Consider the following 69928-nt stretch of genomic DNA (forward strand, 5'->3'; position numbering starts at 1 on the left):
CCACGTTTGCAAAAGAGAAAAATGAGTTGATATTGAAAGGTTCCTCATCTAGATGTGAATATTTTTCTCATGCAACACATTTTTAGAAAAGTGGAGAGAGAGGATGATATGACATATTTGAGTATGAGATGTCTAAAGTTTGAATAGAGTAAAACATAGATTGACAGATGGGTTGAATCAGCTAATACTATAGCCAGCCAATTTAACCTTCACAACTACCTAATATTGAATATTGATTCATCACCTAGTCCAATGAAAACATCAAACGGAACAAAATTGCTCATGTGTTTGGTAACAGTTAGTAAGAGATATAACCAAATTATAAAGACGCTAGTTATAACGACTAAATCATAACTTTATGCCAACATAAACATAATTCAACGATAATAGACATACTTTTTCCTTTGAGATCGAAAGTTCGATCTCTCATATCTCCAAATTGTTGTACTAAAAAAAATACATAACTACATCCATGGCATGAATTTAGTAGAAGTTCTCTTTTTAAGCTGGTCATTTTTCAAAAGTGAAAATTGTTTGATCATTTTTTAAAACTATCTATTTTAAATCGCCGTACATAATAATATTACCCTTTTTTTCGGACACGCCACATAGACACCCGATCAAATTTATGGTGAAATTAAAAAAATATATATAATTCCACTTAAAAGAAATCAAATGAAAAACAAAAATTCTAGCTCGCCAACTCATTAAGTGATTAAGCACTTTAAAACCCCCTTAGAAAAAAGTGAAATAAAAAAAATTAGAATTTTAAATAAATAAAAAAAAACTAACACGTGAGAACTATTCTCATAAAATTGCTCCCCACCCCAGTTGCTCCTCCCTCCCTCTAATATTACTACATCAATACGTACACACATCATCAAAAAAATTTCTTTTAGAAAATAATATGTCCTCAATGTGTCTCGTCCTATACTTTAAAAATTGACGCGTTTCCATGTCCATGTCTATACTTCTTCAGTCGAAAGTACCAACAAACCAACCATGGACCAATACACACCTGACTGCAACTTTTCCAGTCTTATCTTTGACCGCTTGGAAATTAAGACCAGCCGCCCACAGCTCATTGTCCTCCCCTCCATCTCAATTCATATAAACACAGAGCACGCCTTCTAATTCATTTAATCTCACTGCTATTTAATTAATTAGTGAGAGAGAGAGAAAAATGAAACCCAGAAACTATGCAACTTCCAGGCCCTTCTCAGGCTTTGTTTATGCAACTTTTATCAGTGCATTTGTGATTGTGTGTGAGAGCTCATATTCCACTTCTTATGAAGATCACTTCATGCCACGCCTCAACCCATCGCGTCTCAACAACTATCTACACAATGCCCTCTCTTCTGCCTCTCCTTCTCAGTCTGATCTCCCGGTATATCTCTCTCTCTCTACCTCTACCTCTTTCTAACATGATATTTGAGAATTTGAGAATTGGATTTGTCTAACCATATTAACTGTGAAGGCAATATCGGGATCACGTGTTTACCACGTGGTTGCCTATGGAGCTGATCCCACCGGGGAATCCGACAGCACCGAGGCGCTGGAGAAAGCCATCTCCGACACATTTCGGTATCCCACGGATGCTCATTTGATGGAAGGCATTGTAGACCTTGGAGGTTCTCAACTTCACCTAGACGGAGGGACTTACAAGATCAGCCGACCCTTGCGCTTACCGGACATCCCCGCTGGAAATTTCATGGTACCTATTACATAATACTCCCATCTCTTCTCTTCTACTTTCTTTAAAAGGCTAGATTACAAAAATAATTACCCCTCCGCTTGTCCATCCTTTCAAAACCATTTCAATACTATTTCATAAAGGTTTAAAAAATACCATAAAAGCAAACATCCATTCATATTTTGAATGGAAAGTTGACGTGACAAAATCTAAAACTACAAGGCAATTAATGTGGAAGCTTGCCTAGATTAAGTTTGAAAAGAGAAAAAAATATGGAAGAAGCTATCGTTTTTAAAAGGAGGATTAGCACAAAATTGGGTAAACAATGGAGAAGCAAACTCTCTCGACAATGGAGGAAGAAGATTTTTAGGACAAAATTAGAACGTTAATTGCCACATTGTTCTAGATTTTGTTGCGTTAGATTTCCGTTCAAAATATTAATGGAATGTTTATGAAAGATTAAGTGTAGTATTTGAAACTTTTAAAAGAATAAGGGTACACTTACAAATGGAAAAGTTTAAGAGTATTTTTCCTAATTTAGCCTCTATAAAATGGTTCAAATGAGATCGATGGATGGATCAGATGCAATATAATGAGAATGCATTTACGTGGACAGATACACGGAGGATCATTACGCGCATCAGATTCTTTTCCAAGCGACCGCCATCTTATAGAACTAAGGTCGCCATCACCTTCCGTGATGTATGAATACATCACACTCAAGGACCTAATGTTAAACTGCAATTTCAGAGGAGGTGGAATAGCCATAATCAACTCAATAAGAACAACAGTAGACAACTGTTACATATCACACTTCAAAAGCGAGGGGATAGTGATTGAAAGAGGGCATGAGAGCTACATAAGGAACTGTTTCATTGGGCAGCACATCAACGTGGGAGGAGACCAAGGGGAAAAGCACTTCTCAGGAATTGGAGTGAAAGTAATGGGAAACGACAACGCATTGAGGGACTTAGTGATATATTCAGCAGAGATTGGAGTGATGGTATTGGGACAAGCAAATGTGATAACAGGAGTACACTGTTACAACAAGGCTAGAGGATTGGGAGGGATTGGAATTTATGTAGGGGCGCCTGGTTTCACACAAACAAGGATAGTGAATTGCTACTTGGATTATACAGGAGTGGTGGTTGAGGATCCAGTTCAAGTGCATATAACAGGATGCTTCTTCCTGGGAAATGCATTGGTGGTACTGAAATCGGTGGGCGGAGTAGCGAGTGGAGTCAATATTGTTGATAACATGTTCTCGGGAGATTATACAGGGGTGAAAATAGTTGAGTTGGATGAATCCAAGACTCCCTTCACCAGAATTGATCAAGTGGTGATAGATAGGAATAATGTGCGTGGGATGGAGGTTAAAACCACGGTGGGGCGGGGATCTATATGGGCAAATGGGACAACTTGGACGGTTGATTTCTCGAACCTATTGTTATTTCCTAACCTCATAAAAAATGTAGTGTATGCATTAGAGATAGAGCAGAGTCATGGTCAAGGTCAAGTTCAAGTGTTTCCAAACCATGTACTGACCAATCGAACTTATAATCAAGTCACTGTCCAGTCGAACATAGCCGTAGCAGCCACATTACACGTTCAAGTACACCAGACCTCCTATGCCTCATGACACACCTGAAATCAGGATTAAAATGAAAGCTTCATTAATTGTTTTTTGGTTCATCAATTGATTTATAGTATACTAGTGAAGCAAAAGAGAACTCTTCGATGTTTTACTTCTTGTTGACATTCAAAGGGAAACTTTGTGGCTTTTAGTTCAATCTAGTCATGAATGATCTTTTTTTAATTATTATCTTTAAAAAGACAATTCTGACTACAAAATCCCTTCCAAAAATGCTCTTGCATAGTTGGTGAGGGAGAGTACTTTATTAAGTTACAAAGTCAGTGAGATTGAGCCTAATTTATTGGTGTCTTCCTTTGCATGATTCAAATTCAAGCAGTGGAATATATAGAAGTTACCTCTATAGTCGCACGTGGGACGTATTCTTGTCATCAAGCCATGTATGTATGCCATTCATAATACTTCCTCTTTGCGTGCCAAGGCATTCAATTTTCTTTCCAACTGCAAATCCAAAATACAAACCCAGCGATTATAGAACAAACAGTAATATCTCATGTTTCTTTCTATCTTATTTTTTTAAATCGTTTCCCAAAATTTTAGTGCATGAAACAGAAAGTTTTGGTTTCTTCTACACGTTTTTTATTTTTCAAATGGCAATGAAATTGCTATTGTTATTATCTTTTTCTCATAAATTTCATATAAAATGTCTCAGAAAACACATTTTTTTCTCTCCCTCTAGAAAACTAATAAAAAATTAAAAACAAAAACACTATTTTTCTTTTTGGGGTGGGGGGTTTGAGCTTCCAACCTCAAGAAAAGAGCAAGATATCTTAATCACTAAACTATGTTCACGTTGAAAAAAAAAACACAATTTTTGTCCTGTAACATTATTTCTTGCATGGAATGAAATATGCTCAAAATAATTCTAAGTGCAAATTGTTAAGATTAGATTAGATCTCTTTTATCTATGGTATTTATCCACTCTAGACCTAAATCCAATGATTGCTTCTGAAATCTACACAAAAAGCCTTATACTGCGACCTACAAAATCCGTAAATCTTATTTTATTCTACTTCTAACAATGTATAATTTTAGTATCATCTTTTCCCTAAACAAGTTGGTCTGCGACATGATTAATAATTTGCAGAAATATGTTCTACATAATATGGCTATCCCAGGATGATATTGAACAACCACAGCCATCCGTCCAGAAAATTTGATTTCTCAAAGAGAATGAGCATATTTTGAAATCCCAGCTTGAACGTGACAGATACAAATAATACTAATTAAGTGGTTTGTCTAAAAACATTTTAAACTCCTTTAAAACGTGTTGGGGACTTTAAAGATTGAGTTTTCGAATATGTAACCACTTTTAATTGGTTAGAAACACTTCCGCTATTTCAAAAGTCATATCAAGCACATCTTGAAATGTACACAAATTTAGAACTCGTCAAAGGAAACTTGACTTTTCAATTAAGGGAAATGGCATACCTGAGCATTTTTTAGCCTCTGTTTAGATAATTCCTCCGCAAGTGTGCTGACACTGACATTCGAAATAAGTTTCATTCCAGTGATGAGAAAGAGGGAAATTCCATAGTCAGTAATCACTGGCCTTTTACAATACCTCTGATGCAGATGAATCGCTTGAGACCATAATTCTCTCTCTCTGGAGGATGCTGGTGTTGGAAGTGTCTGCACATTGTAAAAATATATGATAATTTGATAAACTGCTGTCCTGTTAACGAACTGAACAAATTTTTGGGCATAAAATGATCAAAATATGTAAAATTTGTTTATAAATGACACACCCAAAGAGATCGTACCTGCATGAAGTCGTTCATACTCTCTTCAGCTGACTCTTTGTACATGCCTGCATCAACTTAAAGAGTCAAATTGAGCCAAATTATATCATAGGGGTTTAGATGGAAAGAAGGAAATAGAAATGAAAGCTACCAGAGATTTGTTCCAGATACTTGATTGACTTTATAATTTCTTCCTGCCAACATTTATTGAAGAGAAAAAAGCATTATGACATAATTCCTTTTCAAAGTAAGAAAATAATTTATGAACACCACAGACCCTCTGCAACTCATTCTGCTGCAAAATGCAGTGCAGTGATGGGATAAGTGAGGAAGCTGAGAGGTTTGTGGTGAATGGACTGGTCAAACTTCCAGAAACTGCAGTACACAAGCTGCTCGTAGGATCCTGAGTATCAGAAAAAGATGGCAGTGGTTACAATCCCATGCCAAGTTCCATTCTTTAATATGGAAAGATACTTCGTATTTGGCTTTAAATTTAATGTAGAAGAAAATTGAGATTGTGTTGAAAGTTTCTGATCTTTTAGATGCAAATACTGAGGTGGTATATAAAAAATGAAAAAAGCTCTTAAAAAGTAAAGATTAAAACGAGAGTTGATAAAGTGTGAGCGCAACAATATTAATAGGCAGACACATCAAAGCTGCACCATATACCAAATTTAACTTCTGACTCCGAAGATGCTGGATTGAAATATTAAATAAGAAGAGCAATACAGACGACGAAGTAAACTTTACACTTCATTTAAGTTTTGAACCATAAATTTTACATTTAATTATTACCAGAAATGTAGAGCCTTCATTCTGTTAAACACAATTTAATTCATAAATGTCTACATGTTATTTAATTTCGCTTTTTAGGTTGAGCATATTAACATAGTAATACAATGCCCATGTAATATAATTAAACACATTGAAGGAATAGTGAGAGCACCTTCTCTGAGTTACGTTAGAGTAGCATCACTAGGCCAATTAGCTAAATTGATCTAAATAAATAGCGAACATTTGTTGCAGCACACACCTTTCTTCCAAGTCCGGCTGAAGAAGCTTTAGAGTGTTCTTTTAGCTGAGCAGCAGCACCATTTGATGTATAATTTACTGTATACACAATTAACCATTAAATTGAAACCGGAACGAGTAGTTGGGGGACAGAGCAAGGACCAGCCAAAATACCATAAAAGATTCTTTTCATCTCTCTACAACATTGAACTGTTATTATTCTGCTAAAATAGATACTTCAATAGTGAATGACCCCTTCAGAGAAATTTTAGGCATCCAAGTTCTTTTCCCTTTGTTTCTTTACCATAACTACATTACATATGTCTCTTTAAATACATTATAGATGAATAGTTAATATTTTCCATAACGGTAAAACAACCAACAAGGTAACATTTATGGCTCGTCTTGAATTTTTAAGACAAAATTTCATTCTTTTAATAAAGAAAACCTGTTTGAATAGTGATTTTTTTATTAACTTGAGAATTTTCTCAACAACTAAAAATCATGGACCAAGAACAATAGGAATAAGCGGAAACTAGCCTATGAATAGTGTAGGAATCCTTTTTCAAACATCGCTTTATGAAATTATTCAAAAAAAACTATTCCACATAAACCATACCCCCTAACAGCACCAGAGCACAGCGTAAGGCTTCCCGTATTTTTAATATTAAGAAAAAACATTATTTTGTACACACGGTACATACATAGGCACAGGTAATGTAGAAAATTGATTCATCATCCCCTTCCACTAACAGGGGTCGGGGATTAGTATCATGGACCAGAATATCAAATTCAACAAGAGCATTATATCTGGAAGTAGAAAACAAATTAAAATTAATGCCAAGCTGTGACAAAATGCCGTCAAAGAAATATTTCGTTCTGAAATCTCACCTTTGGTTCTAAATTCTTGATCCACCACTCTTGGATTAGTTCTGTTTATATCGTCCTTTCTTCGATTAGCTCTGTTCATATCTTCCTCGAAAATTTCATCGCCATTACTGCATTCAAATGTACAGTTGAGCACAGTAACTGAAAACTGTTGTGCTTAATACTGCCACATAGGTAATATTTCTCATAGTATTGAACATAATGAGTTTGTAAAGTATGAAATGATATCTCCTTGACTAACGTCTACGTCATATTACAGTGGTTGATTCTGAAGTATAATAATCAAAATGAAGATAGAGAGAAAAACATACTTTGTCGCTCCAATAGGCCTGGTACGAAGCGAAGCAGGAAAACTCTCTAAAGAACGAAGATCACTCACACCCTGTCACAACAAAAAGGGGGTAACTAGTTGAATGATTCGAAAGTTCAACCACTGAAATGATACTATCCAAGCTAGTACAGCATATAAGCATGGCAGGCATACAGTTTTCTTTTATTTTCTTTTTTTCGTTTTTCTTTTTTGGTAAAAAATTGTGGCAAATATTAGAATTTAATGCTACAATTACATAAATAATTTCTTTTAAAAAAAATATAAATATAAAGCACTCAATAATTAATAATCTTATTCAATAAATTATAAATTGGGTCTTCTAATTCTACATGTCCGCTACTGCAAATAAAGATTCATATCAAAGAGAACAGGGATTTTGGTAATAATACCTCACAGCTGGGTGTAGGATTGGAACAGCTCAGTTTTTCCGCCGATGTCCTTTCTGCATGTAAACCAAATTCCTTTTCATCTTCTTGTCTTTCATTTACTCCCACGTCCTTTTCCTTAACAATTGTATCATCCTGAATATGCTGGTATAATGTTGAAACACAGAACACAACTTCATCCAAATCAAACATAAAATTAGTCGGCATGAAGTAGAGAGAGGGCAGTTGCTATCTAGAAGCAGATTACTTACAAGAGCAGCCTGACTTTTCAAATCATCAAGGTTGAAGTTCCAGGCACTCACTCCTCTAACATACTCTTTCTGCATGACAACAAAAGAAATCATTCAGGACATGATTGAGTTAGGAAGGATATGGAAGTAAAGAACCGAGTCAATAGTTATTATCTGAATCAATGCAAGATGGAAAGGAAATGTGAACTTGACTGACCCAGTTATAGATTTAATTGATGCATCAACTCTTTCTTGTTCCCCTATGGACTAATCGTGGAATGCGATGGGAAAGGCAACGTTAAACAGTTAAACAAGCATAATCACATGGCAACAGGTTGACATGAATGTGATCACAAGAACATGCAGATCTTTGAAATAAAATGGAACTGACGCCATCAAAATTTTTAAACACCTCAAAATAGTAGAAGCTCAAAAGGTCTATAACTTTGCTCTTCATATCACACTGATGATATTGAATGCCCAACGAAGAATGAGAAGCTCAACCTAAGCTGCTCAAGTCTGGAGTAGGTACTGTACATGCTATGCAAATATGCTTAAAACTATCCTCAAGTGAGATAAATTCTTTATTACTTGTTCCTTTGCTTCGACATCATGAACACAAGTTTTCAAACCACCAATGCGGCTTGGCACCCCCTCGTTTGAAGAGTTCTTCGTGCATGGTGTCCTGGATACGGGCTTCCTTGATACAATAAGACCCTTTGAGGCTTTCGGTGGGTGTGCTTGTTTGGGATATTTGGTTGGGAAAAAATAGCCAAACTTTTTATGCAATTTCTCTACTCAGGAGGAGACTTCAGGTAGATGGTTTTTTGGTTTCTTGGACGGTGTACTCTTTCTAAGAGCTTAAATACTTTTCTTTCAATATTCAAGTTAATTGACCAATTGTGAGATTTCTTCTTCCTCCCATTTTATACTCCTCATTTGAATTAATACATCTCTTTATTTCTTTACATAAGGGGGAAAAACAAGTTCAAAAAGACATCTATTTCTTCTCATAATTCTTATGATTGTAGTGAATTTTTTTTTCATTGATAACATGAAATTACAAAAAGAGGGGAGACGGAGAACTCCAATTCAAAGAAGTTACAAAAAACTTCTACAATAAAAGAGAATAATTTCATTGATAACATCAAATTACGAAAAAAGGGGAGACGGAGAACTCCAATCCAAAGGAGTTACAAAAAACTTCTCCAATTGGATAAAAGAGAATAATAGCAATAATAGTGGGAAAGTAGAGAGCATTTACACTAAGTAACAAGGAAGTGAACTATAGCATCAAACAAACAATTTAAAAAAGCAAATAAAACGACAAGCAAGCACTAGAAATCCTTTTCCACATAGCATGGTTGAATATAGTATAATTAAACATCTGGCTAATTTAACCAAAGAGAAAAAAAATAAAATAAAACCTGTGACAGTTGCTCTTTATCACCATATAGTGTCTCGTTCTGCCCAAGAAGTTCAGCCTCTTTTGCCTAGAAAATAGTTCAAGCAATATAAATGATGGCATGATTGAATGAAGTGTTTAACAGTTTATGGGCTGGAAAGGAAAGCCTAGGCTGAGATACAGACCTTTAACATCTTGAAGCGATCCTCTAGAGAAGGAAGACCACTAAGAAGAGTTCGAACAAGATATTCATTTGGGTGTCCTTGTTTAAAAAATGGATGCTTCAGAAGCTTCTCTGCTTCGGGACGTTTTTTTGGATCCTTCACTAAGCATGCAGCTACCATTTCTTTAAATGACTGCAAATAAGCTCTTTAATTGAAAAAGTCAAAGATTCACAGATCAATAGATGTTTGAAACTGGAAACAAAACCTTTGAGAATCTCTTATCTCGTTCATAATGAAGACCAGGAGGTGCACTTTGTAAGGTCATCAGCAAAACCTGCAACAGCAGATTATAAATTTAGACACTGAGTAGCAGTAATTACATTCACTACATAGGAAACTCAATCTAAATCTTATAATTACCTTCATAGGTGGATACTTGGAAAATGGGGCATGTCCATGAGCAAGTTCAAGTGCTGTTATTCCAAATGACCAGATGTCTGCCCTGTTAATGCGGTAAAGGAAGTCACATAAGTAGTCTTGGGGGAATCAAGATCCACCTCCCTTGAAGCTACAAAGTGAAAAGTGAAAAGTGAAAGTAAAAAGGAAAATATAAAACTTCAGCAACAACTATCTGATAAGAAATTACTCACTTGAAGTCATATCCATGAAATTGCTGCATAACTTCAGGAGCCATCCTGAAACAAATAGGGGGTAAAAAGAACAAACAAAATATTCAAGTTCATATGATGACCACTAATACTTTGGACCAATAAAAAATGGCTGAAGAGCCTTTGACATCATTAATGAGTTGCATGTTAAAAGTAAAACACACACACCAGCAAGGAGTTCCCACAAAAGTATTTCTTGAACGTTGTCTATCTCCAGTGTCAAAGATACATGCTGACACTCCAAAATCAGCTAGCTTGACTGCACCATTTGAATCAATTAAAATATTCCCAGCCTTCAAATAGGAAGTTTTAAGGAGTAGTAAGATGATTGGAACAGTGTCTTCTCTCCAACTTGAAGAGGAAGTAAAATATCAGTAAATAATAATATGCAATTATAAAATTAAGAAAATAAGAAAAAAAAATCAAACAAAATATTTACAAATTTACAAATACGACATTGAGAAGCAGAAATAGAAAAACTTGAGCACTGAACCTTTGCAAATTACATATATAGCCATGGAATTTTCTGTCCAACTATCTGTGATAAAATTAAAATACCTTCATTGGTTGTATGCAGTTCAACTTGAACCCTTACAGAGGTCAAATAAAGAAGGAATAAGTGCCACATGCATAATACCAATTCCTAACACCAACATGACTTTTCAGTACAGAGGTACAAGAGGCAGCTCTACTAAGCAGAGCAATGATTACGTACGTCTGAAACAATGTAAAATAACTTTTGTGTGACCAAATGAAAGACCAAGTTCTCTCGAGACTTTGGTCACCCATATTAAATGTCATATCCTTTTTACAGAATGCTACATGTTCTCCTATCAAATTATGGAAGTTGTAGCCATACCTTCACATCTCTATGAATGTGACCTTGGGAGTGGAGGTAAACAAGAGCTTTGAGAACCTCAAGCAACAAAATAGCAATAACAGGCTCTTCGAGACCTTCAGGATGGGCCAATTTCATTATATGAAGGCATGATCCTCCACCCATGTATGGCATCACTATCCAAAGGTTGTAACCAGTTGTGAAAGAACAATGTGCTCGCAATATGTTGGTATGATTAACCAAGGACATTGTGTTTACCTCTCGACGGGTACCTTCCTGTGTAATAAGAAATAAGAAATAATGAATAATTATAGCTAAATAATAGGACAATATTTTCTAGGAGTAATATGAGCTTGGATTAAAATAATATACTTGGATTAAAGTCTACCCTAACAATACGTATCAGTAAACAAGCAAAATAAACACCACAGTTCTGTGCTGGCATATTTGAAGTATGGAAGAAATATTCATAAATCATAAAAACATGGGGAAAACCCTCCAAATGATTTCATTATAGAGGCCTTCCTGAAATGTCCATGGTGAAGAGAAAACAAAATTCTTTGGTCTAAAACTAATTGGCAAGATCAAATTCGGTCAAAAATGACACTATATTACTTTTCTCTTTTAAGAAATTTACATCCAACCATATATGTTCTTCTTTTAATGGTTTAAAGAGAAGGCAAAAGAGGAGACAAATTTAGTTGTCAAGTAGTAGCAATCAGATAGCGAGAGCAGTGTGAAATTGATAAGACAGCGCAAGATCAGTGCACGAACCAGGTCATTATTGCACCTCTCCAAGTCAAGAACCTTAACAGCAACAATCTCATTTAATGGGACACAAAGAGCCCTATACACGGTTGCACTAACACCCTCACCAACTTCTTCGTATAACTTATAATCTTTTGAGTTCGCAGGATATTTCTTCGCTGGTGCACTACCCATGACCCTTCACATAAAAAAAAAAAATAATTAAGTTTATTCTGATGAAACTTCAAATAAATGTGAGAAGTTTAGCACTTTGATGACCTTTTTCTTCGGTTGCAAAGAAAGTTTAGAATAATATGTATATTGGCTTCCTGAAGAGGACCACTTACAGTTTCTTTTGGTCAGATTTCAAACATGGAAGGCCTGAAGCAACACGCCGAATGATCTTTGCCATTTTCACCAAATTGCAATCTAATTATCTTTTTACATTGAATCACCACCAAAGGTACTAAGATCCCGGAGGCAGAACTGATGCAATATACAACCAAAAACATATACTCTGTCAAATAAACAATTCAAAAACCTAAAAGTAAAAGACCAGGAATTATTGAATCAATTGATTAGAGTGAAGCTGAATCCGGAAGGAACAGCTTGGACATGTACTCTTTTCCACTATAACAATAATTAAAAACTAATAATCTGAACTTCAAAGTAGGTGGTAATCTCAAAATTGCACAACTTAGCTCAACAGATGATAGGTCTATGAACCATAATCAACTAATAATGTAGGAAGCTAACAACAATTTCAAGTAACATATGTTAGCTAAGTACTCGTGTACGTCTCTGTCTTTCATTTATTTTTCCAGTCCTAAATGTTAAAAGTTGTGATTCATAGAAAGCATTGCATTATCGATCATACTTCTGATTCTGACACTTCAGGAATCTCAAAATCAAGGAAACAGAACCAAATGTACACCAACATACAAACCGATTCCTATATAAAATAAGTAGGAAACTCCACGGAGCTAGAGAGCAGGAAGAAAAATTGAGAAAATAAATAAGCGGAGATTGAACTAGCTGAACTGAACGCGTACTACTCAACTTGATCACATAAGCTTAACGAACCTCGAGTATCTCCAGCGATGGCGGTATCAGAACCGAAACCGAATCATAGAAGTAATACGGAATCAGCTGGCGATGAATCTGGCATGAAGTAAGACGACGAAAACGATGACGATGACGCATTGAATTCCTCTCCTCGTTTCTCACGAAATTCCATAACAAGTACAGGAATCAAAATGATCGAAGTACGCGATGAAATCTCGACAAAACACAGTTGCAAACGAGAAACCAAATTCTTTCCAGTTCGTTGCAGAGTTGGAAGACGAAGATGAAAATGAAGGAAACTGATTTTCTGTGAAATGGAAGTTACCGCGAGATATTGGTCATGGTCAACTTCTGAGCAGGAGGAATTGTCATCGTTAAATCACCACCGTCGGATATGATTGAGACGTCACATTTTGACTAATTTGAATTTGATAAACTTCAAATAAAAGAGATAAAACTTCCAGATAGAATATAAAATACAGTTAAAATTTTTATTTAAAGAAATCTATAAACCTGTACTTGGTTTTTAAAGCGGTCTTTCTTTTTGTTTCATTGACCTAAAAATCAAATAATAAAAACAAAATCATTTGTTACATCATTCATTTGCAGCCCAGAGTCTTTCTAAGGAGGCTCTTAAGTTGGGGCGTCCGTTTAGGTGTGGATTTTTTTTTTTAATATTATTATATATTAAATTTATTTTAAAAATATTGTTATTTAATTAAAAATATTTGAAATAGGACAGTTAATGAAACTTTTTTTAAAAATATGGTTGTTTTAAAAAATCAAAGGATGGTCTCTTAAGAGACGACCACGTCTAGAAACAAAACACGTGGTAGATGGTCGTCTCTTACAGTTTTTATAAAAACCCTACCCCACCACCATTATTTTATTCCCCGCCGTCGGCTTGCCGCCTCCTCCGCTCTTCCGTTGCCGCCGCCTCCTCTGGTGAGCGGCTGCCTCTTCCATTATTTTTTTTCCGTTTTTTTTTTGTTTTTTTGTTTTTTTGTTTGTTTGTTGTTTTGTAATCTAGTTTTATTTGTTGTTTTGTTTGTAATCTAATTTTATTTGTCCTTTTTTGTTTTGTTAGATTTGGGACCGCTCTAATCCTTTTTTTGGAATTATAAAGGATAAAGGTACTTTTTTCTTTGTTTTATTTTTTTATTATTATTCAATTTTATTTATTTATTTGTATTTTGTGATATATTTAATTGGTGAATGCATCTAACTTATTTGTTTAAGACGTACATATATTTTTAATTCGTTTCTTTATTGGATGAATTTAGGCAATTATAAAATCATATATTTATTTTTAATTGTTGGTGAATTTATTTAATTGGTTTTAATTGTTAATGAATATATTATTTATTTGTTTAAATAATATATATTTATGTAATTAATTTATTTTATTGATTTGCTTTTTTATTTAATACATGTGTGTAATATTTAATAAATTTAGGATATTTATTTGATTGGTGTAGTTAAATTTAATTAGGACCTTAATTAAATATATCATTTTCCAATTTAGGATTGAAATGGCAGCTAAATGTTTGGCGATTGTACTGTATATGAATGGAGGTACTGTTGATGGTGTAAATGAAATTGATTACGATGGACCGTCAAGTGGAGGTTTTACTTTCTACAGTGGTATTGAGTTTGAACATTTTGTTCAAATGGTTGGAGTGTCACTGAGGTTAGATATGGGGAGAAGTAAATTAGAACTTGTTTATAGACACCCTAATCAAACACCATCGGGTTCCATTAAATACATTTATATTCCATTAGAGAACCAGAATGCATTGGATTTAATGTTCTCTATTGCACTGCCATGTCCGCAATTAGTGGAATTATATGTGAATGTTAGAAATATGACGAATGTCCCATTCGACCTCGACGGTGAACATGATATCCCTCTTGAATCATTGGATCTCGAGGGACCCAGCCAATGTCTTGACCATAGTCAATGTCTTGATCCCGAACCTGAGTCAGTTGTACCTCCAACAACTAATTTAGATGAAGATATAGACTTAACTGCTGATAATAGGTTTATAGAACTTAGGACAGCGACAGATGATGAGTTTGATGAATTGGAACTCGAGGGTGAACATGAGATCCCTTCTCAAACATTTGACATGGACGGTGTTAACAGTATTGCAGAACACGAGTCCATGTTGCGACCAGTGACAGTTGAAACTGATATGTTGTACAAGGGGTTCATGTGTAATGATAAAAGAACTATGCAACATATCGTCAAACGTTTTGCTGTAAAGAGTCACCATCCTTACGAAGTTGTAGAGTCGACACCATCTATATGGACAGTTAGATGTAAGAAGTGGCAAGATGGATGCAATTGGCGACTTCGTGCGATTCTTAAGAACAGTACTAACTTATGGGAGATTACAAAGTACGTGGACCAACATTCCTGCGTATATTCAGAATTTAATCAAAGTCATTGTCAATTGGATTCAAATATGATAAGTAGAGAATTTTGTGATGCAGTGAGAGCTAATCCTTCTACGAGTATTGCGACACTTCAAGATCTGATCAAGGAAAAATTTGGATATCATGTTCCTTATGGGAGGGTATGGGAAGGAAAAACAAAAGCTTTGGCTCGTATTTTTGGTAACTGGGATGAGTCATATCAACTTTTGCCAAAGTGGATGTACATGCTGAAACACACTAATCCAGGAATAATCGTTGAATGGAAAATTAGAAACTATGGACAATCGGGTCATGGCATTCTTCATTCTATATTTTGGTCATTCGGTCCTTGCATTGCAGCCTTTCAGGAGTTTCGCCCCGTGCTTCAAATAGATGGTACTCACCTTTACGGAAAGTATAAGGGGAAGCTATTGATAGCAACATCAGTCGATTCAAATGGACATTTGTTACCTCTTGCGTTTGCCATTGTAGACGAAGAGAGTCGTCAGACCTGGGGATGGTTTTTAAAAAACCTAAGAAAAGTTGTTACGCATGAAGAGATATGTTTAATTTCAGATCGACATGGTGGTATTATCTCTGCGGTTAATAATCCAGACAATGGTTGGACCGGACCTAAATCGCATCACAGATTCTGTCTACGACATGTTTCTAGCAACTTCAACAAAAAATACAATTGTAAAGAGTTGAAAGATTCGGTATATCGTGCCAGTGCTCAATTCCAAATTCGAAAGTATAACAAGGAGGTGGAAAATATTAAATTACTGAATAGTTCTTGTATGAATTTCTTCCGCAACATTGAGATTGAGAAGTGGACCCTATCACATGATGGTGGATATAGATATGGGTGGGCGACAACCAATCTTTCCGAATGCATAAATGGGGTGCTGAAAGGAGCTCGGATGTTACCTATCACTGCCTTGGTAGAACTTACATTCTACCGATGCGTAAAATACTTCGAGAAGCGGAGGGAGGAGACAAGAGATGCTTTAAGTAGAAACGAAAAATACACCAGGTATTTTTTAATGCGTTGTTTACTATCCTTGCATTATGTCAATTTTGTTAACTTACATTATCAAGCTTAATAGGTATGCTTACGATAAGCTTGTTAGATGGGCCGCGAGATCCAGCAAACACACCGTAGTCAGTTATGATCGAGTCGTAGGTGTGTTTCATGTGAAAACAGGGCTTCACTATTACAATTCGAAATAAGGGAACACACAAATAGTGAGAATTACTGCCGAAGAACGTTCATGTACATGCAACAAGTGGCAAACGTATGACATGCCATGTTCTCATGTAATGGCAGTTTGTTCACACTTAAACTTTAACTACGAGGACTACATTGAGGAGCCTTACAAGCTTTCGAGGTATGCTGAGTCTTACGCTCCTCAATTTCAGCCAATCCCGCATAAAGATTATTGGAACGCTCACCCAAACTTACCTATATTGCACCCTGATCCAACATTATTGAGATTGCCTGGACGACCAAGGAGCTCGCGTATTCATAACGAGATGGATTGGAGAGAACCAAGTGTTCAACAGAGATGCGGGCTTTGTAATCAACTTGGTCGCAATCGAAGAAGTTGTCCCTTGAAACGACGGGAAGCACCTTCTTAGATGTTGATGTAATTGAAAACTTTAGTCTGAATCATTTATGTTAGTTTAATTGTCGATGTGATTGTACTCTGTGTTAGTTTAATTGTCAATGTAATTGAAAACTCTATGTGATTGTACCTTCAGTTTAATTGGCACTCTGTATTAGATTATGGAATTAAACCCAGGTCCTATCGATCGATCTGTATTGTATGACCAAACTCGACATCGATCAGAGTTAGTTTGGCAAGGTCAGTGTAACGAGGAGTTGCACTGCCGACGTAGAGAGGCGGTATTTGATCGTACCATCCCATTGCATCCTTTAATTGAACCTGCATTACGCGCTTCTGGATTTTACGGATTCGCCAGATTGGGATTCATCCAATTAGATTGGCATTTCATTACTGCGCTTGTGGAACGGTGGAGGCCAGAGACTCATACATTCCACATGCCTGATGGAGAGTGTACTATCACTCTACAAGATGTAGCGGTGCAGCTTGGGTTACCAGTAGATGGCGAGCCTGTTACTGGTCGCGTTGATTATGATTGGAGAGGCACCTGTCAAGCATTACTTGGGGTGACTCCAGGTGCTGCGCACATTAGAGGCTCTAGGCTGAGTCTACCTTGGCTAGCTTCCCAATTTCGTAATCTAGCCGACGATGCTGATGAGGAAACCATTGCCAGATACGCTCGTGCCTATATTATGCAGCTTATCGGTGGTAGTCTATTCGCCGATAAGTCTAACAACTTGGTGCATTTAATGTTTCTCCCTCTATTAGCCGATTTCGAGGTAGCTGGACGTTTCAGTTGGGGTGGAGCATGTTTGGCGTGGTTGTATCGAAATCTGTGCAAAGCGTGTCGCTCTGACTCTCGTGACATTGCTGGTCCAATTATACTTCTACAAGTATGGGCTTGGGATCGATTCCGCACTATGGCTCCACAACATCGTCACATCTCAGATGACGATCTCGTGGGTCGACCATTAGCTGCCCGGTACGTCGATATAAATATTGTCCTATTTTTCTCTTAAAATTTTTTTACGCATTCAATTGTTGTACTAACCTATAATATTATTGTAGATGGAGAGATCAATTTCGTGTTACAGAAGTATCTACACATGTGTTGATCCAGTACAGATACATGTTGGACCTCTTGCCACCAGGCTCGGTACGTTTTTTAAATGTTATAATGTAAAAATATATATTGATTTATAATTGATTACACGATTTTTTTATAATAATTTCAGATGATCTGGAAGCCATATGATAACGAATTTGCCAACCTACCCGACTTCTGTGTCAATGGACATAACATCTGGTGCACTGTGAGTCCACTCATATGCTTTCATATTGTGGAGTGGCATCATCCTGATAGAGTTACAAGACAATTTGGTATGAAACAAACAATTCCAGAGGTACCATGCTGGGATAAGAAGATACATGACATCGACATTCGGGATAGCACCTGGCAGGATCAGATTGCACATTTTGTGGCGAGGTGGAACATACGTAGCCAATTTCTTGTTATCAATCCTCCAGTCGACGACGACGGTACTTGCGATCCAGGATACATGAGCTGGTATACGTTAATCACCAGACGATATATAACTCGAGAAGGAGCAGCATTTGGTGCTACGGTACAATCTTTTATTTCGTTATAACAATTATTCAAATTAATAAATACATATTCATTAATTTTTTTTCATGTAGGCTGCGTGTTTCGAGCAAATCAGTATTCTCTCGTCATCAGACGAAATTAATAGGTTGTGCAACGTTGGCGGGAGGCATCTTCAGAGTCTTCATCAAATGTACAAAGTACCTACTCTTGCTTGTGGCCCTAGACGTAGAGGACGACGTCAAGTAGATCAAGATGCTCTAGTACGACTTGACGATCCCGTACCTGAAGTTATCTATCATAGGGTTGAAGACATTCCACCATTTACACAGACACAGGATGATGCTGGTCCGTCCACGCCTATGGTCACGATACCGACTCCTGGTTCTAGTCAGTATCACACACCATCTTTGCCGCCGCAGTATGGCTATGGAGGGGGCCATGGACGTGGACGTGGAGAGCATGGACAATATTTCAACCCTACGGAAGATCGAGACCTTACAGAGAGTCAAGAGACACCAGCGGCACCACTAGTTCGTCGTCAGCCACATCGTAACCGGCGACGTCCCCATTGTGGAACGGATTAGATCGATAGACTGTAAATTGACGGACTACAAACATTGTTCTCTTATTTATAATATTAATTTTCAATTTTGAACTAACATGGATAACTTCATGATTATATAAGAAAATCATAAAATCATAATTTTTGTTTACACATCATAATATAATTAATAATAAAACTTATTTTAAAAATATAATTAATAATATATTTGAGGGGATTTTTTAATTAATATAGTTAATAATAACTAGAGATTAAAGTGAATTTTTAGTTAATAAATAAATAAATATACCCAATCATTTGTATTTTATTTAAAAATATTAAAAATACTAAACAAAAAATAATGTGGTCGTCTCTTGAAGAGACGACCACGATTAATAAAAAAAAATAAATGAGATGGTCGTCTCCTAAATTGATAACAAATTACGTGGCGCCCAGGGTGGCGCCATGTTGTATGGTTGTCTCTTGAAGAGACGACCATCTCTTACTTTTTTAAAACCACTATATTTTTAAAAAAAGTTTCAAAACATACCATATTTTAAACAATTTTAATTAAAATACAATATTTTTAAAATAAGTTTTATTATTAACATTATTAATAAAAAAACACCCGTTTCGGTGTTGTCAAACTTCCCTTCATGAAAAAAAAAGAAAAAGAAAAAAAAAACTTTTTTAGAATTTTCAATTTAATTAAATTAATTCTTAATGACGTTGTTGTTTCTTTTCTTTTTTTTCTTGTTTCTTATTTTTACTTTTCTTAATAAATAGAAATAAAACTATGTTTGATTATTCATTTCGTCTCTTATGTTTTGAAAAGATTTAATTAAATGTTCGAATCCTTTTATCTTATATTTATTATTTATTTTATTAATTAAAAATGATAAAATAATATTTCATTTATATTTGGAAACTAGAAATAAGAATGGTTGAGGGAGAAATCCAAGCAGGACACACGTCGGGATCCAGGAGCTACAGCAAAGAGTAAGACCACAGACGGTTATTACCATACTCAGTGCAGGCGAAATGGCGCGTTTTCGCCACAGCTGTACGAGGGAGACACCGAGGACCGCAACTTGAAACTTGCAAACTGCAAGTTTGCAGACCTGCATGCATCATCCCTTGACTGTCAGGAACCTACGCCCCTCCGACAAATCTCCATATTGTTGGAATTAATTTAATAATTAATTTATATGTGAGTAACAAATTAAAGAGCAATTATATTTGGGCTATTTAATGGGCATACGAGTGATCTTGATTATGGGCATATGACTTCCCATTTAGTGGTGTGGCTTGCTGAGTAGAGACAAATCCATTAATCTTAGGGGATTATGGGAAACCCTAGGATTAACCTATAAATATATGGTTATGGTCCTTAATACAATATGCTTCTTGAGCCTCCTGTTCCTCATCAAATAGAAAGTATTGCCCATATTTAAGACCACAAACCAACTTCTTGCCGTGGTCAATCTATCTAATGGTTTCAGGTAATTCTAATCTCTTTATAGATTTTGGTTTTCTTCTATGCTTAGATCTTTGGCCTTGTTCTAGAATTTTATAGCTTTTATTTTAGAATAATCATGAATTAGGATTTGTTTAAAATTTCCAACAAGTGGTATCAGAGAAAGTTTTGGATGATTACTGGATCTTTAAGAGTTAAGTTCAAGCATTGTTCTTTTAATAACTTATTTATTTAAACAACAAGTTATTAAAATTATTTGGATTGATAAGATGTTTGAACAATTTTCACATGATTAAAATTCTTAATTGATTGAAAATTGTTCGAATTTATGTCTGACTAATTTGATAAAGTTTAATTTTTTTTAATTAACAAATTAGTTGTGATGGTATCTTTATTTTTTATTAAAAGAAAAATTAAAAAAATTGCGGCACTCCAATAAGGTGTCGTTGAAGATAACGGCTAGTGCGTGGAGATAGATTGCAGTGTGCAAACTTATGTATTTTTTGAAATATTGCAGTGTGCAAACTTATGTATTTTTTTTTGCTATTTATTTAATTTTTAATAATTATTTATTTAGTTATCATTTTATATTCTGTTTTGAATATTCTAGGCGAATTTAAATATGGAGGTCGATTTAATTTTCGTTGTGCTAATTAAAGATTGTTGATTATGGTGAATAAATTAACAATTTAATCAATACTTGGCACAATTTTTGAATTTCTATGAATGTTTTAATTTAGAAATATTATTGTTAATTCTTGAAAATAACTTAGGTATTTTATTTTCATATGGAAACAATTAATAATAATTAAGTAATAATTTTGTGAGATTTGAGTATTATTGTTTATGCCAATTGTGATCGGCCCAAAGGAAGGTCACATTTTGGTCAAATAACAAATACACTTACAATTATGAAATTAATTATTGATATTAGATTATTGTGCGCTGCAATTAGTGCTACGTAGCCTATTTTGAATTGTTGATGAGTTATAATATCAATAATATTCCTTTTGGAAAAATCCAGTTTTTATTTTTTATTTCTGGATTTAATAAATTGTTTAGAGGACTTTTCCCATTATTAAATTATGCATATAAAGATATTATTATTAATTTTGAAAATAATTTTGGTAGTTTTATTTTCATAAAGATAAAATTAATAATAATTAAAGTTATATATGTTGCATAATTGAATGATCCTTTTGGTTTGTGTTAATTTGATGAATCATGTTGCCAAAGTAGCCTCTGACTTTTCCCATTATTAAATTATGCATATAAAGATATTATTATTAATTTTGAAAATAATTTTGGTAGTTTTATTTTCATAAAGATAAAATTAATAATAATTAAAGTTATATATGTTGCATAATTGAATGATCCTTTTGGTTTGTGTTAATTTGATGAATCATGTTGCCAAAGTAGCCTTTGATTTCTGATATTGATATCTTTCAAAATTATCAGATGTTTGTGGATTTGTGTATTTATGCACTCTGTAGTCGGCCCAAAGGAAGAATTCAATTTGGCCAAATAACAGATCCACATATAGTTAGATGGTGGTAAACATGGATAATATAAAGTTATGTCATGTGAGTGATTGTCGGCCCAAAAGAAGACTTTCACTTGACAAGATTGATTATCAATGTTTGATCACCACATTGAGAGTACCACTTGCAAGTTGATATTGTCGGCCCAAAGGAAGGCTATCAATGTTGTGTTAGGTATCTTATTGTCCTCATTGAGTTTATAAAAGGTTAATTTCGAGTATGTTTTATTATTAAATTAGTTATTGTTAAATACTATTTAATTGCCTTATTGTGTATTTAAGAATACTTTTTATTCAAGTTTGCATGGATTTTTGATAAAGAAAAGAAACACCAACTTTTCCAAATAATATCCCTTTAAGGTTTAATTGGGATCTTGAAAAGTAGGAGTAACTTAAATTTCATAAGTATTATTACTGTGTTTTGCAACATTCTAGGAGATTATGTTTAATGAGGAAATAATTAGAAAATTCCTTAAGGATGTTGAGTTTGGGGGAATATAAAGTAAAAAATGTTCTATTTAAGAGAAATTTAGTTATTTTCTCTTTATAACAATATTAGTAGTAAAGAATAAAAATTATCCTCATTTTAGTAAAACAAATTCAACATCATTAAAAATGTCATTAAATTAAATAGAAGAGATTTGAGAAATATGATTGTAAAGATTAAAGTTTGATAAAAGAGTATATTCTCTACCATCAAACAAAGTTTTATCTCTTAAAAGAAGGAAAAATAAATGTCATAAAGAATGTGTTGAAACAACAAACAACGAAGATATTTTACATTTTGTTATATTGCTTTTAAAAGACAATGTTAACAAATATAAGGCTCATCTAGTTGTTAAGGTTTCAATTCTTAAGGCTAACATTAATTTTTTAGAGATCTTTTCTATAGCTTCCTGAAAAGTTTTTTCAAGTAAATGACTCTATACTTATAACTTTTTTGAGTTGTGTCAGATGAATATAAAGATTGGTTTCTTAATTGTATAATTTATGAAATCAATAAGCTTGTATGTTTTGGAGACTTTTGATCTAGTAACACAAAGTTTCAAAAGGTTTATATTCATCTGTGATCTCAATGAAAAAAAAAATTTTATCTGCAATTTCATAATTTTCATTACATATTGATATTATCATATCGGAAGGTAATAAGAGTAATAATTATGAATTACAGGTTTAGTGGGAGTAAATTTATTTACCTAGTGTAATATGTCTGCAACATAATAAAGGTTTTATTAGATGATGAAAACTTGCATGAACATATCTCTTTTATATTGTGAAATGATCTTGTAAGATTAATCTCAAGTAACATTGAGAATTCACAAAAGAACTATGTTGAAAGGTATTGCAAATTCTCTAGCATAAAGATTTATGCACTAGGAGATATTGAATCACAGTGAAGATTAACTCACTGTCAATAGAGGTCCCTTGAATAATAAAGTAAAATAAAAAAAAATTCATGCTTAAAGTCTATAGGCTTCTGCAGTATTCATATCAAGAATGAAAGACAATTTTTGATAGCTCTTAATTGGATCTAAAGAGTTATAAGGTGCTTAAAAAAAAAAAAAGGTTACATGCTCACTCATCAAAATCATATTAGATTTTGATAATTTGAGTTGCCATCTAGATCCACCATTGAGGCTATATTCACTAAGAGTTTAAAGATACTACTATCTCGTGGTAAAGAGTCACTTTAGTCTCTTTCACCACTAAAGTTTGTGTTTTTAGCATTTTGTATGTGGCAACGAACTTAAGAATATGGTTGCAAATTTTGTCATTAGGTTGTTTTGACAAAGATATGTATTTTTTTTTCCATATTACAGCAACAAAAGCTTTTGTATGAATATTTAAGCTTTAATTGATAAAGAAAATTAAGAGTTTTTTGTTTAAAGAAATGCAACTCCATCATTGCGGATCCGCTCATTAAGGATTTTCACAAAAATTTTACGAGCATAATGCTCATATAGATATGAAAATTATGCTACGTCAGTTGCGTGGGAGTTTGTATTTTCTTAAATTAGACATGTGATTTTTTCTTTTCTGCAGAATAAAGAAGATGGTTTATTTTGTTACTCTGAATGATTTTCTTTCTAAATGTAATATAACATAAAGTTAGAAAGCGTAAATTTTGATCTTTTTAAGGAATAAAGTTGGACCAGTTGGGAATAGACATGTTTAGATCACATTACATGTAATTCTCATGCTGCTCTTCCATACTTGATCCATGTCATTGAGTATATTTGGTGTGGTGATCATTGAAGGTTGAGTCACGATTATACATGTGACAACAGTCGCTTTGGTTCTACATCAATATGCGAAATGGACCAGATTGTTATTAAATGGAAGTTTATTTTAATAGCATTGAGATGTGCACTAAAGAATAAATTAATATAATTGCTAATAAAGAAAATTGTTACCCAAGTGGGAGATTGTTGGAATTAATTTAATAATTAATTTATATGTGGGTAACAAATTAAAGAGCAATTATATTTGGGCTATTTAATGGGCATACAAGTGATCTTGATTATGGGCCCATGACTTCCCATTTAGTGGTGTGACTTGCTGAGTAGAGACCAGCCCATTAATCTTAGGGGATTATGGGAAACCCTAAGATTAACCTATAAATATATGGTTATGGTCTCCAATACACTATGCTTCTTGAACCTCTTGTTCCCCATCAAACAGAAAGTATTGCCCATATTTGGTCTAGGGTTGCATAGTTGAGGAAGACCACAAACCACAACTTCTTGCAGATTGTGGTCAATCTATCTAATGATTTTAGGTAATTCTAATATCTTTATAGATTTTGGTTTTCTTCCATACTTAGATCCTTGGCCTTGATTGTTCTGGAATTTTATGACTTTTATTTTAGAATAATCATGAATTAGGATTTGTTTAAAATTTCCAACACATACAACTCGAGATGCCTCTACATCCTTGTCCTTCTTGGTTGGCCATCCATGCTTATAAAAGGGAAGGACTCTCATCACCAAGGGATAAGTGAAAAATGTGTCAATTAAACTAAAAGGTGTCTACTCCTTTTTTCTTAATCTGATTATTGACTTGAACATTAGAGTGTATTAAGCGAGACACCGCACTGGCATCGAGTTTACTAGTTGGAGGTTCATTTGTTCCTCGGCAAACACTCTCAATCTAAGAGACACATGGACCTTTTCGAAATTCGCTGTCAACAAGAATAAGATTTATTATTTAATATAAAACTAAGAAACGAAATCAAGAAAAATGACTTTTTTTAGTTTCCAAAATTTAGTATCTTTTTCAAAAATGTTTATCAAATTTTGGAAACGAGAAATAGAATTGATTATCAAACATGTCTATTTCTCTTCAAGACGGAGAACAGTAAACACTCGGTTATAAATCTTCTTTTTAGATTTGTGGCTCATGAGGTGGTTGAATTAATATTCATTAGTTAATTTTGCTTTTTTATCTATGTACTTTTTTATCTACTTAAATTCGTTCCTATGTTCAGATATTTTCATAGTTTAATTTGGACGTGCGTTTACTTTTAGTTTAATTTCTTAGATTTATTAGTTGGTTCGTGAGTAATTTTCTTGTTTAATTTTTGGTGGTATTAATTGCATCATTTATTCAAGTTTAAAGTTTATGAAATTTATTGTTTAACATAGATCTAAGTATAGTTCGACTATTAATCTTCTTTATAAATTGAAAGTTTTAATCTTCATCTCTATCCTTGTAATGTTATATTATGCGAGAAAAAATGGACTATTTATTCGTGTCAAATTAGATAATTAGTATATGATCTATCAAAAGTTGTTGGCATAGAGTGTTGAGAGAGAAGTCATATATGTCAACACTTTCTCGAGTGTCAAGAGAATTTGCTTTTTTTTTTTTGCTGACAGTACGAAAATGTTAATTTCTAGTAGTATAATTATGAAATGCTAACGTAATTCCACTTTCAGAAAGAAATAAAAAAGAAAAGGTATTCTTTGTGATGTAACTTTGGTACAGGGTGGTTCATGCAATACAGTATTGTTTAGTTATTTTCTCCTTAATATTAATATTAACTCATATTTTCTTCATTTGTTGCTAATTTTTCTAATACGAAATTGATAATCAAATGTTGGTTTATTGACGAAAGGGCCCTTGTTTTGCATTATTTTCGATTGGTTGAGTATATTATTGAATAGTGATACTATGAAGTGTTACTATTTGTAAGTATTATTTGTTTGTTTGTTTTTTTTTTGGTCCTTTGAGAGACGGTGAGGCAAGAGCTTTGAACTTTGTAGTATCACCTACCATGAAGTTTTAGATCCACAACATCACGTAATGTTCATTGAAGAAGTATTATTTATTTATTTTTTGTTAACATTGTTTGGATACTTTCCCATACTTTCCAAATATGTAATAAATATTTGATTATCAAATTGTTAACTAATATTATTATTTCGTTTCTGTCATGAGTTTGTTTAGTTCTGTTAAATGAGTATTATTCTATAAATATTCTTTGTAAGCTCGTTTGATAATTAATGAAGAGCACTCTCAATTTTTTGAAAGTTTATTTACATGGTATCAGACTTTTTTGACTGATGTCCTTCGATCCTGCCTCCACGCGTTCCTTTCTTGGCACACGCGTCTTGTTCTTAATTCTTTTTCTTACAAATTCTTGCAAATTTCTTGAATCCCTTTCCATGGCGAATTTATCTACTCCAAAGGATCTTAACTCACCAATTTTTCTTTTGTCCAATATTCGCAATCTTGTCTCCATCAGACTCGATTGGTCCAATTTGATCCTTGGGAAGTTCCAGTTAACTTCAATCCTCAAGGCTCACAAGTTATATGATTTTGTCGATGGCTCCACTGCAAAACCTGAGGAATTTTTGGTTGCTACACCAAATTCGACTTTGTCGTCTACATCTTCTACTGTTAAAGAAGCCAATCTGAAGTACGACGATAGGATTGCTAAAGATCACGCCTTAATGACCTTGATCAATGTGACGCTTTTGCCCGCTACTCTCACCTACGTCGTTGGTTGTGAGTCTTTGCAACAGGTTTGGAACACTCTTGTCAAACACTATTCTTTTAGTTCGCGCTCCAATGTGGTAAGACTGATCTGTAGTCAATTTTGAAAAATTCTCTGAATCTGTGGATCAATATATTCAACGTGTCAAAGAATTCAAAAACAAATTGGCAAATGTTTCTGTGATTATTAAGGACGAAGATCTGATTATCTATACTCTTAATGGCTTGCTGTCAGAATTTAATACCTTCCGAACTTTTATGCATAATTGTTCGCATCATGTATCCTTTGCTGAATTTCATGTTCTTTTGGTATCTGCAGAAGCTGCCATCGAAAAAATAGTCTAAATGCGATGATATTTTTGCTTCGCCAATTGCCTTATTTGCTAACTCTGGTTCTCAACCTCGAAATCAGAATTTTAATCCGAATGTTACTTGCAGTAGAGGTTCTTCTGGTGGAAAGGCAAAGGCTTCTGGTAATAGTGGCTGTGGAAAAATTACCAGTAATCGTGGTTGATCTCCATCTATTGGCAATAATCAATTTGGCCCTCAGTTTTCTTGTCTTGTTTCTAACTTTTCTTCTCAGAGAATTGTGTGTCAGATATGTTTGCGGGTTGGTCACACTGCCATTGACTGTTATAACATAATGAACTACAACTTTCAGGGCCGCCACCCTTCTGCACAATTGGTTGCAATGGTAGCCTCACATAATCAAGCTACTATGAACTCCTCTAGTTCCACTTGGCTTGCTGATTCAGGATGTAACTCTCATGTTACTGCATATATGGGTCATTTTTCCTTTGCTACTGACTATATCAGTGATGATCAGATTGTTGCTGGGAGTGACCAATCACTTCTGATAACCCATACAGGTTATGGTATAATTCAGACACCTATTTCTTTCTTGTCTCTCCTTAATCTCCTACGAGTTCCAAATATCACTACTAGAAATTTGAGTTTTAATGTCGGACGGAAAAAAAAACACGAAAGAAACAATGTCGGACAATATATAAAAGGTGCTAAAATTAATTTTCTTTTTTTTTTTTTATACTTTTCGATGTCGGGCCTAGTCTACCATTGAAAATCTACTATTAATGTCAGGTCGGGCCCGATATTAAAAGGGATCCATTTTAACCCTAACTTATTTTTAAGCCCAAATTTTACACTTCCAAATATTATGCCTCCCACCCCCTTTGCCACGTGAAACTCTCCACGAACCCATCTTCATTGCTATGGAAAGGGGGAGCAAACATACGGTGCAAGCGACAATCCGACAGGGAGCAACGATTCGGCACTAGGGACTGACGATCAACGGCAGGCAACGAGTATCGATTCGGTGGCAGCGAGCAATAATTTGCACTAGGGTTCTTGGTTTATTCTGTAGCAGCAAGTGTAAATTTTTGCAACTAAACTGCGATTCTTCCATTATTGAACTTCCAAGGTAATTTGATGCTTTATTCTAGAGTAATTTTGGCGGTTCAATGTCCACTTATTCCTCTTTCTTCTCTTTAATAGCTTACACTCCCTCCTCTGTCTCTATGTTTGTGTGTTGGAGGTAAAAAAATTTCATTCAATACATGAACATAACTTTTGGGACCATTCAAATTGCCCTTGGTATCAAGAAGCAAGAATTTGAGGATGTCTCTCTATCTATCTATTTCTATTTAGATTTGCTTATAATTGTTGTGAGGTGTTTGTTTTTTTAAGGAAATCTCTCAAATCTAATCTTTTTTTGGTGGACTGGTGAATTTTATTGGTTTGCGAACATGATTATTCACAATAAGATAGATTAAAGCAGCCACGAAGAATTTTGATGCTGCAAACAAAGTTGGGAAGCTGGTTTTGATGTAGTTTATAAGGTAATTGGTGCTTTTACTAATAGGTTTCAAATGTCTAAACTCATATACTTTTTATGATACATCCTTATTGACAAAAAGCCCACATCATTTCAAAATTCAAAAGCGACTATTTGAGGTGGAGTATACTTTTACCTTTGTATACTCCCTAGGCTCAGTAACTTTGTTTATTAGACCACATTTAGGTATATGATGTTGTTAACAGTGTTTTCGAGGCGCACCCATACGCTCGCCTCAGGCGAGAGGCGTGGCGTTTTCACCCAGGTGCGCCTCGTAAGGTGCCTAGGCGAGGGCCGGGCGCTCACCTTTGGGCGTCTGTCGCCTGAGGCAAGGCGATCGCCTCCTTCAAGGGGGCAATCTGTTTTATTAATTTTTTTTTAATTTTTAATGTCTTTTGTTTTTAAACACCCTCCCATGCGCGCAAACCCTATCTCTGCCTCCCCTCTGTCTCGACATTCACAAGCTTCACCACCATCAATCTCCACCGGTCGTTGCCCGCTTCCCCGTCTCCGACCATCGTCGTCGCCACTGTCGTCAACCGGCACCGCCGTCTGCTACTTTCACAACCATCGCCTCCTCCTCCGTTGCCTCCGTCGCTCACTCCAACAGTCCGACTTTCGTACGTTCTTTTTTTTTAATTCTTATATCTCATTTACTCATTTTCTTTTCCTCTTTTTCATTTCACACAAGTGTTTTCTAAATCTTTGGCTTTCTTCACACTTCACAGTGACTATTTCCTTTACTTTTTTTTTAATCTTCCAAATTTCAATTATATTAGGATGGAAGAAGGTGGAAACAAATGCAAGCATCCCGGTTGGCAATACATCATATTGGATGATCCGAAAGATACAAACACGTGCAAATGTCTGTTTTTGTGGAAAAATTACTAAAGGTGGAGTTTGCCGAACAACAAACCATTTGGTTGGGGGAAATCGAAATGTAAAGGCATGTTTGAAATGCGCAACTAATGTGAGAGAAGAATTTAAGGAGTACCAAACAAGAACAAAAGCAGGAAGGGAAAAGAGTAATGCCCTCTAAACGTATGAAGATTGAACTTTGATTGAAGAAGATGAGGAAGATGAGATGGAAGTAGTTGGTGGTAGTGGTAGTAGATCAACATCAACCCCAATGAACAATCGAACAAGAATAAACACAAGTGATAATGTGAGTAGTATGGGTGGGAGAGGGATAGGGAGAGGAAGTGGAAGTGGAGGAGGAAGTAGTAACTTTTGTAGTCCATCAGTGTTAAAACCATCGCGACCAAAGGGGCCAATTGATAAATTTGTTTATCAACATCCTGGAAAAGTTATTGATGATAGAAATCAATTGAAGAGGTTGAAACAATCAACTATTACTGAAAATATGATAAAGAGGGGAGGGATGCTACGGTGCAATTCATCATGCGTTGGATATATCAAACAGGTATTCCTCTAAATACTATTCGCTTGAGAAGTTTTGAAGTGATGCTAAAAGCTGTGGGGCAATTTGGCCCTGGGTTGATATCTTATTCTTATCATGAAGCTCGAGTAACATACTTGAAAAAAGAAGTACAGTATACAAAAAATATGATGGGTGATCATGAGGTAGAATGGAAGAGAAATGGTTGTTCATTGATATCAGAGGGTGGAATGATAGGAGGGATAGGACATTAATAAACTTTTTAGTTTATTCATCTGTTGGAACGTTGTTTATGAAATCCATCGATGCATCTTCATGCATCAAAACTGGAGAAAAGACTTTTCAACTCTTAGATGGCATGGTGGAGAAGATTGAAGAAAATGTTGTCCAAGTTGTGACGGATAATGCCTCAAACTATGTCCTAGTTGGAAAACTTTTAGAAGCCAAGCGACCTCAACTATATTGGACATCATGCGCTGCTCATTGTCTAGATTTAATTTTGGAGGATATTGGAAAGATTGAGCAGGTGAAAAGGTGTCTTAGGTAGGCTGTGGCACTTAATGGTTTTATTTACAACCACTTGTATGTGCTAAACATGATGAGGGAATTTACTAACCAACATGAATTGGTAAGACCAGCATTGACTCGCTTTGCAACTTCATTTTTAACCCTAGCCAGTATTCACAAAAATAAAGCCAATTTGATGAAGATGTTTATTTCTGAGAAATGGACCACCTCTAAATTGGCGAAGGACCCAAAGGGAAAAAGAGCAGCTGAAACTGTCATGATGCCATCTTTTTAGAATTCAGTCGTGTATACTTTGAAAGCATCCAATCCTTTAGTTCGTGTGTTGAGGCTAGTAGATGGTGATAAACCGGCTGTGGGTTATATTTACGAAGTTATGGATAGAGCAAAGGAGGCTATTAAGAGTGGTTTTAATGGAAATGAGGCGAAGTATAGACCAATTTGGGAGATTGTTGATAAAAGGTGGGATTGCCAACTTCATCGGCCTTTACATGCAGCTGGATATTATTTGAATCTATCTCTTTTCTATGACAATAAGGAGAGAATTATGCAAGATCCTGAGGTCATGGATGGTCTGATCAAAGTTATGGAACGATTAATACCATCTATCGAAGACCAAGTTCAATGTTCAATCGAATTAGAATTGTACAATGAAGCAAAAGGCATGTTTTCGAGTAATGTAGCAATAAGGACGAGGGGTGTTAAAACACCAGGTAATGACATTATTTATTAGTTTACTTTTAGTTTTAATAGAAATATTTACGTTTGAACTACTAAAATTCTAAATCATTTGTTTAATATAATTATGTGCACAGCTGCATGGTGGTCTCTTTATGGCATTAATGCTCCAATTTTACGAAAGTTAGCAATGAGAGTTCTTAATCTAACGTGCAGTGCTTCTGGCTATGAGTGCAATTGGAGTGTTTTTGAACACATAAGTGAGAATAATTTGGTTTTTCCATTGTTACTTGAAGATTTAAAAATCAACTTTTGACTCTACATTCGTTAATAATTCTGTAGATTCATTCCAAGAAGAGGAACATGTTAGAGCAAAAGCGTCTCAATGACTTGATTTATATAAAATATAACCAAGCACTTAAAGAGTGCTACACTCTACAAGACCAACTTGATCCAATTTCTTTGGATCATATTGATGAAAGTAATGAATGGTTGATTGGAACACTCGAAGAAGAAGATGGTCAAGAAGGAAATGAGTTGGTCTTTGATGATGATGACCTCACATAGAGAGATGTAGCCGAGGCTAGTCACTACAAGAAAAATGAGTTTCAGAGACACAAGAAAAATGTCACTGAAAACCCAATTTTGTCGCTCAAAGTTTCAGCGACGAGACCTTGTTCTTCGCTGCGTACGTCGTAGATAATACGTCGTTTAAAGTTTCAGCGACATCGTCATCTGTCGCTGAAAGACATTTTCAGCGACATAAATTGTTTTCTGTCGCTGAAAGACATCTTCAGCGACATCTTCATCTGTCGCTGAAGGACATTTTTAGCGACAGTCCAGTTTGTCGCTGAAAATTAGTTTCAGCGACAGATGAAGATGTCGCTGAAAATGTCTTTCAGCGACAGATGACAATGTCGCTGAAAAGCTCTTCCAGCGACATACTTGTCTGTCTCTGATAATACGTTTCAGCGACATCTTCATCTGTCATTGAAAACCAGTTACAAAATAGGCCTATTTTCTTTTCAATTTCGCCTTCAATTTTGTTCAATTCCTGTGCTTTAAAACGACACATATATAAAACGCGCTGAAAAGTATTTGTAATATTAAAAAATAAGTAAGGTAGATTCTCCAAATGTGTAACATCCTATTATAACAAAAAATTACTTTCTAGCTACAAATAACAATTTGTCTTATAGATGATTCTTACATATAACAAAAGAAAACATGTTGTTTTGTGCACGAAGTTCTTCTTCTGAATGGTCCAGTACCGCACCGCTTTTGATGACATTGTATCCTGTAAATAATTAACAACACAACTCATTTAACATGAAAATATAATCAAAAAAGTTTTTTGACCTACTAAATGAACATATATATATCTATATCCACACCAACTCACTAAATAATGAAAAGCGTAGTGAACAACACTAAACCAATCAACAAAAAGTAATTTATTAGAACTCCAAAATCATATTTTATAATCCAAACAACTATTAAAACATTTCTAAAACAAACAAAATTGCAACACTATAAGAGAAATAACCATGTTATATCAACACTATAAACAACCCAAAATGCTCATAACTTCATAAAATACTAATAAACTCATTTGTATATATATACAACACAAGTGATGACTACCATAATTGCAAGATCATCACGACATTTCAACTACATCAAAACTAATATTTATAAGTATATGCATCAAACGATCGTTATTATGCTTCTATTAACATCATAAACCTATATTAGACATAAAATATAAGCTATGACTACCATAACTGCAGAATAGCCACAACACTTAGCTACGTCAAAAACAAACTACATCAAAACCAGTATTTCATAAGTACATGCATCAAATATGTAGCTACACTTCTATGAACATGACGAGCAACTCAAATGCTCCTAACACTTTAATTTACTAACAAACTTTTATTAGACATAATATATGCTATGACTATTATAAACCTATATTAGACATAATATAAACTATGACTACCATAACTGCAGGATAGCCACAACACCAAACTACTTCAAAACCATATTCATAAGTATACAAATTCATATCGATATAACGTAAGTCTTGACTACCATAACTGCAGGATAGTCACAACAATTCAAATCACATCAAGTCCAAAAGACATTATAAAGTATCATATGCTTAAATACTCATCTACTATGGACAATTTGTATGAGTACCTTTTTAAGCATCATTCGACGGTTGAGAATTAGGTTGTTGTGACGATCCTTCTCCAGCATTGCTTAGCCTGTTTACAGTTTCTTGTAACTGACTCAATTGCGCCATTGCTGTTTCAAGCAGGCTTTGTTGCGTCTGTACAACAGATTGCAATTGAGCGATTTGATTTCTTGACTCTCTATTTCTTTGAGAACTTCGTTCATTCTGAGTCGTCGCCGTCGGTGGTCCCCATCCAAGTGCACCTCGCCTGCCTAGTACTTGAACACTGATTTGTCGAGCTGAAGGAGGTTCTGCACCTTCTTCCACTGGTGCATTTTTCAGTTCAACCATTTGTTCCTAAAATGTCCATATATAAATAATATTAGTACATGTCAAATAACACAAAAATAAAAAAAATAGTTTTACCTACATGTTTTTGACCAGCCACCGGGCTCACCCACTCGTCGTTCATCTTTTTGTGTGTTACTTCGAACAGTTCAATGTCATCTACCTCTCGTCCCTCTTTGTTTTTCTAAATAATTCAAACAAGATTATGAGTAGTGAAATATTTTCTAAGTTATAACAAGAAAAGAGATACATACAATGTTTTCTTTATGACGTAAAAATGCGATCGTTCCTGCTATATGACCGTACGGTACAGACGCTCGAGCTCTAGTGTTTGTTTCAGAAATTTTCTGACATATATATAATAGTTAGTAGCAAAATACTTAGAATAAAACTAATTCATATCTACAATACGTACCTTAAACTTCTCTGTTTCCCAACGATCGCATAAGCGATGCCAATCTTCATCTCGTGCAACATCTTTGTGTTTGTGATGTCGTGCTTCTTCTGGAGAATATTGCATGTAATGCTTATGCAACCTGTACCGGAAATCTCTATGCCTACTACTCATCTCATGCTCCAGATAACGATAAACAATTGGATCATTGAGATCGAGAATGAATTGGTTCTAACAATAAACAACAAAAAGACGACATGTTAATGATAATCACAATATAACAACATTTTAAAAAGTGTCACTAAATGAAACTTACGCTAAGTCTATCTATGATACTGTTTTTATCGTCTTGGTTGACGTCTGACCAATGTTCACAATTCAGAGGAACGATTGACCGCACCCATACCCCAATTTGAGAGACCAGTTTCGAACTATGGCTACAAACTGGCTTGCCATCTTCTTCTTCGATATTAATTTCTATCAGACCATGATTTTGGACATGTTTATCAACATTCAGCCCTCTAGTGTTGCGTCTACCTTTTCTTTTAGTCGTGCCAGAACCTACACGAAAGATATCATATATTTATATATTTAAGTTTAACTTGGAATAAAAAAAATTTCTATTTAAATATCATACTCTGTGCTGTTTGATTAGCCTCTCCCGGTTGAATGCTTTCTATTTTATCGACATTGCTTGTGTAACTCCGTCGGTTCCCTGGTCCAAGATTTGAAGACGACATCCTGTAACTTAATAATGGACAAAATCAAACTGTAATTAATAATAGGTCGAAATAGAAAAATAGTGTAAATATAAGACGAAATATTACATGCATATTTAACGACTTACAAATAAGTTATATGTCACTATCGCTCTCTTCATCGTCTAATAACATATTGGAATCTGTGCTTCCAGAATACTCAAAATCAAACTCTTCTTCATCACTAGTTGTTTTCTCGTCACTATCTATATATACTACATCTTCTGAATTCATATCCAACACAAACTTCAAACTCATAAACTTCATAATCAAAACTAAGTGTTAATCAATATCCAAAACTACACTTCAATTTCCATCACGCAACTAAGTGCTATGACAAAATCCAACAATTCAAAGCATCAAATAAGAATCGAATAACTCACATCACTTCATTGCAATATTAATTCCATTTTTACTCCCACAAACTACATCAAAATCAACTTCAGCAACATCCAATACAACAAACATTCAATTGACGTCATAATTAGTACACAAACACTTCATTACTAAATTCCAATTCAGATCCATAATGTATATTTCTACAAAAAATGTTGAAAACATCGATAATTTTGAAGCGAACCTCGGGATGGTGATGCTTACAGCAGCCGACACGGATGGACAGTAGCCACAAAACTCACGGAGCAAGGCACGACGAACCAAAACTGAAATGAGAAATTATATGAATCATAAACTTAATCGAGCGATATTTTGACAAAAGCATTCATTCGAGGAGGAGAAGAAGCTTACTTTTTGTAAGATTGAAGGGGAACACAACAAAACCCCCAATATTCCCACGGCCAAACTTCAAAATCTATCACCAAACTCCATTTTAGAATAATCATCAAAATAAAATATATAAACTTTACAATCCATAGTCAACAAAAACTTCAAAATAAGAAACTAGAGAATCCATATCCAACATAAACTATACAGTCCTTACCTCCCATAGAATGTTGATGAATAAAAAACATAATTAGAATCATAAATGCCTTTCAAAAGGCAAAACAAGAACTCTACTTCTATTAGCTCAATGACTTGCACATACCAAATCAAACACCCCACATAAATTTCTATTTAAAATAGGATTCATAAATCTAAACAACCCACATTTTAACTCATTCCAAAATCAAATCCTAGACCATCCAAAAGTGAAAATACAACTTAAGGGAGAGATTAAAACACCCCAAATTTTAACTCATTCCAAAATCAAATCCTAAACCATCCAAAAGTGAAAATACCAAATCAAAACACCCCACATAAATTTCTATTTAAAATAGGATTCATAAATCTAGACAATCCACATTTTAACTCATTCCAAAATCAAATCCTAAATCATCCAAAGGTGAAAATACAACTAACACCTCACATTTTAACTCATTCCAAAATCAAATCCTAATCAAAACAACCCACATAAATTTCTATTTAAAAAAAGATTCATAAATCTAAACAACCCACATTTTAACTCATTCCAAAATGAAATCCTAAACAACCCACAACTAACACCTCACATTTTAACTCATTCCAAAATCAAATTCTAATCAAAACAATCCACATAAACGACAATTTAAAATAGGATTCATAAATCTAAACAACCCACATTTTAACCCATTCCAAAATCAAATTTTAAACCATCCAAAAGTGAAAATACAACTTAAAGGGAGAGATTAAACAATACCCACTCGAATCCGGCGACAACCCACTCGTATGTGTCGCTGAAAATCTCTTCAGCGATGCCGTCAATTGACAGCGTCGCTGAAAGTGCTTTTTCAGCGACATTTACCTAAATCTAAACAACCTACATTTTTAACTCATTCCAAAATCAAATTTTAAACCATCCAAAAGTGAAAATACAACTTAAAGGGAGAGATTAAACAATACCCACTCGAATCCGACGTTACCCACTTGAATCCGGCAACTATGGGCGACAGCAAACCACCACACCTTGATACCGGCAACCGGAGGAGACGAGCGGCCACTCGAATCCGCGACTACCCACTAGAATCCGACGCTACCCACTCGAATCCGGCGACTATGGGCGACGGCAACCACCACACCTCGATACCGGCAAGCGGAGGAGATGAACGGAGAGGGGAGGTGCTGAAATCGGCGACGGATGGGAGAAGAAATTGCATTGGCGGCGAGGGTTTGTGAAATCGCGACCTAATTTGGGATAAAAATCAGAGATTTTCAGCGACACACACAACTTATGTGTCGCTGGAAATCTCTTCAGCGACGCCGTCAATTGACAGCGTCGCTGAAAGTGCTCTTTCAGCGACATTTACCTCACGGCGTCGCTAAAAACATATTTTCAGCGACATTTGGTTGACGGTGTCGCTGAAACTGAGTTGTAATATCCGGAAGTGGGTTTTATTCGGGATAAAATTACATTTTCACCGACAAATCCCACTTATGTGTCGCTGAAACTGTTTTCAGTGATGCCGTCAGTTGACGTCGTCGCTGAAAGGGCACTTTCAACGACAATTTGTTAACCTTGTCGCTGAAAATAAACTTTCAGCGACATATGGTTGAGGGCGTCGCTGAAGCTCTCAACCTTTTCAGCGACGCCCTCAACCATATGTCGCTGAAAGCTCATTTTAGTGACATTGTTGTTAATATGTCTCTAAACGTTTATCGCTGAAAACTCCGTTTCTTGTAGTGAGTGGTGTTGGAGAGCCCATAACGCAAACTAGAACATATATAAGATCTAAAGGAAAGTCATCTGCTACTCCCGCTCCCACAACTTCTAGAGTTCGAAAATCAGTGCAAGTGGTGGTTAGTGATGAAGATGATGATGATGACACCAAATAAGAAGAATTGGAAAAGGAAGATTGTGAGGACATCCAAGATGAAGAGAATTTAGATTTAGATGAGGATGATGATCTTTGATCACTTATATTTACTTTTGTTCTATTCCAAATTCTAGAATTTCTTAACGTTGCTTGTCTTTATTTGGAACTAAACTTATAGAATTTGGTTGTTTTATGTATCTTGTTGACATTTACTATTTTGGTATTGATTTTTTTAAGGTAATTTATGCACTATATATATAATTTTTACTTATTTATTAAGGTGTGTCTCGCTTCAATTGGGCGTCGCCTTTGTATCGCCTCTCGCCTCAAGACTATCAAAGGGCCTATCGTCTTGCGGTGCGTCTTGCACCTCGAAAACACTGGTTGTTAATTTTCATAAATTAATATAGACATTTTTTTTTGTCTTTTAAGCATAAATTAATTATGCAAATGTTGAATAATGATACGTGGAAAATTTTGGACACTTCATTTTGATACATGGTCTCTTGTTAGATGGCACTATAGTTGGAGTCAAGCAGCTATCCTCAATCAAAGCAAGGAAATCAAGAATTTCTTAATGAAATATGTATGATATCTGCACTTCAACACCCAAATTTTGTCGAGCTTTATGTATGTGTTTATGGGAACCAATTGATGTTGATTTATGAATACATGGAAAATATTGATTATCACGTGCCCTTTTTAGTGAGTATAAGTTGTACTTCTCAGCAATTTTGAAGTCTTTCAATTCCAAACAATTTTTATCAGTATCAAAAAACTTATTTGGTTTTGTATTGTGTGTATGCAGAAAATGACAGGAACCAATCTAGAAGTGAGGGCAATATAGCCAGTTTTGGATAAACAAACATGGGGCAATTAAGGAGGGGATAGTGAAGGTCCATTCCATGTTTAAATTATTTCTAAATCTTACAAGGTTTTCTAGACTGTCTTTGGATGATTTGACTCTAAAAGTAGAGTAGAAGATTCAAGATATCAAATAGGAGCAAAATTAGATTTTGATGGCCGTGAGTATTTCTTTTTGTTTTGAGTTGACAAGTTCAAATTGAAGGAATTATTTTCCTTTTTTCTTCCGTTTCTTTGCTGCCATTAGATAATAGTTTGTTGCTAGTTTGTTTATGTTCTTCCTATCATAGGACTTCCCTTCATGTTCAATTCTGATATATAGGCATGTGAGGTTTAAAGCTTATGAGGGAAATGAATTTTTGATTGTGATCAGAAAACTATTAGATATCTTGATTGTTAGTGTAATGGGGCCTTTATATAGCAAGTTGGGGAAGTTTTTAAAATTATTAGGATAATTATGTAGTATCTATTGGGTGTGTTGCCCTAAACTCGTAGTTTGTATTTATGTAAAAACAAATGTATATTCAATAAAGTTTTATTCAATAAATTTGTTATTGAATTCATAGCATTGCAATGTCCAAAATCCAATAAACTAAACATCCGAGGTTATTTTAGTGTAACCGGGACAGTATATATACTGGGTATATATTTGATATATTGGGTATATATTTGATATACCCCTGATATACGAGGTATATATTTGATATACCCTGATATACAAGTGGATAATGTCCCGTGAATAACCTAAAGGGTCTATAGTATATGGATAAGGCTGGGTACCTTATCCTGGCAACACTATGAATACGGCCCACTCTGTAAAAGTTACAGACGACTCGATCTAGGTCGTTCGTGTGGAGACATGCGAGTGGGGGTATCCTATGCAATGAGTTTGTATAAGACTGGACCATGAAATAGCCAATCTTTAGATGTAACACCGTTAACTAATAGATTGTTGTTTCTTAGGATGACCAGGCAACTCATTTTCAATCTTGAGTGAGTTATGGACTCCTGCCCGTGAGGGCTCGTCTTTTGATCTGTATGGGTGAGAGTGGTCCAAGTTGTCGACTCAACATTCCTACCATTTTGGGAACAAGACCGAGTGGGGAGCTGGGAACATAACTTCACAAGATGGAATTCACTCCTCTCCGACTTTAGGGGAGTAGATGAGTGTTCCCTTAAATGCTGACTCCGGGACTTGAACAAGGGGCCCCACCCTCTCATTGGCCCGAGAGAGACTTCCGGTTATTGGTCGGACCATAACCGGGTTGTTCATTAGAGGAGTAGTGGTATTTAAGGAGTGAGATGTAACTCAGGGGTAAAACGGTAATTTGACCCAACTTCAGTTACGAGCACTCGTGAAGGATTGACTTGTCATTTATGGTCGTATATCTGTGGACATGAAAACATTCTACAGTGAGAAGAGTGCAACTGCAGGTCTTTAGTGGAATGACCCGTAGTTAACAAATGTTGATTAACTCGGTCAATGAGTTTGATCGATTAATCTCGTATCGTTGGAGCTTCTGATCTGTAGGTCCATTAGGTCCCCTTGCTAGCTCATAACGGGTAAAATGAGGATCAAGGTCTTGGAAGAATTTGAACTGTTCAAATTACTTAAAGAATTATATGTATATTAATACATTATAATATATAGTTAATTCTAAATTAAAACTATATATTATGAGAGAAATTATTTGAATGAGATTCAAATAAAATTAATATGAATAAGATTCATATTAAAACTATAGGTTAAAATTAATGTGCATACGATGTACATTAAAACTATAGGTTATACAAGAGAGGGTTGTTTGAATATGATTCAAACTTATAATTATATTTAATTAATATTTGAATTTGATTAATTATTAATTAGATTAATAATTAATTAAATTATTGATTAATTAAATGTTAATTAGTTAATTAAATTAATTTGTTAATTTAATTAATTGATTTTAATTAATAAAAAGAGAAAAAAAAAACAAAAAACAAACACCACCTCTTCCCCAAAAACGTAGGGGAGTGGTGATGTGGATAGTTATCCCACATCACCTCCTTTTTGGTACACAGCAGAAGGGTTCTGCATTGCTCTCTCAAGAAAAATACCTGCAAGGAAAAAACACAGAAGAATTGGTTTCTCAAGGTTTTTGCTCTCTCAAAAATCTCCTCTTCTTCCAAACGAGTTGTTCCCACAAGCACAATCTCGAAACCCAAGAGGATAGCAAGAAAGACACGGTGGTGGTGTTCTGATGGAAACCGTTGAAGAAACGTTCTTCAAAGGTAAAGTTTTTCCACCTGTTTTTCCTTCTTGCACAGTTTGATTTTGTTTCCCAAATATCACGAACAACGGTCCACTTCCGCTCCGGGATTCACATCCTTTAGTATCCCCTTGTCAAGAAACTAAACTTTCATTTATATATAAATATATTGGGACGGTATGCTAAACCTCTAAAATAATCAAAATTCACGTTTTGAATTTAATTTATCAAAACAAATTTGACTAGGTGGATGTAGTACTCTTAAGTTTGATTTTTTTGTCTTATTTTATGTTGTTTATTAGTTTTCCTTGAATATAACAATTATTGTGTTTAATCTACTAATTTAGATTTTGTCGGATTGAAGAAACTTGAGGTCAATCCCCTATCACCTTCGGTGCCTCCTAGTGGTCCTTCTCTTTAGCTTTTCTTCGGCCTTTAGAGTTAGAGCTAGTTGATAGGTCACTTTCCACATCTGATGCATTGAGATTTCATCTTGGATTTCGAACCTCAAGCCCCATCAAGCAAGGGATTCTTCGTCGGATTTGTTCAAGCCATTGTGAATAAACAATTGGTAGAACTCCGCAACTTGTTAGGAGTAGGGGCTTTCTTGTATGCTTCCCTCCCCCCTATCCTAACAAGTGACGTGAACCCTTTAGAACAAGCTTTGGGTTTAATTGGAGGGTAGAAATTTCTCGTTCAAAAAGTCCAGTAGACATGTTAGATATGGTTAACGTACTCATCTCTTATAACACTAGGTAAGTTGGCAATTTATATTATTTTTACTTATGTATCGTTTATTTTATTCATAACTTATAACTTATAATATTAGAATGTTGGTTATAGTTATAATTGGATGTTGATGGGTATCCATCCGCGAGAAAATTGGGCTCTTTCAGAAGTAAAGTTCAAGAAGATTTTCAAGGAGTCATAATTACATAAGGGTTTTCAACTCTAATAGTATTGTAATTAATATTTATAGTTATTTTGTAAGGTAAATTTTGTGTTCCACTACATTTTATGCATCATAAAATTTGCATCTAAATCTTCCATGTGTCAATCGTAATTGTGTTGTTATTCATTTTTCTATGTGTAACATCCTTGTAAATTAGGTTTTATGCTAGTATTATCTTTCATTGTCTTTGTAGATTAACACAAAAAGTGTGTATCGCCAAGAAGAAATTGAAGAGGTTCGAACAGAATGGGTCACTTTTGTTGTAAGATTTGTGTAGGCTTTCTTACGGATTTTGTTTGTTTGATGTTAAGCTAGTCGTAAGATTTGTGTAGGATCTTGCTAAATGTAGTTTGTAGAGGGACGAGTGCTTCCATTTCAATTATATTACGTGTATAGAAGTGTTGAATATGTTGCTGAATGTAGTTTGTTGAGGGTCGGGTGGTCCTATACATATTATGTTTAAATATGTGTTATATGTTATGTCATATTTCAGGTGTGGTTTTAGGATATTTTATTAGATGTCATGTTGAAGTTTCGACATTTTTTGGTTTGAGGTATGTTTGATGAATGAATATTGAATTCTTATTGTCTTTTGGGTTATTGGATAAAGATTGAGGTTGTTTACACTTACACATTGTTTTGGGTTAGTACTTCAATTTTTTGAAAAAACTATTGAGATTTGTGCATATAGGTTGATAAATGAGAAAAAATTGTTGATGGACATATAATGACAAACATTTAATGATGGACATTAAATGGCCAACATCGTAGGCTACAATAACACTCGAATAGATGTCGGGCCACGACCGACATCATAAGTGACTGTCATCGTAGGAAATAATGGCGGTCTCCTACAATGACGAGCCAGGCCCGACATTGATATTCGTCCGACATAAAAAGTTACAATAACATTCGAAACAATGTCGGACGTGTGTCGCATTCCTCTAACTTACTTTCAGTTCATAAATTGTGTATGGATAACAATTGTATCATTGTCTTTGATGTTGATTTTTCCATATTAAGGACAAATCGTCGGGCCGGATAATCTTTCAAGATCCTAGTATCAATGGCCTCTATCCTATCTCTTCCTCTGCTGGTCTTCCTTCAGGATTTGTTGCTGCATCTCCACTATTGGCTCTTGTGGGCTCTCGAACCTCTCCGTCTATCTGGTATGATCAATTAGGGCATCCTAGTAATGCAATTTTTAACGTTGTTTTCAAATCTATGCATTTACCTTCAAATAATTCTGTAAACTGTATCTCCCAGCATTGTTTACATGGAAAATGCATAAACTTCCTTTTACTTTGTCATCTACTGTCTCTTTGTTTCCTCTTGAGCTTATACATAGTGATGTATGGGGTCCTGCCCCTGAAACCTCTGTTAATGGTTTTAATTACTGTGTTTCTTTTATTGATGACATGTCTAAATACACTTGGTTGTTTCCCATTTTAAGAAAATCTGATGTTTCTACTGTCTTTCAACACTTGAAGCCTCTAGTTGAAAATCTTCTTTCATATCATATCAAAATCTTTCATAGTGCTGGAGGTGGTGAATTCATTAATCACTCTCTTGGCTCCTTTCTCCGTACTCATGGTATACTTCACCAAAAGTCGTGTACCTATGCCCCTCAACAAAACGGTGTTGCTGAACGGAAACATCGACATGTCATTGAAACTACTCTTACTCTTATGTCAAAATCTTTCCTACCAATCTCCTTTTGGCCTATTACCTTTACTGCAGCTGTTTTTGTCATTAACAGACTTCCATCACCTTCTCTTCGTTATAAATCCCCATTTGAACTTCTATTTCATCATCCTCCAGATTATTCATTCTTAAAATCCTTTGGTTGTGCTTGCTATCCCTTATTAAAATCATATCTCTCCAACAAACTACAACCTAAAACCACTCAATGTGTATTCCTTGGTCACTCTCTTGACTCAAAAGGCTATATGTGCTATAATATTTCTTCCAAACATCTTTACACTTCTCGACATTCATCTTTGATGAGTCTACCTTTCCTTTTGCTTCCTCATCTACCCTTACCTCTCCTCTCCCGCCCGATTCTTCCTCATCACATACTTCCCTTCTACCTTTATTACTCTCTACTTTTGTACCACAAACTGATAATTTGAATCGCTGTGAGTCATTCCTACATCAACTTCCCCATCATTGGTAGCTACCCCTGATTTGGTTTCTGCAAATTGAAATGTTGCAACCCCTAGTACTATAAAGTCTATAAATAATGATTCTCATGTTGCAGTCTCTAATAATTACGTTGCTTCTGATGTTGTCGCATCTGGTGCTCCCAATGCAACCCCTAATATTATAGTAAGTTCCTCAGTACCTATTGAGTTATCTAATACTTCTACTTCTATATTAGTTCAAACTGTTTCTAATGGCCCTAAGAATCCTAGTTCTTTGGTATAAAATACACACTCAATGCAAATAAGGAGTAAGTCTGGTATCTCTAAAAGGAAAATCTTTGTGGCCTCTATTGTTTCACAGTCGAATGTTAAACCCTCTTCATTTTCTAAAACATCCACATTTCCTGTTTGGTGTGATGCAATGAGTGAGGAATATGAAGTATAACCCCGATGGTAGTATGGCTCGGTACAAAGCTCGATTGTATCAAAAGGCTATCATCAAGAGGAAGACATTGATTATGATGAGACCTTCAGCCCTGTTGTGAAGAAATCTACAGTTCTGGTTATCCTATCCTTGGCTTCTCAATTTGATTGGCTTCTTTGTCAAATAGACGTCAAAAACGCCTTTCTTCATGGTGAGCTTCATGAAGAAGTGTATATGCAACAACCTCAAGGCTTTATAGATCCATCTTATCCTCAGTATGTCTGTAAACTTTTGAAATCCTTATATGGACTGAAATAAGCACTAAGGGCATGATTTGAGTGTTTTACTAGTCATTTACTCACCCTTGGCTTTGTTGCATCACAAGCCGACTCTTCCTTGTTCGTGCGCCATCTTGATGGTTCTACTATCTTTTTACTTCTTTATGTGGATGACATTATTGTCACCGGCAGTAGCTCTCTGTATATTGATCATTTGGTGCATCAGTTACGACTTCGTTTTGATATGACTGACCTTAGAGCCTTGATATATTTTTTTGGTCTTGAAATCAATCACACAGCCTCTGGTCTTCTCGTTTCTCAATCCAAATATGCTCGGGATATTTTGACTCGTTTTGGGATGCTCACTACAAAGCATGTGCTACACCTATAACTCTCTCCACTACTCCTAACAGTTCTCCATGTTCAGACACTGATGCTCGTAGTTTTCGAGCTATTGTTGGAGCCTTACACTATCTCACTTTTACCATACCTGACATTGCATTCTCTGTGAACAAATTATCTCAACATATGCATTCTCCGTCTTTGGTAAATTTAGTGGCTGCTAAGAGGGTCTTACGCTATATTAGTGGTTCAAGTCATTTTGGTCTGTTATTTCAGAAAAGAAACACTGGTTTCTTTCATCTTAATGTCTTATCTGATTCTGATTAGGCTGGAGACTGATTGGATAGACATTCTACTACGGGCTATGTTATCTTTCTTGGTTCTAATCCCATCTCTTGGGGTGCCAAGAAACAGTCCACTGTTTCTTGAAGCTCAACCGAGGCTGAATATCGAGCTTTGGCCACTACAGCAGCTGAATTATTTTGGGTCCGACAACTCCTTCGAGATCTTTGCATTTTTGGAACTGGGGCTCCCACTATGTGGTGTGATAATGCTTCTGCTATCCAACTTGCTCGAAATCCGGTGTTTCATGGGAGGACTAAGCATGTGGAGATTGACTTTCATTTTATTTGGGAGCGTGTTGTTCGGAAGGATATATCTCTTCAGTATATTCCTACTCTTTATCAGCTAGCTGACTTCTTTACAAAGCCTCTGACTGCTGCTCGACATGTCTTTCTACGATCCAAACTCATGCCAGCCTGCTAGGATTTACTGCCTTTGGTTTGAGGGGACATGTTAACTAATATTATTATTTAGTTTCTGTTATGATTTTGTTAAGTTTTGTTAAATGAGTATTATTCTATAAATACTCTTTGTAAGCTCTTTTGATAATTAATGAAGACCACTCTCAATTTCTTGAGAGTTTATTTACACAAATATCATTTTAAAAACTATCAAATACTATAAAAACAAAATGCTAGTTCTTAGTTCTACTAGGAAGCAACGATGATAAAATCAAAATGAAACCAATATTGTTCGATCATGTTCCAGGTACAATAAGATAAAAATTTGTTTAACCTTTGTATATTAATTAAATAAATTTTATTTGTTTTAGTATACTAGAATAAATTAAATAGAAGTATAAACTAGATTAATGGGATAGGGATTTGAATATTCGATTCCCGTTAGGGCGATAGTTTAATGTTATACGATTATATATAGGGATGGCAAAAAAACCCACGGGACCTGACCCAATCGGGTCGGGGAATGCCCAGTTTGACCGAGGACGGGATCAAATCGAGGATCCTAATCGGGGTCCTCAGCAGGGACGGGGCAAGGACGGGAATTTCACCCCCACCCCCCCACCCCGTCCGTCCCTGTCCCCGCCTCGTTTAATATTTTATTTTTTTCCTACTTTTTATATAATATTAATATATATAAACTTTATAAATACTTTTTAAACTTAAAAAAAAAAAACTCAAGCTAATAACCCAATTAGCCATTTTTTCTTCATTTCTTATACTAGTAATAAAAAATTAATTAAAAATTTTTTAAATAAAATAAAAAATTATAAAAAAAAATATATATATATATATTTTAACGGGGAATCCCTGCCCCCAAAATTTCGGGGGCGGGGGCGGGGATGGGGATGGTCATCCCTAATTATTGTTGGATTCTATTCCCTAAACTCGTGGTTTGTAAATATAAAACAAATATTTATTCCATAAAGGTGTTATTGATGTTTCTTTTAGAATTGCATTAACCCAAATCTAATAAACTAACATCTGAGATTATGTCATGTAATTAGAATAGTATATAACAGATATATAGTATATATTTAATATACAACATATATATTTCATATACAATGTATATATATACAATATATATTCGATATACAAGAGGATAATGTTACAGTAGTAACCTAAATAGTCTATAGTATCTGGATAAGGTTGGGTATCTTATCCTGGTAACACTATAGATGCTACCCACTTTGTAATAGTTACTAATGACTTGATTCATGTCATTCGTGTGGAGACATGCAAGTGGAGGTATCCTATACAATGAGTTTGTATAAGATTGGACCGCGAAATAATTAATCTTTAGCTGTAACACCGTTAGCTAATAGATTAATATTTCAATAGGATGATCAGGTAACTCGATCTCAATCTTAAGTGAGTTATGGACTCCTGTTTGGGCTCGTCCTTTGATTTGTGTGGGTGAGAGTGGCCCGAGTCACCAACTCAATATTCCTACTATTTTGGGGAATAGACTGAGTAGGGAGTTGGGAACATAACTTCACAAGATGAAATTCATTCATCCCTTACTTTAAGGGAGTAGATGAGTGTTCCCTTTAGTGCTGATTTCGAGTCTTGAACAAGGGGCCCCACCCTCTCACTGGCTCGGAGGGACTTTCGGTTATTGGTCAGACCATAATCGGGTTATTTATTAGAGGAGCAGTGGTATTTAAGGAGCAAGATGTAACTTAGGAGTAAAATGGTAATTTGACCCAGCTAGAGTTACGAGCACTCGTGAAGGAATAACTTACCGTTAATGGTCGTACATTTGTGAACATGAAAATATTATGCAGTGAGAAGAGTGCAACTGTGAGTCTTTAGTGGAGTGGCCTACAGTTAACGAATATTGATTAATTCGGTTAAAGAGTTTGACTGATTAATCTTGTATCGTTGGAGCTTCTGATATGTAGCTCCCTTAGGTCCCCTTGCTAGCTCACAACGAGTAAAACGAGGATCAAGATTTTGAGAGAATTTGAAATGCTCAAATTATATATCAGGAAATATATAATGTATATTATGATACATTATATATATAGTTTGTTTTTTAATAAAGATTCAATAGTTAAACTATATATCATGAGAGAAATATTTGAATAAGATTCAAATAATTAATATGAATCGGATTCATATTAAAACGATAGGTTATACAAGAGAGATCCATTTGAATATGATTCAAATATATAGTTTTAATTAAAAGTTAAATAATTAATTAATTATTAATTAGATTAATAATTAATAGTTAATTGATTTGATTAATTTGTTTATTATTAATTAAAAATAAGAAGATATCCTGATGGTCTTGAGATTTTCCCTAGATTCAGGATAAGATATCTTATATTCAAAAGGATAAGATATCTCAATGAAATTAATTAATTGTTAATTAATTTGATTAATTTGTTTATTATTAATTAAAAATAAGAAGATATCCTGATGGCCTTGAGATTTTTCTTAGATTCAGGAGAAGGTATCTTATATTCAAAAGGATAAGATATCTCAATGGTCATAGGATTTTCCCTCTCTATAAATATAACAGTGAGCTCAACTCTTTCAATCATTTGCAATTGGATCCCACAATCTAGATTCTCGACTGAGAGACATAGCAAGGAAGATCAAGTGGTAAAATCCAAGATTCTTCCTTGTTTTATATTTTTCTGTGTTTTAAATTTCAAAAGAAATTCAAGAATGCGTTTTATTGCTTTCGCTCTAGAATTCACATCCCTTCAACTATATCTCAAAACTAATTGACAATGAGAGAGGTATTTCATGTATTTATAGACATGTGAGATTCTTAACATATCCCTCAAGATAATAGCTCTTTTTGAACTCACCAATCTTGCTCGGATTCTTTTTTCTTCTTTTTTTTTAATCGAATGCTCGTTTGACCTTGTTGGACTATGATAGTCTGTCACTATTCATAGGATTCTTATCTCAAAACCAATTGATAAGAGGAGGAGTAGTCCATGTATTCATAATGGGAAAAGTACACATGTACACTCTTTAAATAATCTAATTACATAAATGGCTTAAATCTAAATTATTTACAAATTTGTAAGACTAAAGGCCCGTTTAAGATAAATCCATGTGAAAGTTATCAAACTACCCATCTATGACCCCAAATAGCATCCCAACAGTAACTCAACATGACAACCCATGACCCTACACGACCTACCTCCACCGATGATCTCCCCACATGCGACAACCCCCTAACGGCAACAACCCACGAATAGACAGCTCCGTTCCCAAACCTGCAACACCCATCTATAATACCACAGCGACCCAATCTGCCCCAGCAACCTAGATCCGAACCCATGACCACAACTGTTCACATGAGATTTCAAGAGAAATTATATTTCGTGGACTAAATACAATTTGTATTAATATTTGGAGGTTCGTACAATCTCTAATATCTATCCTCTTCCTTGAATTCTTGGCTTGTTGATCTTGATCGGCCTCTTGGCTGCTTGTTGATCTTGATCGGCCTCTTAGGGGCTTGTTGATGATCTTTATTGGCCTCTAGCTTGATGATGATCTTGATTGGCCTGTTGGCGGCTTGTTGATCTTGATCGGCCTATTGGCAACTCTTTGATCTTGATCGGCCTATTGGAAGTTTGATCTCGATCGGCTTATTGGCGGTTTGATCTTGATCAGCCTATTGGTGGCTTTGTTGATCTTGATTGGCATTTTGGACTTGTTGAGCGTGATCGGCCTTCTGAACTTGTTGATCTTGATCGGCCTTCTGGCTTCTTGTTAATCTTGATCAGTTTTCTCTTCTTTGACTTCTCCAGGATCTTGAGAGAGCAGAGATATTTTGATCCTATGTGTGGAGATGATTTTATCATATGCAGGATTTTGATCTTTTCTAGGATGGAGGATTTTGATCCTCTGGATTAGATGGTGAATAAACTTCTCTATTTATAGGCTCTTTCATGGGTCTTAGGTGGGCTTGGACCCATTTGATTTTAAGTCCATTGTCACGTGGCACAATCTAATTAGGCCAATTTATGTCATCAAACAGACGTGGCGAATTTTGATTGGACCGATTTGTTGGATCGGTATGACAACACTAGAGGGGGGTGAATAGTGTTGAAGATCAATTTACTAAAATTTTTCGAATTTAAGCATAAATCAAATAGCCAAGTAAATTTTTTAAACAAAAACAATTTATGCAATATTTAAAGCAACTCAAAATATCATGAAACAAATATTCAAAATAAGCATAATATATATTTGCAATAAAAGAAAATATACTTAAAAGATAAATTGCAATAAATAAAAAGTAAGGGATAGAGAAAACGTCACGCAAGAGATTTATAGTGGTTCGGCAAACCCTCGGCCTACTCCACTCCCCGAGCACCTCTCGAGATTTTCCACTAAGCACGATCCTTTTATGGGTTCAAGATCGGAAATCTGGTCCTTTTGCGGGATCAAGACCAAACCTTACAAACCGCTCTTTTTACGGGATCTAGAACTAAACTCAATCTTTTTCTTGGGACAAAGAATAAAACCCATACTCCGTTCCTTTTACCGGGCTCAAGAACGAAACCCAAATAATTGTGGAAATAAGAATTTTTCACACACTAAAACTTTCAAATAGAGTAGATTTACAAATTTAAGCTGTGCATCAATCCTCACAACAAGAAACTCTCTCACAAGAATAAAAATAGAAGTAGAATTGAGAGCTTGGAGAGAACAACAATGGATTATAGAGGATTTAAAAATAAGAAAATTGGTATGTTTAAAATGGGAGACAGGAGGGGTTTAAATAGGAGAAGAAAGTGAGTAAAGTTGATCTGAAACTAAAATCAATTTGGGCTATTTGATCTTAATGATTGAAGATGAAAGGTGGAGATTGAATTTTAAAAAGTAATGATTACATTATATTATAATATAATATATAATAATATATATATATATATATAACGGTAACTATGATTTTTTTTTCTTTTCCAAACGGTAACTTTTTACCCTTTTTTTATTTTCATTTATTTTTTTCAATCTTTCTTTCTCTTTTTTTTCTTTCTTTGTTTTTTTTTTTTTCTTTTTTTTTTATTCTTTCTTTGTTTCTTTTTTTTTTTAACAATACAGCTCGCCATAATATTTGTCCACCTCATCTTCTCGGGTATTTTCCGTTCGACTTGTTTCGATCATAACTTCTTCATTTAAACTCTGATTTAAGTCATTCAAATTTCATTGGATTTGTCTTGTTATGCTCTACGCTATGGACACTTTGAAACACAAAAATCATTAATAGATTAAGTTTGTTATCATCAAAACATATGGTATGATTGAAGGTCGAAAAAGCCAACACAACTTATGTCATACGTGACGCAATCTTATTAGACCGACTTGTGTCATCATATAGTCATAATATAATTTGATTGGTCAAATTCAAATGCCCAAAAATAACATGTGACATTATTTAATTGGTCTCAATTTAATGACATATAATTTTGTCATTATTATGTGGCAATTTGTGATTCGCCGAAATTTATCAGTCAACAATGTTATTTGTTTTAATTTTCAGCCATAACGACCGTAGATCTGCAAAATTTTTAGGAATATGGACAGTTTTTTTTTTCAATTTCAACTTGATTTATCGGATAATGGCTCCACATTTGATGCATGTTATTTTTGTTTTCAATTATAAGCAAGGTTCAAAATGTAGATGTCGATGGAAATGTCGAGGTCGTGATTTCACGGACATGTCGATGTCGATGGATATTTGGAGAAAAATTACGGAAATTATGAAAGTTAATAAAAATTATTTTAATTACTAAATAAAATTTTAATTGTAGCTTAATTAAGTTATAATTGATCACTTTTTATCCATCAAATGTAAAAATATGAGTAACTTACTTATGAAAATGTCGATGTCGATAGAAATGTCGGAACAAGATAACAAAAATTGATGAAAATAATTTGAATTAGTAAATTGAATTTCAAAGTTACTTAATTTTATGTTTTATTAATAGTTTATAACCAAATCTAATATTAGTTATATAATTGAACAAGATATGAAATATTGATATATGATGATTAAATTGAGTTATTAGAAATTGAAGGATAGATTTGAAAATTTGTAATTAGTTTGATAAAGAAAAATATGTGTAAGTTTAAAAAAATCAACGTAGTAAAAATAAATGGATTAATAAATAAAAATTGAAATAAACAAATGAATAATAATAATATTATTATTATTATATGAAATAAAGAAGAAAGAAGAAAGGAAAAAAGAAAAAAAAATCTTCTGGATGGTTCTAGAGAGAAAAGAGGTGGAGAGGGATTTTTTTTTTGGGCCCGTTTGGTGGGCTTGACCACTTAAAAAAAAATTTAGGATATATTAATATATATCGTCGAAATATCATAATTTTTTCAATATTTAATTTCCATATTTTGACGATATTTTGAATATCGTTGATAAGGGGGGAAAATGATTTTTTCCTCTATGTTGATGTCAACGTGTTGTTCGACTTTTTGAACACTGATTATAATAAAGGTATATATTATATCACTGTATATACTAACATAAATATACTAACATAAAGTATATATTATATAACCTACTGATGGATACTTTAGATTAGACTCGAAGGTGTATAACCTACTAGTTTAGTATATACCAATAAAATGCATATAGTATATAACACATTAGAACATATTATAAATGAGATTAAAAAATTATATATTCTATAACTTAGTAATTTAGTATATATTATATAACATTTTGGTGGGTATATTACTATTATAATGTAGGTAATTAGACTAAATATATATTATATAACCTAATAGTTTAGTATATACAAAAAAAAAATGATATTATATAATCTTATGAAAAAGTATATGTTTATCATACTATTTAAAAGAAAAAAAAAGATACAGGGAAAAACGTTAGAAAGAAGACAAAATTAATCCAGAATAGAGTGAAATGACACTAGACAAACAATTTGGCAAAAAAAAAATTGAGAGGAAGGCTAAATTAGAAAATAACGAGGGGATAATTAAAATATAAAAAGAATATTAAATTAAATAGGTAATAATTGATAGCGCACTACGTGAACTATATTTAATGAGATCTATATTGGAATTTATTGTTAGTTTGCGTTTCTTTATTACAGAATTACGCACATAAGACATACTATGCAAGAATGAATAATCGAGAGGAAACCGAACATAAATTGATCAAAATTAGAAGAAAATCCTAGTCTAAGCAAGTGAGGAAGACATTTCAATACTTATCGAAGTCTACTTGAGAGAACAACACCTGAGAACCCGAAAAGGCGCCATTGCCTCAACCAATAAAGAGCAAAACTGAAATTCTGGCCCAAGAGACTAGTGCTCCAAAGTTTGCTATCTGCCCGTTTTTCTTATCCAGTGGCATGCCGCTCACTTATGATCCCATGACGCTGTCATGGCAGTTTTCTTATAAAATTAGGTTTTATAATCGCCTTTTATTAGCTTTTACAGACTTCTTGGAGAGAGACATGGGATAACTCGAAATTAGAGGGAAAATGAGCATCAAGGAACTTAGAGAAGGGATTAATTTCAAGGCTCTAAATTGTGGAGATTGGCTCAGGGATGATCAATCGACACATGAACATTAGTTTTTCTCCTTTCTCCTGATTTTTCTTGTGTTGTAATGGAACTTTCTTTAGGATTTTATTGTTTTACCTTGAAATAGCTAAGTTCCTTTGTCTTACGGATTGATTTAGCCATTGAACTTTATAGATTGATCGTCTAATTCTCTTAATTGAATGTTTATGGATGTTCCATTTATATTTCTCTATGCTTAATGCCTTAAATCTACTGGTCATAGTTAGAACGGCAATGCATAACTAAAGGGGTTTTAAGATGGGGAAATTTAGAAGTCCTTTAGAGGTCGTTAAAAAACTTATTCAATAAAGCATTTACTTGTTATAGAAACTAGATATGGATATTTGTTTCTTAATTACTAAGAGAATTAGCTTGCGCTTGGGGGAGAGGGTTGACATTTGAGAGTTCTTAACCTATAGAATTAATAGTTTGTACCTTCTTAGGTAATTAAGTAATTGGTTCATAGATTCAATAGGTGCAATCAATTCTTTAGGACCTTTCTCCTCATTCGATTTTGGCTCTTTAAATAAAATTGAGCGATTGTATTTGTGGTACTTGAGTGAGCTAAAAACTCAATCCAAAACGATATCAGTATTCACTTATCAACTATATTAAAACTTGATCCGTGTACTTGCGGTTGGCTTTCGGTAGACTTCTTTCATTTCCGACTTAGCTTGCGACAAGTCCTAGCATTAGTATGAGTTCGTTGACCGTGTAAGGGCAATCCATCTTGATGACAAATTCTACGATAACAAGAAATCAAAATGAATCGTTCGATGTTTGCTCGTTCTCCCTCTTCAATTCCCAATGAACAATATGATCTTGACCTATCATTTGTTCAATTTGGTTGATCTGATACTTAGTTAACTCTTTGATTTTTATGTTTTTCTGCTACGAGTCATTTGGGTAATAATTAATAATAACATTTTGAAATATAAAATCTTTAATAAATGTAGGAATGTTTTATCTTAATTGAAAAAACATATATATTGAAAGAATCAATAAAAATAAAAATAATAGATGTGGATTGCTGAAATTAAATAAGGGTAATGTGGTAACAAAAAATACTAATACAACCCTAGAAATCTAAAAGTAAAACTTTCATATACATGGACATTGTGAAAAAAAAATGGCTGTGAAACAACTCTCTCCAAGGAGAATTTCTGATTTCGAGTTCTTATAACCCCGGAGAATTTCTGATTCATAGTTCTTATAACTCCCTTAATCTTTTCGATGTGAGATCTTTAATATCATAGAATCTCATTGTTACCGTAATTTGATCATGGTGAAAAATTGTCATAATTGTCAGAAGATTCATAAATCTCCGTTTCTTTCCACCATAAATGCCCCCTAACCCTTTGTGACATTTTTGTTTTCACTTTTTTTACTTATAAGTTATATTAGGCAGAAACCAAATATGTAGCAGCGTGAAGCCTATTATATAAAATACTTATGGATAGTGAGGAAGTCTACAAAGTCTGCAGAAATAGAACGTAGTCCATTAGATGAACCTGCATTAAATTGGTGTAATTCTTATCCACTTTCATAATATTTCCTTTACTAATAGCTTGTATTATTATTATTATGTTATTGCAATTGTCGAATGAGAATTTTAGGATCCGTTAAAATCTTAAAATTTCCAACAGTATAAACGTAATATAATCTAATTTTCAAGAAGTAATTAAAATGCTTTTAAATATTTAAATATAAACAACACATTCATAATACAAATACTAAATTTATAATTAACATAAAATCTAAGTTAAATTATAAATTTGGACCTTCTATGGTTTATTTTGTCATAATTTTAGTTTTGTCTCATAATTCTAAAAGTTTTGATTTAATTCCAAGGATTTGGGTCTAATTTCAATTGGATCCCTATGATTTTTTTTCTTTTTAATATGTGTGTTAGTGCCTAATATTTAGATTTCTTTCCATTCAATTTTTATTATTTAGAAAAAAATAGTATGTATCACCATTATTAATAAATGTTAAAATTGGTTGATGATAAACTTATAAGTGATATAATATTGATATTTGATTCTAGTAGAGGCGACAAGACAACAATGATCCTATGTGGTCTCAAACGTGGCGATGTCAAGGATTTGCAACCTTTCACGAGTGTGGTGCTCTTAGTCTAAACTGGTGTTAGCTGAGCTTACGTAGAAGGCAAGAGATTCCATACTTTAGAGAATGTGACCCTGCCTTTTATACAATGGGAGTCTTAGAAATTGTGTGGCTATAGCACAACTGTGGTCGTACCTACCATTCAACAGTTTCCACCGACAATTGGAAGATCTTCTGACAATAGAATTTACATTCCACCTAATGTCAGCAGATTTCTGCACCAGTCGGAATCTTCTCAAAGTCGAAGCTGAGCAATTAGCTCTTTCCAAAGACATAATGCCTTTTCGGACTAGTCTTTGTGGTATTCAAGTTGGGTCTTTGTGGTATTCAAGTTGGGGGAGAGTCACGTATTGCGCTTGATTTTACACCATAATGCATAATATTACTTAGTGAATTGGAGGAAATTTAGAGAAGAAATATAAGGTCGTCAAGAGAAGAAAACTCGAAATATATATATCAATTTCTACTAATTTCTTAGAAATTTAGAACGCAATTAGATAATTTTATCTTTTAAATGACATTTTTTCTCCTCTAAATTTCTACCCATGAACTTAGTATTATGTAATGTAAGTTCATTTGCCAATGAACTTAGTATTATAAAACAAAATTTTTAAAACAATTGAGATTAAATGGGAAAGAAAAAGAAAACTCAAATATATTAGGGACAAAAGTACATGTATAAATACATGTTTTATTTTAGTCCTTAAACTCTCTATTTCTAATGCTATTCATTATCAATATTCAATCCTATAGTCCAAACATAGTTCATTTAGGCATTCATATTCCTTCAACTCCTCTCTAGAGTTAAAAGTCTAGAGAGTCGATCGTCTTTCCTCCAAATAATTTAACGATTGCGTAGAGAGACCCAAATGACCTATTCCCCAAAACTCAATGGTCAAAGGACATATTTTGAAACCTCAAGATGAAAATGTTTGGACTTTTTTGTAAAATATTAGAAGAGCAAAAAGTCTCGTATCAAAAAGGTACAACGTGCTTTGCTATAAAAGAGCTCGTGGTTTTGGATTTTAGCTAGTCATCCGAATTCAAACACTTCCTAACATGTAAATGTGTGTATCAATATATATGTATGTGTGTAGAATTCTGTATGATTAAAATATTTTTCACACGGTAGATTTTTCTTTTTATTGGGTCATGATTTTCTCCAATTCCACATAAGTTATTGTGTTTCTTTATATTTTTGTTGTTATTTTCTTTTAATTTCTGGAGGTTTATTCCGATCACAAAGTGACCTATTAGTAAAAAAAAAACTTAAGGACCGAAGTACGTATTTTGAAACCTCACAACCAAAATGTTGGGTTTTTTTTTTTTTGCAAAATATTAGAAGAGCAAAAGTCTTCTATCCAAAAGGTATGGTGAAGTCATGTGCTTTAGGTGCTATAAAAGAGCTCATGATTTAGGTTTTATCTGGTCATGAGAATTCAAACACTTCCTAGTATGTATGTATGTGTGTGTATCTATACGTAGAATTATGTGTGATTAAAAGATTTTTTACACAGTAGATTTTTCTTTTTAGTCGGTCATGATTTTCTCCAATTCCACATAAGTTCTTGTGTTTCTTTATATGTTGTTATTTTCTTTCTGAAGTTTATTCTCGTCACAAAGTGACCTATTAGTAAAAAACTCAAGGACCAAAGAAAGAATTTGATTAATCTAAACTCAATGGTGTTTATGCAGGAATTTGCACAATGGTTCTTCACGAATTGAGCTCGAACCCGGTCTCTGGTTCCAACCTGAACACTAGAGTGGACCTGCACAAAAGGGTAAGCACTCTGACGCTCAAGTCAGTATAGATCGGACTTCTTATTTAGTTCGAGGTGAGATTCGATACCTGAGCGTGAAATGAAGTCCTCTATTTATAGGTGATGGATCCGACAGTACACACGACCGGCGGTTATGTGTCTTTTCTCATATCGGACCTGTCGGGTTCCGAGCAAGGTCGGACCCTAGTCAGGTCGAACATTGGTGCCCATACTTAGTCTTTTATAACGGGCGAACGCGGTCTCCTCGGCGGGGCCGAGGTGGACCTAAGCAATCCTTTTCATTTGTCTTCTTCAAACACTAATAAGGGTCCTCCACGTGTCTCGGGTATGTTTACCCCCAAACATTAGCCCCCTCTCTGTCAAGTTCGATCTCGACCTGACAGAGAAGTTCATTCGAATCTATTTTGGACACGTGGCGACTTTTCATTTGTAGAGGGAATATGACCGTTGCGGAAGACGTTTCGACCTGCCAGGTTGTCGGAGCACTCAAGTGTTTCGCCGTTGCGTATCTCGAGAAGATCCTAGCTGCTCGTTGATTACACGTGTACGGCGCAGAGGTTTTTCCGATCAGCTATAAATAGTCCCGAAACTTCAGGTCAAACCCTACGTTTCCTGAATTTCTGGAGTTCGATCTGAAACCAGCTCGAACCTTCTGTAGGTCAGTCATTTTCACTTTTACTTTCTTTTCGAATATGGTGGTGTTCCTGTCTTCCCCCTCCAGTAGCGATAGCCTGGGTAGCGTAGGTCGAACCATAAGTAGCTCACCCCCCAAACCAAGTGATTCTGGGGAGGTCTTAGCTCGTAGGTTAGAGTCCGAGCTGGAAGAAATAGAGAACTTTAGGTTCTCAGATGATGGAGAGGATAGTGATACCTCCACCTCAGGCCAGGGTCTGGAGTACCCTTCTAGGATGCCCGAGCACTATGTCGGACCCCTTCGTAGGGGGTTTAAAATTCCAAACAACATCCTCCTTAGGATCGCGGAGGAAGGGGAAAGAGCTGACAATCCTCCAGAGGGATGGGTCACTCTTTATTTGAAGATGTTTGAGTACGGCCTCAGACTTCCCCTTCATCCTTTTGCTCAGGAGTTCTTAAACCGAACTGGACTAGCTCCTGCTCAGGTGGCCCCCAATGGGTGGGGTGTCATTTTTGCTTTAGCCATTCTTTTTTGGTTGTTAGCTCGGGACGAGAATGAGGCCGAGCTGCTAAGCGTTGACCAACTTCTTGGGTGTTTTGAGGCCAAGAGGATAGCCAAAAAACCAGGTCGGTACTATATTTGTGCGAGGAAGGGCACGGGTGGTATAGTCAAGGGGTCGACCTCCATCAAAGGATGGGTAGGTAAGTGATTCTTTGCCTCAGGTGAATGGCTGGCAAAGGACGAGTCAGGTCGTCCTTTCTTTGACGTGCCTGCTAGGTTTAGGAACTTAGGTATGGAGTCTTTCTTGTTTTCTTTTTTCTCTTTTGATTTCCTGACTTTCACATCTAACTCGAACTTTCGTTTGCTTTGTGCAGTATCAATTAAGCCGATTCCCGAGCTCACTCAAGCCACCTTCGACACCCTCAAATACTACAAGGACAACTTCCCAAGGGGCTGGAAGATCGGGACCTTGGTCACAGACAAGCTGCTGCTAGAATCAGGACTATTGGACTACAATCCTTTAGTTCGTCCGATTGAAGCTTCGAGGCCAAACTCCGAGCTCGGTAAGCCGTATTTGATTTCGACTTCAATTTTAGCTTCAAGTTTTTACCTCTGACATTTCATCTTATTTGTATTGCAGCCATGGTGTGTGGATTCACGAGCAGCGTGAAACGCAAGTCTAAGGGTCGTGCTCACGCCCTTAAGACAGTTCAGAGTTCTGATCCAGCTACCCCTACTGTGGATCAGCATGCAGCTCAGGGCCAGACGGGTCCATCTTCTGAAGTTCCAACTCCAGTGATCGAGCTGGATTCTACTGGGCAGCGCTCCAGGGAGAAGCGCTCCAGGAGCGAGTCCGAAGCACTGGACGTGTCACCTCTTCGTGAGGTGAGAAAGGGCTCTCCTCTGAAGAGGAGGAAGAAGAAGAAGAAGACCACCTCCTCCTCGGAGGTTGGACCTCGTGGCCCCCTGCCCTCAAGCCACGCCGACCTGGTAGACGACCCTGAAGCTCGGATGGGGGGGACATCCGACGTGAAGATGCGGTTCAGAGTGGAACCGTCGAGCTCCGGGGTGAAGGACCAAATCTCACGCATCTCGGCCGCGTGCTTGGATCGCTGTCTCAAGAGAGCGTCCAAGTTTGTAAGTGACCCGAGGTCCGTGCTGCAACGGACCATCGACCACGCTGCTGAGGTAAGATCTACCCCTACACTTTTATTTTCTCGTCTTATAGCTCGATCTGACCTGAATTTGCCTTTTGTGTCTTGCAGGCGTTCACTGCCTCCATCCACTCAGAAATCATGATCAAGGCCGAGCTGGATGGAAGGGAGGCCTTGGCAGCGAAAGAGAGGGCGAACTCCTCTACTGCCTTGGAGGCTGCCACTACGCTCAAGGGCGAGCTGCTGAAGGCTCGGGGCGAGGTGGACGTACTGAGGGCCGAGGTAGAAGCCAAGGCCGAACTGCTGAAAAGGGAGGATGAAAGGCATAAGGCCCACCTCCGAGCTGCCCACGCCATCACCAAAGGGCTGGAGAAGGAAAAGTTTCAACTCCTTAAGGAGAAGGACGATATGCTCCAGGCCTTCGAAGGGAAGGACGCTACGATCGGGCGTCTCACTACCGAGCTGAAGGCGGAGAAGGAGCGTCTTTCCAATGGAGCTCTTCTGGAGGCAGCCTTCAGGCAACACCCAGATTTTGATGGGTTTGCCAAGGACTTCAGCGATGCAGGCTTCAAGTTTCTGATGAAGGGCATTGCTGCCGATATGCCGCACCTCCAGCTCGACCTCAGCGATCTGAAGAAGAGGTATGCTGAGAAATGGGCTTCTGGGCCTAACGGCACTCCTAGCCCCCAATCCCTGGTGGACAAGTACGTTAGGGAGCTTGACTCCAACTACTCCGACGTGGAGGAAGAGGATGCCCCAAGCCAAGAGCCTACCGAGGTCGGCACAACTCAAGAGGAGGCTCCATCACAGCAGGGTGGATCCCAGGAGGTCAACCTTCTAGGCTCCCAGGGCGAGCTGTCCTCCCACGTCGGAAGTAGCTGAGGCTCTCTTTCCTTCTCTCTTTATATTTCTTTTTGTAAGTCTTTGGGCAGAGCAGCAAGGTATATAAGCCTTGGCTCTGTCCTTTTAATCAATGAAAGCCTCCATTTCTCCAACTCTGTCTATTCTTTTACTGCTTCTTCCTTGAGCTTTTTTTAAACTTGCTTTTGTAAGTCGGAACTTAGGAATGAACAAATTCATCTCGCACTTCTAACTCATAAGTTTAAAGGATTGTGAGGTAACTCTTTTCACATCGCACCTCTTTCCGAAGGTTTGAAGTTGAGAGTTTCTTTTATTAATCTTTAATATTTCTCCTCGAACTCGGAAGTCCAAAAGATAATATCAAGCAATTTGAACTTTCTACATCGCACCTTTAACTTGAACGTTCCAAGGTTTGAATTTTGAGTCCATAATTAATATTCACATCGCACCTCGAACCCGTGGGTTTGGAGGATTGAATTTCTTGAACCTTCAACATCGAACCTTTAACTTAATCGTTCCAAGGATTGAATTTTGGCTCGTAATTGATTTTGACATCGCACCTCGAACCCGTGGGTTCTGAGGTCGCCGATTTTAAGCCTTGTGGGAGTCCGTGGCCCCCATTTAATTTCTAATCGAACTTGGAGTTATGAAATTAAATAACCCCATTTATTGAAAGTTCCTCCCCTTGAAAATTTTTACAGGCCCATTTTGGGACTATTTTGACATTTCAGGGGTAATAGCGCTTCAAGTGCTCCACGTTCCATGGATGCGCAAGCACTCTTCCTTCCAGGTCGGCCAGCATATAAGTTCCAGGTCGGACTATGCCTTTGACTTCGAACGGTCCCTCCCAACTTGGGTCAAGGGTGCCGACATGACTTTGAATTTTCCTTAAGACCAAATGTCCAACTTGGAAGCTTCGAGGTCCAACTCGGGCATTGTAATGTCTGGTCATTCTATTCTGATACTCTGCTAAGCGCAGCTGAGCCATTTCCCTTTTCCCTTCCAATAAGTCCAGGTTAAGGAGTAGCTCTTCCTCGTTCTTTGTTGGCTCGTACTATTCTACCCTGTCTGTTGGTATGCCGATCTCTACTGGTACCACGGCTTCGGAGCCAAAGGCTAGCGAGAACGGAGTTTCGCCAGTTGACTCTCTTGGGGTGGTTCGATATGACCACAAAACTTGAGGTAATTCCTCGGCCCATCCTCCCTTTCTGGAGTCCAACCTTAGCTTGAGTCCTCGCTTTATGATCTTGTTTACTGCTTCAACTTGCCCATTTGCTTTTGGGTGCGCAGGGGACGAACTGAGGTGGCTTATGCCTAGTTTTCTGCAAAAGTCCTTGAACTTTGCATTGTCAAACTGTTTTCCGTTGTCCGTTACTATAGCATTAGGTATGCCAAAGCGGCACACGATGTTTGTCCATATGAACGAAGTGACCCTGGACTCTATGATGTGGGATAGTGTCTCGGCTTCGGTCCACTTGGTGAAGTAGTCCATAGCGACAACGGCGAACTTTGTTTGTCCTTTGCCCAGGGGAAAAGGACCTATGATGTCTACCGCCCATTGCGCAAATGGCCATGAGGTCGAGATGGGGGTGAGCAATTCGGGAGGTTGATGGATTATGTTTGCGAAACGCTGGCAGTTGTCACAAGCTTTCACAAACTGCTTTGCATCCTGCTCGACACTGGGCCAGTAGTACCCTTGTCGAACCACCTTGGCCGAAACGACCTCGCGCCAGAGTGGTTTCCACACACCCCTTCATGGACTTCCCTAAGAATGTAAAAACCTTCTTCGGGAGTCACACACTTGAGCAGAGGCAAGGAGAAGCCACGTCAGTACAACATTCTTTCTCGGAGTGTGAACCGTGCTGCTCTTCGCGCCATCTTCTTTTGCTCCTTCGGATCTTGCGGTGGATTTCCTTTGATGAACTCCACAATTGGGTCCATCCAAGTGGGTGATGGAGTATCAACCTCCATCACATCTGGCTCCAAGATTGAAGGAGTGTCCAAGATCTCGACCGGGTCCGATCTAGCCAGGTCGGTCTCATACGCTGATGTCAATTTGGCTAAGGCATCCGCATTAGAGTTTTCAGATCTTGGAACTTGACTCACCTCGTAAGTCCCGAACTGGGCGAGGTGCGATCTGACCTTGCTTAGATATTTTTCCATTCGGGAGTCCTTCGTTTGGTACTCCTCGTTGATCTGATTTACAACTAGCTGGGAGTCACTAAAGACCTTAATGTGATTGGCCCCCAGTTCTTTGGCAACGTGCAGGCCTGCTAGGAGTGCTTCATACTCGGCCTCATTATTCGACGTCCGAAAGTTGAATCGCAGAGCATATTCGAATCGTTCACCTCCTGGTGCGAGCAAGAGGACTCCTGCCCCGCACCCCCTCCCGTTGGAAGATCCATCAACGTAGATCATCCATGGGAGGTCGGACTTGGCTAACTGAGGTGGTGGAGTGAGCTCTGCGATAAAATCGGCCACTGCTTGCCCTTTCAACGCAGTTCTGGGCTCGAACTGGATGTCGTACTCGCTCAATTCCAATGCCCACTTCATCAGACGCCCAGATATTTCGGGCTTATGGAAGATATTTTTAGGGGCAAGTTCGTAAGTACTACGACAGTGTGAGCTTGGAAGTACGGCCAAAGTCTTCGGGTCGAAGTGACTAAAGCAAGGGTCAGCTTCTCCATTTAGGGATATCTGGTCTCGGCCTCAGTCATGGCCTTACTGGTGTAATAAACGGGACTTTGACATGCGCCCTCTTGCCTGATTAGTGCCGAGCTGACGGCACTATCAGACACTGCCAGGTACAAATGGAGCTTCTCTCCTGGCAATGGTTTTACGAGTAGAGGTGTCGAGCAGAGATAGTTTTTAACTGCTCTAACGCTTGTTCACACTCTACCGTCCATTCGAATGGTCCCTTCTTCCTAAGAACCTTGAAGAAAGGAAGGCACTTGTCGGTTGATCTTGACACAAACCTATTCAAGACTGCAATCATGCCATTGAGGCACTGAAGCTGTTTTAGAGTCTTGGGCGCCTCTATCTCGAGCACGGCCTTTATCTTCTCTGGGTTAGCTTCAATCCCACGATTACTGATCATAAAACCAAGGAACTTTCCCGAGGAGACTCCAAAGGCACACTTGGTCGGATTGAGCTTCATTTGGTACTTGCGTAGTACTCCAAAGGCTTCGGTCAGATCGGAAAGATGCGACTTTGACTGCTTGCTCTTGACAAGCATGTCGTCCACATACACTTCCATATTCCGACCGATCTGCTTGGCGAATATTTTGTTCACCATCCTTTGGTAGGTCGCACCCGCATTCTTTAGGCCAAAAGGCATCACCTTGTAACAGTACAGACCTTGGTCTGTTATGAACGCAGTGTGATCTTGGTCTGGCAAGTGCATTTTAATTTGGTTGTATCCGGAGTAGGCATCCATGAAGGTGAGCAGCTCGTGCCCGGCTGTTGCGTCCACGAGCTGGTCGATCCTTGGAAGGGGGAAGCAATCTTTTGGGCATGCCTTATTTAAATTTGTGAAGTCCACGCACATACTCCACTTCCCGTTGGACTTTTGAACTAATACTACATTAGAGAGCCACTCGGGATACAGAATTTCTCGTATATATTCAGCTTTTAAAAGTTTGTTTACTTCCTCAACAATTACATCACTCCTCTCCTTATTTACAGGTCTTCTTTTTTGCTTTACAGGTCGGAATGATGGGTCTATGTTGAGGCGGTGCACCATGATCTTCGGGTCGATGCCAGGCATGTCCTCGTGAGACCATGCGAAGACGTCCGAGTTAGACCTGAGGAAGTTGATCAGTTCTCCCCTGCCATTGGCCCCCAGCTTGGTTCCTATGCTTACTTGTTTTTCAGGGCTAAGTAAGGAACAAGCTCGAGCTCCTCTGCTGGCAGAGAGAACTGGCTTTTGCTTTTCCTCGGAAGGTCGTCTCCATTAGGGGTTGAATACTTTAGGACTTGATGCAATGTGGAGGGGACGACCCGGAATGAGTGGATCATGGGTCTCCCGAAGATGGCGTTGTAGGCCGACCTACTGTCGACAACCACAAACTCAGCCATCTGCGTTACTTGGGTAGCATCTTGTCCAATCGTGACTGGTAGATCGATACACCCTTCAGGGGAGACCGATTCTCAGAAGAATCCAACCAAGGGCGTTGGACTTTTCTTCAACTGTGACCTGGTCCATCCCAAGGCAAGATATGTTTGGAGGGACAAGATGTTGGCAGATGGGCCTCCATCAACAAGTACTCTTCGGACCAGGACGTGGTCAATGAGAGGAGCGATCACGAACGCGTCATTATGGGGCAAATGGACCCCCTCTAGATCGGCATCGTCGAAAGTGATGGAGCAAGTGGGCTTCTGCTCCCTGATGATACATACCCCGCGTCTGGCCTCGTAAGCTAACTCTTTCCTTTTGTTTCCGAACTGGCCCCCACTCGGGCCCCCGAAAATAGTGTTGATGACCGCAGGTCGGTCATCCCGGCGAGGCGGCGTTCTTGAACGCTTCCTCTCTTCTTTCTTTTCGAACGAGTTAGACCTCGGTTTGCCCACAAATTTTTTGAAGTAGCCGTCTTGAATGAGGTCTTTAATCTGGCGCTTAAATTCCCAGCAACTTGACGTATTGTGGCCATGATCGCGATGAAAACGGCAATACTTGTCTTTGTTACGTTTTCTGGGTCTCCCCGGAGCTTCTCAGGTCGCTTGAGGAGCTTTTCCATCCCAGTTTCCTCAATGTTTGTAAGTATTTCAGAGATTGGGATGGTGGTCGGGGAATAACGTTTGTAAGGTCGGCTTCGGTTGGGGCCACCGTCCGACCTGCGATACTCAATTCGGCTACTGGAGGCGGATGGTCCCTTATCCTTAGACTTGGCATCTATCCTCCTCTTCTCCTGGTTCAATTTCTTCTGGTCGATCTGCTTCTCAGGTCGGCCAGTTTTTGTTCGGAGGAGCTCCTGTCCATCAATGACCTTCTTCGCCTTCTGCAGGACTTCAGCGAAGGTTGCTGGAGCCTCCTCTCCAAGCTTAACGGTGAGGGTCTCATCGGCCAGGCCGGTGAGAAAATAGCACATGGCCGAATCATCGGAGCAGTGCGCGACCTTCAACTGCTCCTCCTGGAACCTTGTGACATACTCTCTCAGCGTCTCTCCTTCCTTCTGTCTGATAGTGGCGAGATGAGTCGCTGTCTTTCTGTCATAATGCCAAGAAGAGAACTGGCTAATAAATTCTTTTCTCAGCTGAGAGTAGGTCGAGATCGACCTAGCCGGCAGCCTTCGATACCACAGCCGCGCGCTACGGTGAGCGCGATCTAGAAGGTGCGTCATTTAATTGCATCTGTTGCCGCTTGAAAGTCCATGAGACCCTCGAAGACCTCAACATAATCCTTTGGATCCTTAGACCCATCATAAGGCTTCATCGTGGGAGTTTTGAACTTCGGAGGGATTGGAGCCTCCAAGATGTCCGAGGTGAATGGCGATTCTCCCAAGTCACCATCGTCGAATGAGCACTCTTTCTTCTGCACCTGGCCTTAAGCGCCTCGACCTGCTCATCGAACTTGTGCTTCATCATGTCGAACTCTTCTCTAGTTATCACAGCTTCTAGTGTCAGAGGCTTGTATTTTAACTGAGCCTTTAGGTCAGAGTTGGAGAACTCTCGGGTGTAGGACGGAGAGTCTTCCGGCTCCCGAGAGGCTTTCTTCTTCTTATCAGTGAGGTGTTTTGTAAGATCATTGTCTCACAAGCTGTAATCCGCCCCTTCATTGTTAGGAATGGGCTCGCGATCGCCAGGTTGGATAGATGGAGCTCCCTTTTCACCGGGTGCGCCTGAGACCCTAGAGGGAGACGCAGTTCAGTTAGCACGCGTTGCCTCGGCGTACATTTCTTCCATCGTGCGCAACCGATGTCGCATATCATCCAACTCGCGCTGGGGAGTAGACAAAGCCTCAGGGTCTGCCTCCGGGTTGGCCCTTCGAGAGACCTTTCTGGAGGTTCCACCTCGACCTCGATTGGCTTTTGAGGGTTTCGGGTGGGCAAGAGGTAACTCCTGGTTCGCATGGCGGGCCGATCTCCGTGGAAGATCTCCCTCTTGCCCTGCTCGAACCTGGTCCTCGACCATTACAGCGTCAAGGTCTCGCTGAGGACCGTTATCAGCATTCACACCCCTCCACTCTGTCGTATTAGCAGAGCTTGCTGGATGCACCATCTTTGCGTATATTTTCTAGATCGGGATGACTTAAGATGTTCTTCCCCACAAACGGCGCCAAATGTTTATGCAGGAATTTGCACAACGGTTCTTCACGAATCGAGCTCGAACCCGGTCTCCGGTTCCGACCTGAACACTAGAGTGGACCTGCACAAAAGGGTAAGCACTCCGACGCTCAAGTCAGTATAGATCGGACTCCTTATTTAGTTCGAGGTGAGATTCGATACCTGAGCGTGAAATGAAGTCCTCTATTTATAGGTGATGGATCTGACAGTACACACGACCGGCGCTTATGTGTCTTTTCTCATATCAGACATGTCGGGTTCCGAGCAGGTTGGACCCCAGTCAGGTCGAACCTTGGTGCCCATACTTAGTCTTTTATAACGGGCAAACCTGGTCTCCTCGGCGGGACCGAGGTGGACCTAAGCAATCCTTTTCATTTGGTTTCTTCAAACACTAATAAGGGTCCTCCACGTGTCTCGGGTATGTTTACCCCTGTTTATGCAGGAATTTGCACAACGGTTCTCCACGAATCGAGCTCGAACCCGGTCTCCGGTTCTGACCTGAACACTAGAGTGGACCTACACAAGAGGGTCAGCACTCTGACGCTCAAGTCAGTATAGATCGGACTCCTTATTTAGTTCGAGGTGAGATTCGATACCTGAGCGTGAAATGAAGCCCTCTATTTATAGGTGATGGATCCGACAGCACACACGACCGGCGGTTACATGTCTTTTCTTATATCGGACCTGTCGGGTTCCGAGCAGGTCGGACCCCAGTCAGGTCGAACTTTGGTGCCCATACTTCATCTTTTAAGGGGCAAACCCGGTCACCTCGGCGGAGCTGAGGTGGACCTAAGCAATCCTTTTTATCTAATTTCTTCAAACACGAATAAGGGTCCTCCACGTGTCCCGGGTACGTTTACCCCTAAACATTGGCCCCCTCTCTGTTAGGTTTGATCTCGACCTGACAGAGAAGTTCATTCGAATCTATTTTGGACACGTGGCGACTTTCCATTTGTAGAGGGAATATGACTGTTGTGGAATACGTTTCGACCTGCCAGGTTGTCGGAGCAATCAAGCGTTTCACCGTTGCGTATCCCCAGAAGATCCCAGCCGCTCGTTGATTACACGTGTACGACGCGGAGGTTTTTCCGATCAGCTATAAATAGTGCCAAAACTTCAGGTCAAACCTTACGTTTTCTGAATTTCTGGAGTTCGATCTGAAACCAGCTCGAACCCTTTCTTTAGGTCAGTCATTTCTTCTGGCTCTTACTCTTCTTTCAAACATGGTAGTTTTCTTGTCTTCCCCCTCCAGTAGCGATAGCTTGGGTTGTTTAGGTCGGACGATAAGTAGTTCGCCCCCAAACCAAGTGACTCTGGGGAGGTCTTAGCTCGTACGTTAGAGTCCGAGCTTGAAGAAATAGAGAACTTTAGGTTCTCAGATGACATAGAGGATAGTGATACCTCCACCTCGGGCCAGGGTCTGGAGTACCCTTCTAGGATGCCCGAGCATTATCTTGGACCCCTTCGTAGGAGGTTTAACATTCCGAATGACATCCTCCTTAGGATTCCGGAGGAAGGGGAAAGAGCTGACAATCCCCCAGAGGGATGGGTCACTCTTTATCTCAAGATGTTTGAGTACGGCCTCAAGCTTTCCCTTCATCCTTTCGCCCAGGAGTTCTTAAACCGAACTGGACCGGCTCCTGCTCAAGTGGCCCCCAATGGGTGGGGTGTCATTTTTGCTTTAGCCATTCTTTTTTGGTTGCGAGCTCGAGGCGAGGATGAGGCCGAGCTGCTAAGTGTTAACCAGCTTCTTGGGTGTTTTGAGGCCAAGAGGATAGCCAAAAAACCTGGTCGGTACTATATGTGCGCAAGGAAGGGCGCATGTGGCATAGTCAAGGGGCCGACCTCCATCAAGGGATGGGTAGGAAAGTGGTTCTTTGCCTTGGGTGAGTGGCTGGCAAATGACGAGTCAGGTCGTCCATTCTTTGACGGGTCTGCTAGGTTTGGGAACCTAGGTATGGAGTCTTTCTTGTTTTCTTTTTTCTTTCAGCTTCTTGATATTCACATCTAACTCGAACTTTTTGTTTACTTTGTGCAGTATCGATCAAGCCGATTCCCGAGCTCGATCAAGCCACTTTCGACACCCTCAAGTTCTACAAGGAGAACTTCCCCAAGGGCAGGAAGATCGAAACCTTGGTCACCGACAAGCTTCTCTTGGAGTCGGGGCTTCTTGACTACAACCGTCTAGTTCAGCCAATCGAAGCTTCAAGGTCGAACTCTAAACTCGGTAAGTCGTGCTCGACCTAGGTCTTAATTTTATCTTTCCTTTGATCCCTAATTTTATGCTTGTTTATTTTGCAGCAATGTGTGCGGATTTACTGGGAGTGTGAAGCGCAAGTTCAAGGGCCGTGCTAACGCCCTGAAGACTGTGGTGGGGACTGAACCGGTGACGCCTACGGCGCCACGGACTGAGGCTCAGGGTAACTCTGGGCCTTCTTCTGCAGTCTCCACCCCTGTGATCGAACTAGACTTGTCTGGGGGTCGATCTGAAGAGAAGCGTCCGAGGGAAGAGTCCGAGGCGCTTGACGTATCTCCCTGAACGAGGTGAGGGGAGAGTCGCCTTTGAGGAGAAGAAGAAAGAAGAAGAAGGCCTCCTCCTCCTCGGAAGCTGGGGCTCGTGGGACTCTGCCTACGAGCCATGCTGATTTGGTGGATGACCCCGAAGCTCGAATGGGGGGGACATCCGACGTGCGAACGCGGTTCAGGATGGAACCGTCAAGCTCCGGGGTGAAGGACCAGGTGTCCCGCATCTCGGCCACGTGCTTGGACCGCTGCCTGAGGAGAGCATCCAAGTTCGTGAGTGATCCTGGGTCCGTACTGCAGAGGACCATTGACAACGCTGCCGAGGTAAGTTCTGCTTTGCATCACTTATTATTTTTATTTTTTCTTTTCTCGATTCACAGCTTGATCTAACCATTGTGTTCCTTGACTTTCGCAGGCGTTTGTAACTTCCATTCATTCAGCTATTATGGTCAAGGCTGAGCTGGATGGAAGGGAGGC

At 37.1% G+C, this 69928-nt stretch overlaps 4 protein-coding genes across 8 annotated transcripts; 3 read left to right on the top strand and 1 right to left on the bottom strand.

Moving 5' to 3' along the window:
* The first annotated feature begins 830 nt into the window (after positions 1–830).
* On the top strand, positions 831–3509 carry LOC111019955 (polygalacturonase QRT3-like). Its single transcript, XM_022296476.2, has 3 exons — positions 831–1387; positions 1478–1714; positions 2310–3509. Exons 1-3 carry the CDS (start codon positions 1184–1186, stop codon positions 3330–3332), a joined length of 1464 nt encoding a protein of 487 aa, XP_022152168.1. The 5' UTR covers positions 831–1183; the 3' UTR covers positions 3333–3509.
* Positions 2091–13173, bottom strand: LOC111019953 (serine/threonine-protein kinase ppk11). 5 transcript variants are annotated; one of them, XM_022296475.2, is made up of 22 exons: positions 12838–13169; positions 12102–12240; positions 11782–11953; positions 11029–11283; positions 10338–10462; positions 10152–10196; positions 9922–10003; positions 9767–9835; positions 9523–9693; positions 9360–9425; positions 7954–8022; positions 7706–7837; positions 7297–7367; positions 6989–7095; positions 6120–6196; positions 5364–5489; positions 5238–5280; positions 5108–5154; positions 4909–4976; positions 4776–4827; positions 3683–3785; positions 2091–3337 (listed from the first exon to the last, which is right to left on the bottom strand). In XM_022296475.2, the coding sequence occupies exons 2-21, from the start codon at positions 12164–12166 to the stop codon at positions 3738–3740; spliced, it is 1890 nt and encodes a 629-aa protein (XP_022152167.1). In that variant the 5' UTR covers positions 12167–12240; positions 12838–13169; the 3' UTR covers positions 2091–3337; positions 3683–3737. The 5 variants fall into 5 exon arrangements, with proteins under 5 accessions (XP_022152167.1, XP_022152166.1, XP_022152164.1 ...); XM_022296474.2 differs by having other exon boundaries at positions 4776–4821; positions 7706–7846; positions 12838–13168; XM_022296472.2 differs by having other exon boundaries at positions 7706–7846; positions 12838–13166.
* Positions 12855–16875, top strand: LOC148209510 (uncharacterized). Its single transcript, XM_088128155.1, has 4 exons — positions 12855–12925; positions 14345–16270; positions 16344–16420; positions 16565–16875. The coding sequence occupies exons 1-4, from the start codon at positions 12855–12857 to the stop codon at positions 16873–16875; spliced, it is 2385 nt and encodes a 794-aa protein (XP_087984281.1).
* LOC148209511 (serine/threonine-protein phosphatase 7 long form homolog) lies at positions 14973–19052 on the top strand. The gene is made up of 4 exons (XM_088128157.1): positions 14973–17844; positions 17931–18018; positions 18098–18487; positions 18561–19052. The coding sequence occupies exons 1-4, from the start codon at positions 17024–17026 to the stop codon at positions 19050–19052; spliced, it is 1791 nt and encodes a 596-aa protein (XP_087984283.1). The 5' UTR covers positions 14973–17023.
* The last annotated feature ends 50876 nt before the right edge of the window (positions 19053–69928 follow it).

This window comes from Momordica charantia (assembly GCF_013281855.1).
Source record: "Momordica charantia cultivar OHB3-1 chromosome 8 unlocalized genomic scaffold, Mcharantia_2.0 BLBB01000008.1, whole genome shotgun sequence".
NCBI classification, from domain to species: Eukaryota; Viridiplantae; Streptophyta; class Magnoliopsida; order Cucurbitales; family Cucurbitaceae; genus Momordica; species Momordica charantia.

Bases quoted from the DNA above. Each gene is read 5' to 3' on its own strand.
- LOC111019955 (XM_022296476.2), top strand. From the start codon at position 1,184: ATGAAACCCAGAAACTATGCAACTTCCAGGCCCTTCTCAGGCTTTGTT. The intron at 1,388-1,477 runs GTATATCTCTCT...TTAACTGTGAAG, and splicing joins CTTCTCAGTCTGATCTCCCG to GCAATATCGGGATCACGTGT. The intron at 1,715-2,309 runs GTACCTATTACA...TTACGTGGACAG, and splicing joins TCCCCGCTGGAAATTTCATG to ATACACGGAGGATCATTACG.
- LOC111019953 (XM_022296472.2), bottom strand. From the start codon at position 12,166: ATGGCAAAGATCATTCGGCGTGTTGCTTCAGGCCTTCCATGTTTGAAA. The intron at 7,368-7,705 runs GTATTATTACCA...TTGTTGTGACAG, and splicing joins ATCCTACACCCAGCTGTGAG to GGTGTGAGTGATCTTCGTTC. The intron at 4,977-5,107 runs GTACGATCTCTT...TACAATGTGCAG, and splicing joins GTATGAACGACTTCATGCAG to ACACTTCCAACACCAGCATC.
- LOC148209510 (XM_088128155.1), top strand. From the start codon at position 12,855: ATGGCGGTATCAGAACCGAAACCGAATCATAGAAGTAATACGGAATCA. The intron at 12,926-14,344 runs GTAAGACGACGA...TTTCCAATTTAG, and splicing joins GGCGATGAATCTGGCATGAA to GATTGAAATGGCAGCTAAAT. The intron at 16,271-16,343 runs GTATTTTTTAAT...CAAGCTTAATAG, and splicing joins AGAAACGAAAAATACACCAG to GTATGCTTACGATAAGCTTG.
- LOC148209511 (XM_088128157.1), top strand. From the start codon at position 17,024: ATGGAATTAAACCCAGGTCCTATCGATCGATCTGTATTGTATGACCAA. The intron at 17,845-17,930 runs GTACGTCGATAT...ATATTATTGTAG, and splicing joins GGTCGACCATTAGCTGCCCG to ATGGAGAGATCAATTTCGTG. The intron at 18,488-18,560 runs GTACAATCTTTT...TTTTTCATGTAG, and splicing joins GAGCAGCATTTGGTGCTACG to GCTGCGTGTTTCGAGCAAAT.